The sequence below is a fragment of the Cornus florida genome, unplaced genomic scaffold (assembly GCF_030987335.1).
Source record: "Cornus florida cultivar Cherokee Brave unplaced genomic scaffold, ASM3098733v1 CherokeeBrave_3.0.0_Hap2_Chr11, whole genome shotgun sequence".
Classification (NCBI taxonomy): domain Eukaryota; kingdom Viridiplantae; phylum Streptophyta; class Magnoliopsida; order Cornales; family Cornaceae; genus Cornus; species Cornus florida.
The window spans coordinates 130,627,061-130,697,833 of record NW_026775581.1 but is presented as its reverse complement, the minus strand read 5'-3'; the positions used below and the strand labels follow the sequence as shown (position 1 = coordinate 130,697,833).

The 70,773-nt window shown below is 36.5% G+C and overlaps 6 protein-coding genes and 2 pseudogenes across 10 annotated transcripts; 1 reads left to right on the top strand and 7 right to left on the bottom strand.

Moving 5' to 3' along the window:
- Positions 1–27,526: 27,526 nt before the first annotated feature.
- On the bottom strand, positions 27,527–28,021 carry LOC132282142 (uncharacterized). The gene has a single exon (XM_059783763.1). The coding sequence runs from the start codon at positions 28,019–28,021 to the stop codon at positions 27,527–27,529; it is 495 nt and encodes a 164-aa protein (XP_059639746.1).
- A 5,080-nt stretch (positions 28,022–33,101) lies between these two features.
- Positions 33,102–35,736, top strand: LOC132283832 (protein GAMETE EXPRESSED 1). Its single transcript, XM_059785859.1, has 6 exons — positions 33,102–33,732; positions 33,824–34,411; positions 34,500–34,626; positions 34,722–34,908; positions 35,001–35,148; positions 35,241–35,736. The coding sequence occupies exons 1-6, from the start codon at positions 33,197–33,199 to the stop codon at positions 35,512–35,514; spliced, it is 1,860 nt and encodes a 619-aa protein (XP_059641842.1). The 5' UTR covers positions 33,102–33,196; the 3' UTR covers positions 35,515–35,736.
- LOC132283830 (pentatricopeptide repeat-containing protein At3g14330) lies at positions 33,487–38,153 on the bottom strand. 3 transcript variants are annotated; one of them, XM_059785858.1, is made up of 2 exons: positions 35,876–38,153; positions 33,487–33,621 (listed from the first exon to the last, which is right to left on the bottom strand). In XM_059785858.1, the coding sequence occupies exon 1, from the start codon at positions 37,844–37,846 to the stop codon at positions 35,894–35,896; it is 1,953 nt and encodes a 650-aa protein (XP_059641841.1). In that variant the 5' UTR covers positions 37,847–38,153; the 3' UTR covers positions 33,487–33,621; positions 35,876–35,893. The 3 variants fall into 3 exon arrangements, with proteins under 3 accessions (XP_059641841.1, XP_059641840.1, XP_059641839.1); XM_059785857.1 differs by having other exon boundaries at positions 33,584–33,717; XM_059785856.1 differs by lacking the exon at positions 33,487–33,621 and adding an exon at positions 34,420–34,590.
- An 822-nt stretch (positions 38,154–38,975) lies between these two features.
- Positions 38,976–39,570, bottom strand: LOC132282141 (uncharacterized). The gene is made up of 2 exons (XM_059783762.1): positions 39,251–39,570; positions 38,976–39,117 (listed from the first exon to the last, which is right to left on the bottom strand). Exons 1-2 carry the CDS (start codon positions 39,568–39,570, stop codon positions 38,976–38,978), a joined length of 462 nt encoding a protein of 153 aa, XP_059639745.1.
- Positions 39,571–45,550: 5,980 nt separating this feature from the next.
- Positions 45,551–47,710, bottom strand: LOC132282137 (uncharacterized oxidoreductase At4g09670-like; annotated as a pseudogene).
- Positions 47,711–47,853: 143 nt separating this feature from the next.
- LOC132283465 (uncharacterized) lies at positions 47,854–51,461 on the bottom strand. Of its 3 annotated transcripts, none has more exons than XM_059785408.1 (3): positions 51,366–51,461; positions 48,444–50,032; positions 47,854–48,157 (listed from the first exon to the last, which is right to left on the bottom strand). In XM_059785408.1, the coding sequence occupies exon 2, from the start codon at positions 50,028–50,030 to the stop codon at positions 48,498–48,500; it is 1,533 nt and encodes a 510-aa protein (XP_059641391.1). In that variant the 5' UTR covers positions 50,031–50,032; positions 51,366–51,461; the 3' UTR covers positions 47,854–48,157; positions 48,444–48,497. The 3 variants fall into 3 exon arrangements, with proteins under 3 accessions (XP_059641391.1, XP_059641392.1, XP_059641393.1); XM_059785409.1 differs by having other exon boundaries at positions 47,854–48,150; XM_059785410.1 differs by lacking the exon at positions 51,366–51,461 and adding an exon at positions 51,198–51,357.
- A 2,843-nt stretch (positions 51,462–54,304) lies between these two features.
- LOC132283109 (uncharacterized oxidoreductase At4g09670-like) lies at positions 54,305–56,541 on the bottom strand. Its single transcript, XM_059785005.1, has 2 exons — positions 56,001–56,541; positions 54,305–55,049 (listed from the first exon to the last, which is right to left on the bottom strand). Exons 1-2 carry the CDS (start codon positions 56,466–56,468, stop codon positions 54,432–54,434), a joined length of 1,086 nt encoding a protein of 361 aa, XP_059640988.1. The 5' UTR covers positions 56,469–56,541; the 3' UTR covers positions 54,305–54,431.
- A 177-nt stretch (positions 56,542–56,718) lies between these two features.
- LOC132282136 (uncharacterized) lies at positions 56,719–58,691 on the bottom strand (annotated as a pseudogene).
- Positions 58,692–70,773: the final 12,082 nt, after the last annotated feature.

Sequence of the window (70,773 nt, the reverse complement as noted above, 5' to 3'; positions counted from 1 at the left end):
TATTATAATAAATTAATCATTTTAGAAAATGGTAGCTACTAATCTATTTATTATTTTCCATTTTTATGATAAATTGATACTAATTATAAAATAAAGGTAAATAGTGTAATTAATTTTTGAATAAGAGAAAATATAAAAAAAATTAACAAGAAAATGATAATTTTATTAAGAAAGGGTAAAATAGTCTTTTGTGAAGGGTTTGTCTTTAATTGCAACAAATTAATAGTTCAAGAGGGATTTTGCACTTTACCCAATAAGAAATGACAAATTTAATGAGAAAGAATAAAATAAATTTTTGCAATGAGTGTGTCCTTATTTGCAACAAATCAATAATTCACGGGACAATTTTTAATTCATTTGGTTATTTGTAAAATGACAATAGTTCAAAGAGTTTTTTTACACATTATCCGCAAAAGCAAATTGGGCCACAACTCTTGGTGGTAAATTGGTAATTCACGAGTCTCATTTGCTGTTTTAAAGCCAATTTTTGCTTCTTTTTTGATCCATCATTTATATTATTCTGTTCATCAGTGTCCCAAGTCGAGGACCAAAATTATCCATCATACTCAAAATAAATGGTTTTGTAAATATCAATACAATCCTTATGTACATTGAATCACAAATTTGTTGTTAGTATTTTGAAAATTTGAATTTGTATAATACCTGCCTTCCATTGAATGATAATGCAAATACATTTATGAAGATGAAAGAAATTTGCTCTCTCTAAATTGACAGAGTTTCATTACACTTCAAATATTTCGATCGCCACTCTCCTTTATTTTTGTCTATTTATAAATTGTTTACAGTGTTCTAGAAGATTCTTAACTAACTTCCTCTATTGGGCTCGTCTTTGAGGCTTTTATAACTATAGGCCTGATCGCCTTTAAGGGCCTCTAACTTCACTCTTCAGCATTGGGCTTGCCTGGTGGCAGCTTGATTCAGACCCAGGTCATTTACCAGGCCCATTCTTCATCACGTGGTTTGAATCCGGCCCACGCCGTCTTTGGTATCCTCAACTGCCCCCATAATTACTCCCTCATTAATTAGGGTGTGATTATCAATTGAGCTAATGATGACTTGATAGTTAATGATGATTTGACGGCTCGAGACGATCACGTGGGGCATTGAGCGGTCGGCTTCGGGATAAAACTTTCTGATGTCTCGGTTAACAAGACCACTTCCCTTTTATATATCGTTCCTTCACACCTACAGCCTTCCTTGTCGTACCTATCATATTTCGCTGTCAATCTATTCACAATCCACTCTTTGCAGGCAAATCAAATCTTTTCTGGTCCAATCAAATCTTCTTCGGCGAACCCTGTGATAGGTTCTTCATCTTCAGTTTTCTTGCAACATCCTTTGCAGCTCTCCATCCTCTCAAGGTCAGTGTCACTTCTTTATTTTTCTTTAAATCTTCGCATACTTCCCCAAGGATAGGAGACGTTATTACCATGCCTATAGATCTGGATGTTCTTCGCATGAAACTCCATCTTCCCAGTGACATCATTATAAGGGCCTGCCCTAGGGATATGAATATTCGAATCTGCACCGGCCTTCTTCCAGGTGAAATATTGTTTTCTCACTTGCATCTAAACTTACTTAGATTCCCTCTGCATCCCTTTTTCAGCTATGTCTTTAATAGGCTAAAACTTTATCCTTTCCAAGTTAACCCCAATTTTCTTAGGGTTCTGTCAGTTCTGTTGCTTCTGAATCATGACAGAGGCTTAGATCTTGTTATTATAGATCTTCTTTTTTGTTACAAGGTCAGCAAAATTCGATTGAATGAAATATATTACCACTTTTATCCCTTCGATAGAAGATCTTTCTATACGAAAAAGCTTGACTCGAAGAAGGGGTGGAGGCGGAACATTATTGGGGTTTGAGGGGCTTGGTTTGCTCCGGCGGCCAAGAATTACCCGATCCCAACCGCCTTTGGCGAATGCTCCATTTTGTCTTATCAAAAATATAAAACCCATAAGAATGATTGCCCCTGTGAAGTTTGCATTCCTCATTACTGCTATTTTCTTTGCCACTTTTTGGATATTCCTGATAATGACCTCGGTTACGGCGTTTGCAGGGATCGGATCACACACCTGGAACAATACGTTCTGAACGACGTCCCTTCTTGTGCTGAGCTACTTATTTATGAGAATCTTGAGGATATCTCACTCCTCGGTAGGACCATGAGTCAACTCAGAATCCCTTCTTTTGGCAGAAGGAAAGACCCTCCTAGGGTTGTTGTGGCCCCAAGTCCGGCTCATACTCCATTCTCGGCATCCTTTTTTGCCACCACATCCGATACAGCTCCAAACGTTGTGATTGCCAACAACTCTGTTGCCAACGACTCTCGCGTTAACCCAACCGTTGCCCCCCGGGCCGGCAATCCCTCGACTATTACTACATCTGCTCAAAACAAATAGCAAGGGAAGATACCCTAATCTGACAGTAACCCCGACCCTGATGATGTTCCACTCTCAAGAAGGGTTCGGATCCTCAGGCCGAATGTGTCCAATTCCTCTTCAAGCAGGTCCACAACTCCTTCTGGGTCCGGCGTGGTCACAGCCCTCATTTCTCAAAACATGACCATAGCCCCTTCTGGGCCCAGCTCAGCCATCACCTCTCCTTCTGAAAGGCTCCTTGGACCCCCCGATTCGTCCGAGCGGATGGATTGGTTGTTAAGCCGAATGAAACCATGTTCAAAAAAAGCCAAACCGCCATGGCCTATTAGAAGAACATGTGGTCCCCCAAAGATGTTGAAGTTGCCAAAGCTCTGTCCCAAAAAGAAGTTTTTAATCGCTTCCCTCTAGCCGCTATGGAGGTAATTCTTTTCTCTTCTATCGGTTGCGGTAGGAATTGTGATACCCCTCGATTCTAGAGCCACAGGTGATCAAGTTCGAACACAGATCCGAGGGATACCAGACAATCAATATGTAAACAAGCAGGAATAAAAACTGAATTGAGAATAAAATAATGCGCAGAAAGAAAACTAAGATAAAAATCCTCAAACCTTAAATATTAAATTAATATAATTTAAATCTGTACAACTCGGGAATCCACCTAGTGGACCCCTAATCGCAAACATTTAAAAGAAGTTTACAGAATTAAAATCCAAAACCAAAATAGAAATGAAATCCTATGTAACCGGAAGAGTGAGTGTTTGTATCTGCATCAACCCGATCAAGCTCTAAGCCTGGTACTGGTAAATACCTGAAAAATAGAAGTGGGTCAGGCCCACATGCAAGTTCCAATCTACTACAATCCGTACATAAACTCGATACGCAGATATATCCTAGATAGCTCGGCAATATCTAAAATAGTCCATATATACACACACACACACACTATAGGATGCTCACTAGTCTATAACATAGTTTAACTTGGGTAGAAGGTGACAATAAAAACATGCTTTCCAGCGGCCAAGTACCTAGACCTACCAGGGAACATCAGCTATATTTAGCTACCCAACCTTTGCGATATACGCACCTTAACCGTGATCAGGAGACTCAAGCTCGTATCACGGTACCATAACTATATATATAAATTCCTTCCTAGTGCAGAAAAATAAAGACAAATAAATATTGTGTCGTTCAACTATTTTAGTTGATAGGACATGCATCCATGTAGGATTTAACTGTTGTAATTAATCCATTCCTTATGTATGAATGGGTTGGAATTAGCGTTTTGATCTAATCCGTCCCTCTGTATGTCACCGTTCCATACCGGTACAAACATGTATATGATCTACAGATGATGCACATTCAAATGAACATCAAATATATCCAGAAACCAACATAATAGAAATCAGATATTATTAAGATCTATCATGCATCCAGTATATGATTAGAATCATAAATCCTCCAATTAAATTATTATTGTACTGATAAACTTTAGATTATTCACATCCATACAGTTGGTAAACAGAGATTAAAACAGTTCATCAATTAACATCCATAGCATGGTATAATGATTGTCAGAAGTAAACCCTGAGCACATTACGCTAGCATTCCCAAACCACCCTTTTCCATACCAGTTCATAACTATAACAAAGGTTAGTAATTAACTTCCCCTTAATCCTTGACTGCATGTAAATTAATAATTACATCATACGACGTCTATTTAATCCTCCACCTTTAAACCTGTACATGATCTTATGACATGCAGAAATCCAAACCGCACCGTAAATAAAACCCTAATGGTGCTTTAAACTAATTCATTTTAGATGATTAACGCACAACCGGTACGTAACACCTCCTCAACCTCTGATAGCATGTGACTTAGGACTTGAAGCTCATGCTATTTATAACCAGATCCTAGACCAACCTTTTCGTCCTTCATTAAGTTGTATTTATAGTTGATATACCATCCCACGCATAGTTCTTTAACAGTCCATTTAAGTCACTAACATAAACTAGCAAATTAAACTCTCCTCCACAGCATGCCAATTAAAAGTTTATACTTCTCGATGCCTCCAAAGATTAATACACTAACATATACTAACTATTTTTAGGGGTTTACAGGTTAATTTTTAAATATTTAAAACCCACCTTCATTTTCGAGAAATTTCCTTTGGCCCCCTTAAGTCAGAAAATCACCCGAAAACACCTGTAGGTGTTTTCCTTCAAGAGAGGCGGCTCCCCCATCATGGGAGCTGTCTCTAAAGCACCTAGAGCTGGCTCTCTCTCCATGGGAGCTGGCTCCCTTTATTAGGGAGCCGGCTCTCTCCCTGAGAGCCTCATCCCTCCTCCTCTAATCATCTTCTCTGCATCCGGCAAAGGTCCTATTGTCCGTTCCAATTTTTTTTTAAGGATTTCAGGTTTAACTCAGGTCTTAAAAGTCCTAGGAACTTCTCCAATTACATTGTATAATGATTGACAATAATTAAAATAGATTAGCAATAGTTTGTGCAAGAAACGATTCCAGTTACCTTTAAACAGAGGCTTAACATAACATCTTACAGTTTTGATTTATCATGCAATACTCATCTATTTTAGAGTTTAATTTACCTCATAGAGACCATATAGAATGCACAGAACACAAGTTTACAGGAAGGAGAGAATGAAACTTGCCTTAAGATTCCGGTTTGAAACTTTTCAACGCTGTTGCTAAATTCTCCGACGAACTGTAGACTACCGGCAACTCTCCTACTACTCCAGTTCTATCTCACCATCACCCTCTTTTTTCTTCTGTGATACACCTCCAGTCCCTAGTTGAAAGCTTGATTGATTCTCCCAGTGTCCCAATGTGCTTTTCCCCTCAAACCCCTCTGTTTCTCTCTTCTCTAGTTTCCCTCTGTTTACCTCTACAAATTATTACGTAAATAGGGTTTTGTCCCAACCCTAGCAGACTTATAAGAATATATTTATAGCCGCCCCAGTCTTAAGTCTACTTAACCTTATATCTACAAGTTTTAATTAACCCTAATATAAGTCGGCGACCTAATTATACAAAACACTAAAAAAAACCCTACGACACCAATAAATTTTGTAAGCTACCAAAAATAAACTACCAATCATAAGCTACCAAAGACACGTCAATTAATACCAATAATAATCAATCAATGAATTTAAACAAACCAATAACTTCAATTAAACAAATCATACAATTAATCACATAGCTAGATAATTATAATTAAATGCACACCACAATAATCAATTAATCAATTTAAACATACAACTAATAAAAATAAACATTTAAATTAAATAATCAATTAAATAAACCCAATTAATCAAAAAAATAAAAAAAAATGTTGTAAAAAGTAAAATGAAATAAATTAAATTCCTATTTTATCCTTTTGAAACTAGGGGTATTACAGGAATGTCTTTATATTACAACTAGTCTGGACACCCGTTCGGCTTAATTAGTACTCATGCATTATTTTGCAGACTTTGTTTGGTATGATGGCAATGCAAAAGCAGGTCGAGGCTGCCAATGGTAAGGTATGAAAGTTTGCCAAAGACATTGAAGTAGGTCACAAAGAGAACAAGATCAACAGCACCAAAAGTAATGAACTCATGGTGCAACTCAACGGCGTTGAGAAGGAGAGGGACACCTTGAAGAAGGATGTGGACTCTCTCCAGGATGAGAAGAACGCTCTCCAGTTTGAGAGGAGCTTTTTATAAACCGAGCGGGAAGGTTTGAGAACCGAGAAGGAGGCTCTGAGAACTGAGAAGGAAAACCTCCAGCGTATGCTGGCCGATGAACAAGCCGAACGAATGGCTTTAGAAAAGAGGGCTCTGGATGAACGCAACGTTCTGCTCGATGTCATTAGTCGAGTTGAAGGTGGAATGAGAGCTCTTCATACCCGCTTCTCTCGGACCGGAGCTCTTAGATACGCGCAAGGGTATAGGGATGGCTATACCAATCGCTCTCCTCCTGAAGGTCATGTTAATTCTTATGCAGGTGCTGATGATTATGACAAGGAGTTGAACATTAACCCTCCCGGGTTTTATATTGATCCGGAGTCTACTCCCGCTGATCACACCTTTGACGAGTGCCAATTGATTGTTGCTTTCGGGGTCATTTCTACCCCCTCGGCTGTCCAGCCTCTGGATGTTCCTCCTTTGACAGCTGTGACTCCTTCCATTCCTGCTGCCGAGGATGAAGCTCAGCAAAATGATATAATCATTCAGCTTGACTCTCCCCCTCGCGAGGGTAGTACAGTCAATGAAGTTGATGGTCAATCCTTCTGTGGTCAAGAGACCGATAGAGTAGGCATGACCGAATAACACCTTGCAAACATACCATTTTCTCTTTTGCATTGTACTTACTTTATCAGAGTACTCTTTGTAAATGTATTCTGATCAAGAGTTCAATGAAATGAATATTTTTGACCAATTTTTGTCTTGTAGTACTTTAACCATTCATTGTTGCCTCCTCTTCTTTTCTTTCATTTTTATGCAAATGTTTTGGCATTCAGCTCGTTATGCAACTTGCCATTATTTATTTATTTATTTATTTATTTTTTGTAAGTGTTTGGCATTCGACTCATAGTGTCAGCTGCCACTTACCTTACTTAAGTGCCTGGCACTCAGTTAGAATGCCACTTGCCACTTGGCTTTTATTTCTTAGCAAGTGTTTGGCGTTCGGCTCATAGTGCCAGTTGCCACTTACTTTGCTAAAGTGTCTGGCGCTCGGCTAGAATGCCACTTGCCACTTGGCTTTTATTTTTTAGTAAGTGTTTGATGTTCGGTTCATAGTGTCAGTTGCCACTTACTTTACTTAAGTGTCTGGCGCTCAGCCAGAATGCCACTTGCCACTTGGCTTTTATTTCCTAGCAAGTGTTTGGCGTTCGGCTCATAGTGCCAGCTGCCACTTACTTTGCTTAAGTGTCTGGCGCTCGGTTAGAATGCCACTTGTCACTTGGTTTTTATTTTTTAGTAAGTATTTGGCGTTCGGCTCATAGTGTCAGTTGTCACTTATTTTGCTTAAGTGCTTGGCGCTTGGCTAGAATGCCACTTGCCACTTGGCTTTTATTTTTTAGCAAGTGTTTAGCGTTCGGCTCATAATGCCAGTTGCCACTTACTTTGCTTAAGTGCCTGGCGCTCGGCTAGAATGCCACTTGCCACTTGGCTTTTATTTTTTAGCAAGTGTTTGGCGTTCGGCTCATAGTGCCAGTTGCCACTTACTTTGCTTAAGTGCCTGGCGCTCGGCTAGAATGCCACTTGCCACTTAGCTTTTATTTTTTTAGCAAGTGTTTGGCGTTCGGCTCATAGTGCCAGTTGCCACTTACTTTGCTTAAGTGCCTGACGCTCGGCTAGAATGCCACTTGCCACTTGGCTTTTATTTTTTAGCAAGTGTTTGACGTTCGGCTCATAGTGCCAGTTGCCACTTACTTTGCCTAGTAAGAATAGTGCTAATCATGAAATTTTAAACAAAACAAACTCTTTTCATGAATCTTGAAAATTTTATACATTTGCGAATTACGAAGTCAGAACGAACATTACTTGGAATAAAACTCTACTTCTACTGGTAGTACCTTTTCAGAAAGGTGGCATTTCATGGTTTGTTGACCAATCTTCCAGCCATGGTTTCTAAAATATATGTTCCATTTCCTATAACTTCTGCAATTCTGAATGGTTCTTCCCATGGTGACACCATTTTTTTTGATAATTCCAACTTTTCTTTTCAGAACCAAATCACCAGGTGCAAAGTCCCTATGCCTCACCTTTCTGTTGTGACTGTTCATAAGCGTCTGCTGGTATGACACGAGCCTTATTGCTGCTGCATTCCTCTTCTTTTCAAGCAGGTTGATGTTGAATTTCAACATGTGATCATTCTGCTCTTGATTCCATGCTAAGCTCCAAACAGTGGGAACTTGATACTCAACTGGTATTACCGCCTCAGTACCATATGCCATGGCGAATGGGGTTTCTCCGGTCAGTCGTCTCGGAGTTGTTCTATATGCCCATAGGACGTTCGGGAGTTCATCCAACCACTTCCCCTTTTCTTCTTCAAGCTTCTTCTTTATGCAAGTAAAGATCGTTCTGTTTGTGATCTCAGCCTGACCATTTGCCTGTGGATGGCTGACTGCTGCTAACTTTTGATTGATTCCATACTCCTCCAGCAACTCCCTCACCTGTTTGCTGTCAAGGTTAGTCCCATTGTCTATAACGATCGACCTCGGCACACTAAATCGACAGATGATATTGCTCCAAAGAAAGCGTCTCACATGGGTCTGAGTTACACTAGGATACGGTTCGGCCTCCACCCATTTAGTAAAGTAATCTGTTGCAAACAGAACATATTTATTTTGTAATCTGGCGATCGGTAATGAGCCAACCACATCCATCCCCCATTGCGCGAAAGGCCATGGCTTAGCCATTACGTGCAAGTCTTCTGGTGGTTGGTGGATCAGTGGTCCGAACCTTTGGCACTTATTGCATCTTCTCGAGAATTCCTCCGCGTCTCGCGACATGTTTGGCCAAAAATACCCTTGTGTCATCGCTTTGTGTGTTAGAGACCTTCCCCCTGAATGATTACCACAAACCCCTTTATGGATAGTTCACAATATCTGTCGAGCCTCTGCAGGGGTAACACATTTTAAGTAAGGTCCCAAGTAAGATCGCCTGTACAGATGATTGTGCACTATGGCGTATTTTGCAGCATTTGATCTGATCCTCCTTGCCTCATTCCTTTGTTCTGGCAAAACACCATCGCATATATACGCCATAATTGGATCTATCCAGCTCGGCTCATATGGTATGACATTCACCTGCTAGGGATTCGAGCTCGATGGTTCTTCAAGGATAGATGGCTGGCATAATATACCAACCGGAACCACCCTCGCCAATGTTTCACCTGAACTAGACGCATTGCAGGCCAGCTGATTGGCATCTTCATTATGCTCCCTCGGCAATTGAATGAATTTAATATGATCAAAGCTTCCTACCTCGCGCAAAATGGCTGAACGGTATGCCTTCATCATTTCATCTTTGGTTCTATATTCACCAGTCACTTACCGAACGATTAACTGTGAATCACTGAAAGCGATTAAACTTTTGACTTCTAGCTCCTTGGCCAACTTCAATCCAGCCAACAGCGCTTCATACTCCGCTTCATTATTGGTTGCCTTGAACTCAAGTCTGATAGCTTGGCTTAGTATAGTGCCTTTTGGTGTTTATAACTTGACGCCAATCCTTGCGCCCGATTAATTTGAAGAGCCGTCAATGAAGAGCTTCCACGAAGATTCTTTAAGACCATCCACTGGCTCATCCATATCATACTCCAATAAGAAATCAGCCACGGCTTGCCCTTTGATGGCTATTCGGGGTTCATACGTTATGTCAAAAGAACTTAGCTCCACTGCCCACTTCGTCATTCGTCTGGATAAGTCAGGCCTATGCAGTTTCACCCTTATAGGAAATGTGGTCATAACAACTATAGGATGGGACTCTAAGTAATGCTTGAGTTTCCTCTTCGCATTCACCAGGGATAAGATTACTCGTTTGGCCTTTGAATACCTTCTCTCTGGCTCGGCCAACGTTTTGCTTACATAGAAAACCGGGAACTGCTCACCCTCTGCACATCGTACCAGTACACCACTGGTTGCAATGTTAGAAACTCCGAGGTACAAGAAAAGCTTTTCACCTGATTCTGGGGCACTCAAGACTGGTGGGTTCCGCATATATTCTTTCAACTTGATCAACGCTTGTCTTTGTTCATCCCCCCATGGTTGTTTTTCGTGAATCCTGATTGTATCAAAGAATGGCTTGCATCGGTCGGATAGCTTAGAAATAAATCGATTGAGTGCCGCTATGCGTCCGATAAGAGCTTGGACTTCCTTGACTGTATTTGGTTCTGCATTTTTTAGCAAAGCTTCCGCTTGGGCTGGGCTGACCTCAATCCCCCTGTTATTGACCAAATGGCCAAGGAATTGCCTGGATCCTACGCCGAACGAGCACTTAGTTGGATTAAGCCTCATTCCGTACCTACGTAGTACGCCGAACACCTCCTGCAAATGTTTTAGGTGATGGCCCTTCTGTTTACTTTTTACGACCATGTCGTCGATGTAAGCCTCCACCGTCTTGCCCATTTGATCCTTAAAAATCTTGCTAACCAACCTTTGATACGTAGCTCCTGCATTCTTGTGATACTCTTCAGATCCGAGACACGGGTTGATCAAGCCCAGACCCAAACCCGAGGGATATCAAACAATTAAGGTATTTTAAATTGAACACGGAATACAAAGTGAAATACGAAATAATATAATAAGTTGAAAGAAGCTAAAAAAAAATCCTTATATCATAATTAATCAGATTCTGATAATCCAAAACTCCATAAGTTTACAACTCGGGAATTGTGATACCCCTCCTATCCGAGACATGAGTTGATCAGGCCCAGGCCCAAACCCGAGGGATATCAAACAATTAATATGTAACCGAACACATAATACAAGATAAAATAAGAAATAAAAATAATAAGCTGAAAGAATCTAGAAATACAATCCTTTATAATTAAATACTTAAAACCTGATAATCTAAAACTCCATAAGTTTACAACTCGGGAATCCATCCATTGGACCCCTTATTAAAATTCTCCAAAAGATACTGAAATAATAAAAATAAAATCCAAAGCTAACATAGAGAAGATTCCAACATAATCGGAGGAATGAATAGCTGTATCTGCTCTGCACGTCCAAACTCTAACCCTGGAACTGACGAGCACCTGAAAAATAAAGAAGTGGGTTAGGCCCACATGCAAGTCCTGATCTACTACAATCCAAACAGTAATCCGATACGCAAATACATCCTAGGAAGACTCAACAATATCTAGAGTAGTCCATATATGTATATAGTACACACTTTAGGACGTTCACTAGTCCAAAAAGGTTTGTCTCAGCCTGAATAGAGATACCATGCAAATCGCACATACTGTGGTCATGTGTATCTAGACCTACCAGGGAATAATACCTCTGTCCAGCTATCCATCCTAGGCGATATACGCACCCTAACCATGGTCCTAAGACTCAGCTCATACCATGGCCCATAAAAATAAATATATAAAGTCCATACCCCTCCTAGTACAAGATACCATCCATCTGTGTAGTGATCTGGTATATGTATATCCATCCGTTCTGAAACCATATTAAGTCATTCAACTATTTTGTTGACACGACACAAGTAGGTGATGGACTTAACTCATAGGGTTAATCCATACCTTAATCCAACTTAGGTAGGATTTAGTGTTTGACTAAATCCATACCTAGTATGTCACCGTCTCATACCAGTACATACAAATCCTCCATATAGCATAGTTATTAAAACAACACTATATAATCAACAACCATACTCCAGAATATGCATTTGTATAAATTCATACATATATCAATATTAGGTATTCATTAAAAAACCTAAATATCATGCTCCAATCATTTAAACTGCTAAAATAAATCATAGCGTTTAAATCCTCCAAAACAACCCATAAATTGACACAAATTAAACAAATTAAATATCAATTAAATCCAAATTAAGTATAGTTAAATATAATTAATTCACCATACTTATAACATTATAAAATGTGATACCCCTTGGATCCGAGACATGGGTTGATCAGGCCCAGGCCCAAACCCGAGGGATGTCAAACAATTAATATGTAACCGAACACAGAATACAAGATGAAATACGAAATAAAAATAATAATAAGCTGAAAGAATCTAGAAATACAATCCTTTATACTTAAAACCTGATAATCCAAAACTCCATAAGTTTACAACTCGGGAATCCATCCATTGGACCCCTTATTTAAATTCTCCAAACGATACTGAAATAATAAAAATAAAATCCAAAGCTAACATAGAGAAAATTCCTACATAATCGGAGGAGTGAATAGCTGTATCTGCTCTGCACGTCCAAACTCTAACCCTGGAACTGACGAGCACCTGAAAAATAAAGAAGTGGGTCAGGCCTACATGCAAGTCTTGATCTACTACAATACAAACAGTAATCCGATACGCAGATACATCCTAGGAAGACTCAACAATATCTAGAGTAGTCACTATATGTATATAGTACACACTATAAGACGCTTACTAGTCCAGTAGGTTTGTCTCAGCCTGAATAGAAAGCAACATACGAATACGCACCCTAGGGTGGGCATGAGTACCTAGACCTACTAGGGAACAATACCTATGTCCAGTTAACCATCCTAGGCGATATACGCGCCCTAACCATGGTCATGAGACTCAAGCTCATACCACGGCACCATATAATATATATATAAAGTCCGTACTCCTCCTAATACATAATACCATCCATCTGTGTAGTGGTCTGATATATGTATAACAAATCCATCCTGAAACCATAGTGGATCATTCAATTCACAATTGATATGACATATGTTGGTGATGGACTTAATCTTTATGATTAATCCATACCTTAATCCAAATTTAGGTAGGGCTTAGTGTCTGAACTAATTTGTACCTAGTATGACACCGTCCCATACCGGCGCATACCATCCTCCAGTTTCCGTAGTTAATAACACAGTATAATTACTTATTAACCACATCCCAGAATAAGCATAAATATAGTTTAGCATATATACAACCAATTTATGCATCCAATATCACATTTAGATATCTCATTATAGTTCTTTATATATATGAAAAGACTGTTCAATTAGCCCTTCCAGTTAACATAGTTGACGAAAAACAGCATTAGATACTAATCAACCATAATCCATTATATGCATAATTATCATTTAAAACTTATAACAAGTCAATAGGAATTATTACAGAATCCAACCATCACATTTGAATCATTTAAAATGCTAATACAAGGCATAGTAATCCAATCCTCCATAAACTCCTTAAATTGAATAGAATTTATAAAATAAATATATCAATTAATTCCAAATCAAGAATAGATGGTTTCAAGCACTTACTATTCTTATACTTCTGTTTAGATATAATTAAACCATAAATTATATAATACAGAAATTTCAAACTCCAGTACATAGTTTAATGTTCAAAACAGTCGATAAATCGATACAATTCTAACAATTAGAGTATCCAATTTAAATCCAAAACTAATATAGTTAAATATAAGCAATTCACAATACTTATAATACTAGAAAAATATATGATTATACATAATTAGATTATATGCAACACCTTACCAAATTCTAGTAATTAAAATCAACAAGACAGTGTGTAAGCTACTAATTTGCTTTTAGGTTCTTCTTGCTTTATTCTTCAACTCAATTATGTATTTATATTTTTTCGTCTTAATACCAATTTTATACAATCATATAGATCACTTGAAACAATTTAAACCAAGTGCATACACTCAGTATAACCCAAACAGCCCTTAAAAGCACAAATCTGTACGTTTTAGAAGAGAGCAGGCTCTAGAAAAATTTGAGCCTGCTCTTTTCCATCTAGAGCCGGCTCTAGACAATCTAGAGCCTGCTCTAGTACACCAAGAGCCGGCTCCACCCCTTTGGGAGCCGGCTCTAAGTGCTTTGGAAGCCTGTTCTTCCTCCCTTAACAGCCTTTTGTCCGTTTAAACTTCGTCTTCTCCGATTCCTGTGAGTACCAGTCCTCTGTGGTAACTTTTATTACATGTTTTAAGATCCATCCCAGTTCCAAATTAATCACAAGACAATGGTACACAATCAAAACTTGAATTTAATTAAACATCAGTTTTTTTTTAAACAACGGCAGTAGGATTCAAAACTGAAATTTTAAACAACTGCAAAACAGATTAATTCAATAATTTTAAACACTGATTAACATGCATACAAGATGTATTTAAAACTTATTTTAATCCCTGGAGTCTTCCTAAACATGCACTGAACACAGATTAAAGGGATAGAGTGGAACAGAGACTTGCCTTGAGTTTCAGACTTTGAAACTCTAAACCTCCGTCTCTGAATTGTCCGTCAACGTCGTCGACTACTGTCCTACTCCTCCGACGCTCTTGGTTCAACCCAGAAAACACCCCGTCCAACCTTCCTTGAACCTCTCTGTATAATACTCAAGTTCCCTCTCTGTTTCTCTGCTCTCACAACTCTCTGTATCACTGTATACGGGAATATGGTGAATAGGGTTTTCAGAAACCCTCGGCAGACGTAAACCCATATATTTATAGAGTTATACCAAAATCCTAAATTAATTAAAGCCCTAACTAAATCCTAACCGGCCCATAGAACTTAATTAAAACCTATGTCGGCTAAAGAAACTAAACCCTAAATTATGAAGAATAGTTAATTAAAATACTTCCTAAATTACTTCCTAAATTAAAACCTTTAATAATCAATTCAATTAAAGAAAATGATAAAGTCCAATCTAACGTAATACAGAAAATAAAATACTATGTAATAATTACTTAATTCACAAAATCACCATTAAACAACAAGTCATCAATTATTGCAAATAAAAACACCAATCAACAAGTTAAACAATTTAAAATTCAAACACCATTTAATAATTTAATTAAAACAATACTAGGACTATCCTTCTGAAATTAGGGGTATTACATTCTTCCCCCCTAACAAAAGGAATTCCGTCCTCGGAATTCGCTCTTACCTTTTTCCAAAATTTCAGGAAACTGCGAGCGAATGACATCCTCCCGTTCCCAAGTGGACTCAGCCTCATTGTGATGACTCCACTGAACACGAACCAAAGGGATAACCTTATTGCGAAGGATTTGATCCCGACGGTCAACAATACGACATGGTGGCTCCAAATAAGTTGCATCCGGCTGCAACTCAATCTCCCCAACATCGATATGCTGATACCGATCCTCATCACGCAGAAATTTTCGCAACATGGAAACATGAAACACGTTGTGAACGCGATCCAAGTTATCCGGAAGTGCCAACCGATAAGCCACAGCTCCCACTCGATCCATAATCATGAATGAACCGACAAACCGCGGAGACAACTTCCCTTTCTTCCCAAAACACATAACACTTTTCATAGGTGACACTTTGAGTAGAACCTGATCTCCAACTCGAAACTCCAAAGCACGAGTACACCGATCAGCATAACTCTTTTGTCTACTCTGAGCAGTACGCATGTGATCCTTATTAAGAGCAATCTTTTCAGAGGTATCCTTGATGAACTCAGGACCCAAGAATCGATTCTCTCTAACCTCCATCCAACAAATAGGTGATCGACACGGTCGACCGTACAATGCCTCAAATGGTGCCATACCAATAGTCTTCTGGAAACTATTGTTATAAGCAAACTCCACAAGTGGTAAATATTCCTCCCAGTGGCCTTTGAAATCCAGAACACACGACCGAAGCATATCTTCCATAATCTGATTCACCCTCTCAGTCTGTTCGTCAGTCTGAGGATGATAAGCAGTACTAAGGTGTAACTCCGTACCTAAAGCTTGCTGAAAACTCTTCCAAAATCCAAATACAAAGCTCGAATCCCTGTCCGATATAATAGACAATGGAATGCCATGGAGCTTCACAATCTCTGAAATGTAAAGCCTCACCAACTGCTCCGAAGTGTAATCAGTGCAAATAGGCAAGCAATGAGCTGACTTGGTCAACTTATCCACAATGACCCATATAGAATTATGCCCCTTGAAAGAATTTGGCAACCCTTCCACAAAATCCATAGATATGCTCTCCAATTTCCACTCCGGAATTGGTGGTGGCTGTAGAGCTCCTGGTGGCCTCTGATGATCAATCTTAACCATCTGACAAGTACTACACTGAGAAACAAAAAGAGCAATGTCCCTCTTCATACCTGCCCACCAAAACTGCGGCTTCATATCTTGATATATCTTATCGCCTCCTAGATGAACAGAGAACTCAGAGTGGTGAGTCTCAGTCATCACATCCTTCCTCAAACCATCAGCAGAAGGTACCACTAACCATCCTTTGTACCTTAAACCTCCATCAGCCCCAACATAGTAGAATGGAACCTCTCTGGAAGCTATCTCTGCGACCTTGTCGACATACTGCTGATCGGTGAGTTGTGCTTGTAAAACCTTGCGAATGATGGAAGATGCAACCACCATGCAAGCCATAAAAACATCCGATAACTCATCCACACTCTTTAAAGCATTCCACTCAGTAATGAATAGAGCAGAAAGACTACCAATAGGTCGGCGACTGAGTGCATCCGCCACCACATTCGCTTTCCCGGGATGGTACTGTATAAAAAAATGATAGTCTTTTACAAACTCCAACCATCTGCGTTGTCTCATATTCAGCTCCCGCTGAGTGAACAAGTACTGCAGACTCTTGTGATCACTGAATAATCTGAAGGACTCACCCAACAGATAATGTTTCCAAATACGCAAGGCAAAGACCACTGCTGCCAACTCCAAATCATGTGTTGGATAATTAAGCTCATGAGGCTTAAGTTTCCGAGATCCATAAGAAATCGGTCGCTCCTCCTGCATCAATACACATCCAAGACCCTGCAACGAAGCATCCGTGTAAACAAGATACTCTATCCCGCTCTGCGAAGTAGCCAGAACCGGTGCAGAAGTCAGCTTCCTTTTCAGCTCATCAAAAGCCCGCTGACAGTGTTCATCCCACACGAACTGTACACCCTTCTTGGTCAGATGAGTGAGTGGTCCTGCTATCTTGGAGAACCCTTGGATGAATCTCCTGTAATATCCTGCCAGACCGAGAAAACTCCGAATCTCAGTAGGTGATGTAGGCTGTCCCCACTCAACCACCGCTGAAACCTTGGCCGGATCCACTGCTATCCCCTTTTCTGACACCACGTGACCCAGAAATTTCACCTCCCGCTGCCAAAATTCACACTTTTCGAACTTGGCATATAACTGGTGCTCACGAAGCGTCTGCAAGACTATGCGAAGATGTCTAGCATGATCGTCCTCCGACCGAGAATAGATCAAGATGTCATCAATAAAGACAATAACAAACTGATCCAAATAAGCCCGAAAGACTCTATTCATTAAGTCCATGAACACTGCAGGTGCATTAGTCGTCCCAAACGGCATAACACGAAACTCATAAGAACCATATCTCGTGAGAAATGCTGTCTTAGGAACATCCTGCTCCCTAACCCTCAGCTGATGATACCCAGAACGCAGATCAATCATGGAGAAGTATGTGGCTCCCCTTAACTGATCAAACAAATCATCAATCCTGGGCAAAGGATACTTGTTACGAATCGTAACCTTGTTCAACTTCCTGTAATCTATACACAGACGAAGCGAACCATCCTTCTTCTTCACAAACAGAACCGGTGCTCCCCAAGGTGATGTACTCCTACGAATAAAACCCTGGCTGAGTAACTGCTGAATCTGATCCCTCAGTTCTCTCATCTCAACCGGTGCCATCTTATAGGGTGCCCTACCAATAGGCGCAATGCCTGGAGCTAAGTCTATCACAAAATCAATCTCTCGACTAGGTGGCAACCCTGGAATCTCCTGAAATACATCCGAAAAATCCTGTACAATTGGTATGTTATCCAATGACACAGTAATCCCCTCCTCATTTTCCTCCTCCACATGGAACAAATAGGTGCTACCGCCCCCTTTAGAACGTGACATAGCTACTACATACATATCCTGACCAGGTATGGTAGAAATAATAGATCTATCAAAACAATCAACTTGAGCATGGTAGTGAGACAACCAATCCATCCCAAGTATCACATCATAAGTGTGCATGTCCAGGACCAATAGATTGGCTAGAAATCTGAGTCTGCCAATATCTAGTGTCACAGGCCCATCACTCTCATGTATAATAGCTGTATCACCCAATGGTGTAGAAATACCCTGAGGTCTAGTGCATACCTTCGTCCTCATCCCAGATAAAGCAACAAAAGTCCTAACTACAAATGAGTGTGTAGCACCTGTATCAAATAAAACACGTCCATGTAAATCATGAATAAGAAACTTACCCTCAATAGTCTGAGGTGCATAAACATCCTGTGGCATGGGGTTATACACCCTGCCATAGTGCAATTGCTGTGGTGCCTGTCCCTGAGTCTGCGGCGGTGCCGGTAAAGCCAGATGTGTCTGTCCCTGAATCCGTGGAACCTGTGGAGCTGGTAGAGGCACTGACACCCTCTGTCCCTGCTGCACATACTGTCCATGTCCCCGTTCTGCTTTAGGACACTGCCTGGTGGTATGACCATACTCTCCACAAGTGTAACAACTACCCTGGAAAGTACCAAATGGCCTCCTCTGTCGGTTAGCATGTGGCTGACCCTGTCCTGCTGGTGGTACCCCATTCTGTTGCCTTTGAATAGGTACCCCATTCCGATGAGCATCTGAACCACCCTTGTGCTTCTTCCAAGGCTGTTGTCCCTGGAACTTGCCTTTGTCATTCTGCCGGTGACCATTGCCGTTCCCCTTTTCAGCTGACTGATTAGTAGAGTCTTTATCACCTCGCTTCTCACCACGAGCCTGTCTGATGTCCACAGTCAACTGATACTGTTGTAGAGCGGCGTCTACCACCTGAGCATAGGTAGTATAGGCTGGACTACCTGTAATAGCTCTCTTGATAGACCACATCAGTCCCTTGACGAAATTGTTACGCTTCTTCTCCTCTGTATCCACCTCCTCAGGTGCAAAGAGAGACAAGCGTGTGAACTGCTGCTCATACTCCGCCACTGTCATGTTTCCCTGCTGCAGATTTAGAAACTCGGTCTTCATAGCTGCCCTGACTGCATAAGGAAAATATTTCTCGTCAAAGTGAGCACTGAACTCATCATAAGTCAATGTCATCCTCCCCTCTGGGGTGGTAACTGACTCCCACCACTGTAGTGCATCCCCAACCAGCTTGAAGGTAGCAAGCATTTGCTTCTGCACCTCCGTGCACTGAACCAAACGAAGATGACGCTCAATGTCCTGTTTCCACTGGTGAGCTGCTCTCGCATCGGTTGAGCCTGAGAACATAGGTGGACTCCCTTTTGTGAAAGAACTCCTAGCCTTTCCCCAAGAATCCGTCTGAACAACCGGTGCTGGTAGTGGTGCAGGCTGTAACTGAGGTTGATTCCGAAGTGCAGCTGTTACCCCTGCCTCTATAGCCCGAGCAATAAGGTCATTAAGGTGAGGAGGAAACTCTGGATTTTCTCCCTGATCCCCAGTCTGCTGAACTTCCTCTTGCTCCTCATAAAACTGACCTTCATCCTCCTGACGCTGCTTACGGGCCGCTTCCCTCCATTGCCGATTGTTCCGTCTGGTTCTTGCGTTAGCCATTCTGTCAACACAGAAAGACAGATATCAGCACGATTAAACCGAACCGTAAAGAATACAATGAATCCTAAACATAAGCTCTAAAAAATAGAGAACGCTACGCGGAAGACTTATACGATAGAATCCTAGAGACATTTGAACCTGAAGTGCTCTGATACCAACTATGATACCCCTCGGATTCGAGACATTGGTTGATCAGGCCCAGGCCCAAACCCGAGGGATGTCAAACAATTACTATGTAACCGAACACAGAATACAAGATGAAATACGAAATAAAAATAATAATAAGCTGAAAGAATCTAGAAATACAATCCTTTATACTTAAAACCTGATAATCCAAAACTCCATAAGTTTACAACTCGGGAATCCATCCATTGGACCCCTTATTTAAATTCTCCAAACGATACTGAAATAATAAAAATAAAATCCAAAGCTAACATAGAGAAAATTCCTACATAATCGGAGGAGTGAATAGCTGTATCTGCTCTGCACGTCCAAACTCTAACCCTGGAACTGACGAGCACCTGAAAAATAAAGAAGTGGGTCAGGCCCACATGCAAGTCCTGATCTACTACAATCCAAACAGTAATCCGATACGCAGATACATCCTAGGAAGACTCAACAATATCTAGAGTAGTCACTATATGTATATAGTACACACTATAGGACGCTTACTAGTCCAGTAGGTTTGTCTCAGCCTGAATAGAAGGCAACACGCGAATACGTACCCTAGGGTGGGCATGAGTACCTAGACCTACCAGGGAACAACACCTATGTCCAGTTAACCATCCTAAGCGATATACGCGCCCTAACCATGGTTATGAGACTCAAGCTCATACCACGGCACCATATAATATATATATAAAGTCCATACTCCTCCTAATACATAATACCATCTATCTGTGTAGTGGTCTGATATATGTATAACAAATCCATCCTGAAACCATAGTGGATCATTCAATTCACAATTGATATGACATATGTTGGTGATGGACTTAATCTTTATAATTAATCCATACCTTAATCCAAATTAGGTAGGGCTTAGTGTCTGAACTAATCCGTACCTAGTATGACACCGTCCCATACCAGCGCATACCATCCTCCAGTTTCCGTAGTTAATAACACAGTATAATTACTTATTAACCACATCCCAGAATAAGCATAAATATAGTTTAGCATATATACAACCAATTTATGCATCCAATATCACATTTAGATATCTCATTATAGTTCTTTATATATATGAAAAGACTGTTCAATTAGCCCTTCCAGTTAACATAGTTGACGAAAAACAGCATTAGATACTAATCAACCATAATCCATTATATGCATAATTATCATTTAAAACCTATAACAAGTCAATAGGAATTATTACAGAATCCAACCATCACATTTGAATCATTTAAAATGCTAATACAAGGCATAGTAATCCAATCCTCCATAAACTCCTTAAATTGAATAGAATTTATAAAATAAATATATCAATGAATTCCAAATCAAGAATAGATGGTTTCAAGCACTTACTATTCTTATACTTCTGTTTAGATATAATTAAACCATAAATTATATAATACAGAAATTCCAAACTCCAGTACATAGTTTAATGTTCAAAACAGTCGATAAATCGATACAATTCTAATAATTAGAGTATCCAATTTAAATCCAAAACTAATACAGTTAAATATAAGCAATTCACAATACTTATAATACTGGAAAAATATATGATTATACACAATTAGATTATATACAACACCTTACCAAATTCTAGTAATTAAAATCAACAAGACAGTGTGTAAGCTACTAATTTGCTTTTAGGTTCTTCTTGCTTTATTCTTCAACTCAATTATGTATTTATATTTTTCCGTCTTAATACCAATTTTATACAATCATATAGATCACTTGAAACAATTTAAACCAAGTGCATACACTCACTATAACCCAAACAACCCTTGAAAACACAAATCTGTACGTTTTAGAAGAGAGCAGGCTTTAGAAAAATTTGAGCCTGCTCTTTTCCATCTAGAGCCTGCTCTAGTACACCAAGAGCCGGCTCTACCCCTTTGGGAGCCGGCTCTAAGGGCTTTGGAAGCCTGTTCTTCCTCCCTTAGCAGCCTTCTGTCCGTTTAAACTTCGTCTTCTCCGATTCCTGTGAGTACCAGTCCTCTGTGGTAACTTTTATTACATGTTTTAAGATCCATCCCAGTTCCAAATTAATCACAAGACAATGGTACACAATCAAAACTTGAATTTAATTAAACATCAATTTTTTTTTTTAAACAACGGCAGTAGGATTCAAAACTGAAATTTTAAACAACTGCAAAACAGATTAATTCAATAATTTTAAACACTGATTAACATGCATACAAGATGTATTTAAAACTTATTTTAATCCCTGGAGTCTTCCTAAACATGCACAGAACACAGATTAAAGGGATAGAGTGGAACAGAGACTTGTCTTGAGTTTTAGATTTTGAAACTCTAAACCTCCGTCTCTGAATTGTCCGTCAACGTCGTCGACTACCGTCCTACTCCTCCGACGCTCTTGGTTCAACCCAGAAAACACCCCGTCCAACCTTCCTTGAACCTCTCTGTATAATACTCAAGTTCCCTTTCTGTTTCTCTGCTCTCACAACTCTCTGTATCACTGTATACAGAAATATGGTGAATAGGATTTTCAGAAACCCTCGGCAGACGTATACCCATATATTTATAGAGTTATACCAAAACCCTAAATTAATTAAAGCCCTAACTAAATCCTAACCGGCCCATAGAACTTAATTAAAACCTATGTCGGCTAAAGAAACTAAACCCTAAATTATGAAAAATAGTTAATTAAAATACTTCCTAAATTACTTCCTAAATTAAAACCTTTAATAATCAATTCAATTAAAGAAAATGATAAAGTCCAATCTAACGTAATACAGAAAATAAAATATAATGTAATAATTACTTAATTCACAAAATCACCATTAAACAACAAGTCATCAATTATTGCAAATAAAAACACCAATCAACAAGTTAAACAATTTAAAATTCAAACACCATTTAATAATTTAATTAAAACAATACTAGGACTATCCTTCTAAAATTAGGGGTATTACATAAAAATATAGGATTATATATAATTGAATTATATATAAAAACTTTGCCAAGTTCCCGTCATATAAACCTAGCAAAAACAGTGCAACGTATAGCCATTATTTGAGTTGTTCATTGCTCCTTTCCCTAAACCATTATTGTACTAAATGTTTTCAATATTTATGTAAGTCCCTAACATTTAATTACATCTTACAGTAGCTTTTAAACAGCCTTAGAAAACACTGTGCAGCCCAAACAGCCCTTAAAACTCATTTTAGTACGTTTTAAGAAAGAGCAGGCTCAATTAAAACATTGAGCCTGCTCCATTTTTGGGTTAGAGCCGGCTTCTTCAACATTGAGCCGGCTCCAAGTTCCTAATAGAGCCGGCTCCATCATCTTTGAGCCGGCTCTAAGGAAATTTTAGAGCCTGCTCTTTCTCCTTTGTAGCCGTTGCCCGTTCCAACTTCGTTTTCTCAAACTCCGGTGATTACAGAGCCTCTGTGGTATGTTCTAATTCTTATTCTAGTTCAATCTTAGTCCTAAATAAGTTTAAACCACTGAGATCCAATCCTAACATGTGTAGGAACATAAGTTTTAAAGCAACAATTACAACACCTCTGTTAACTAATTTTAAGCAAGCTGCGACAGATTTAATTCAGATTAATTTGATACAATTAAATACTGTTCTAAGCACCTGTTCTAGGGTTCAAACTTAGTCCTAGATTAATTACTAGGCAACCATATGAATCGTTGATCTCAATTAAACAAGAAAATAAACAAGCTACAGGAGAAACCAACTAACAGAAACCTAAAGAATTTTGATATAACAGTTCCATTCAACGAAGTTAATTATCAATTTAAACATGCAAAAATAGATTGTTTAAGCATTAGTTTAATTCCTGGAGTTTTCCTAAACACGCACAGAACAAGACTTGCCTCTGAGAATTTGAATCAAAAACTCTAACTGTCGTCTCTATAAATTTCGGCAACGTCAACTTGTTGTTATCAACCTCTGTCACTCCTAGTTAAGACCAGAACTCCTCCTTGAATCCCTCCCTTAATCTCCTAAAGTTTCTCTCTGTAAACCACACAAGCTCTCTCTCTGTTTCTCTGCCCTCACAACTTTCTGTCTGATTCTGTTACGTGACTCTGTTATTGAAGGTGGTGAGTAGGGTTTACCAAAAACCCTAGGCAGACGTATACCTATATATTTATAGAGTTATACCAAACCCTAAATTAATTCAAGCCTTAACTAAATCCTAACCGGCCCATAGAACATAATTAAAACCTATGTCGGCTAAATAAACTAAACCCTAAATTTTAAAATAGTTAATTACATAAGCATGTAATTAAGAAAACTTAAGAAACATAATTAAATAACCAATTAACCTAAAACAGTTTTATTTAAACAATTAATTCACGAAATGCAAATAATCAAGCAAATAATTTATTAACCAAATATTTAAAACAATTTAATTCAAGTAATGCAATTAATCCAGCAAATAATTTACTTAAACAAACAAAATACAATTTAAACAATAAATTTAGTAAAAACATACATACATAATTAAAATAAATGCCAGGACTATCCTTTTTAAAATTAGGGGTATTACAGGAATCCATCTAGTGGACCCCTTACTAAAAATCCCCACTGTAAATGAAACAACTAAAATAAAAAAAATCTAAAGCTGATAAGTAAGCAATCCTACGTAGTCGGTGGAATAGAAGTCTGTATCTACTCTGCATGACCAAGCTCTAACCCTGGAACTGACAATCACCTGAAAAATAAAAGAGTGAGTCAGGCCCACATACAAGTCCTGATCTATTACGATTCAAATAGGAATCTGATATGCAGATACATCTTAGATAGACTCAACAATATCTAGAGTAGTCCATATATGTATATATTACACACTATAGGACGCTCACTAGTCCAATAGGTCTGTCTCAGCCTGAGTAGAGATACCATGCAAATCGCACATTACGTGGTCATGTGTACCTAGACCTACCAGGGAACAACACCTCTGTCCAGCTATCCATCCTAGGCGATATACGCACTCTAACCATGGTCATGAGACTCAAGCTCATACCAAGGCATCATAACATAAATATATAAAGTCCGAGTCCTCCTACTACAGAATATCATTCATCTGATATAGCGGCTCGATATCTGTATAACAATTCATCCCAGAAATCCAATTATGTCATTCAGTTACTTACTGACCTGACACTAACAGAAGTCAGACTTAACTTTTAGTGCTAATCTGAACCTCATTCCAAATTAGGTTGGCTTAGTGTCTGAACCAATCCATACCTAGTACGCCACCGTCCCATACCGGTGCATACTATCCTCCAGTTAACTTAGCTGACAGAAATAGTAGAATTAACTATCAACGCATTCCAAAACAATCATAAGTATAGTTTAACATGTGTGTCATTAAACCATGTCTCCACTGAAAATTCAGAATCCAAGTTTCAGTCTATTAAATTGATAAAACAGGTTTATGCAATTTTGCTTATCCAAACAGTACCCTGACTGGTGCACTTTATGTACAAATTTAAGCATCAGTTTAATCAAACTAAGCATACACATTATTGAATAAAAACATGCTTAAAACACAGTTGTAAAACATAATCCAAAACTTATGACCATGCAAAAGCATCAAATCTTCTCCAAACAGTGTCATAACAGAGATATACAACAGATTTAATTGTCCGTTAATTCCAACCAAGCATACCTATAATTCAATAACAGAATGCTTAAACCTTAGCTGCACAACATAATTTAAAACGTAGGGTCGTGTACAGGCATCAGATTTCTAAAACAGTCTGCACTTCAAATCAGTGGTTTAATCTTTCACATACAGCCCTTGTTTAAACTTATGTTAATTCTATCATTTATCCCAGAATCTAAGCTTGCTTCTCTATTATTTTGTAAGTCCTAAACAGTATATTACATCATTCAATAGCTTTTAAATAGTTTCAGAAACTCAGATTTAACCAACCAGACCATTTAAAACTCAGTATACGTGATATTTAAGAGAAAGAGAAAGTTCTGTGTTTTAAAGAGCCTTCTCCAAATAAGTAGAGCCTTCTCCACTCAAGTAGAGCCTTCTCCAAATAAGTAGAGCTTTCTCCACTCAAGTAGAGCCTTCTCTAAATAAGTAGAGCCTTCTCCACTCAAGTAGAGCCTTCTCCATTTTAAGTAGAGCCTTCTCCACTTTAAGTATACATCTGTTCTTCTTCTGTTGTCTTCTCCGACTCCGGTGGTTTCCAGTCATTGAACTTAGTTTTATTTCAGGTTTTAAGATCGCATCCATATCCCAGAGTAATCACAAGACAGAGTTATATAAACAAGAATTTAATTAAACATCAGTTTGTAATGCAACGACAATCAGTTTTCAAACAGAACTTGTAAACTACTGATAAACAGATTAAACTTAATGATGCTAGAAATTGTTTCAACATGTATAAACGATGTAATTAAGTCTTACTTTAATTCCTGGAGTATAACTAAACATGCACATAACACAAATTCCTGGGAAAGAGAAGAACATAAACTTGCCTTTTCAGAGTTGAAACACAAATTCCACGTCTCTGAGTTTTCCCTTACTCTGCTTTGCTATGCCCCATTACTCACTCTCTGTTTCTTAGCAGTCCCTTATGCTACAGACGTAAACTTATGTATTTCTAAAACCCTAAACCCCAGTAAGCGTATGTTTTTATAGGCTTAGACATTAACCCTAATCCATGCATAACTCGGGCCATAGAAAAATCTAAGTTAAAATACAATGTCGGTTGAGCTTAAACCTAATATAACTTAAACCTAATATAACTCTATGTGCCACCTTCCATATAGTCACGTGAAAAACAAAATTAACTGTAAATAAAACAATTCACTTTAAACAATTAAGGTAAACTCATTAAACCATTTAAGTTAAGTAAATTAAGTTAAGTCAATTTAAAACAACTAAAGCAAACCAACTAAATAATTAATTTCAATTACAACAATTAAATAAAATTAAATAAATGAAATTAAAACAAGTAAGTAACTAAAACAATTAAAACAATTAAATCAAACTAAAGAAATAATCAAAAGCAATTTTAAATAATAATTATATACCAGGACTATTCTTTTGAAATTAGGGGTTTTACAATTCTTCAAGCCGAACGTCATGACCTTGTAACAATAGATCCCTCGTAGTGATAAAAAAGGTCTTTTCCTCGTCGCTTGGGTCCATTGGGATTTGATTATAGCCTGAATAAACATCCAGAAAGGTCAGTCGCTCATATCCAGTTGTTGCGTCCACCATCTGATCAATCTTTGGAAGTGGAAAACTATTATTCGGACAAGCTTTATTCAAATTGGTGAAATCAATGTAAACCCTCCATTTTCCGTTCTTCTTTTGCACTACAACCACGTTCGACAACCAGACCGGGTACTGTACTTCTCTGATGAATCCAGCCTTTAACAATCGATCAACTTCGTCTGCAATGATCTGGTTGTGCTCCGGGGTGAACTTTCTCTGCTTCTGCCTCACAGGCTTGACACTCAGATCTACATTAAGGGAGTGATAAGAGACAGAGGGGTCGATCCCCGGCATGTCCGAATGGCTCCAAGCGAATATATCTGCGTTTTGGGAAAGGAAATCAATCAACTGGCGTTTTTCTTCTTCGGCAAGGCTTGAACTTACCTTTGTGGTTCGATCTGGCCTCAAATGATCAATTTGAACTTCAATTAGGGGCTCCTCAGTTGGCATTGGAAACTCTTCCTCCCTGTTCGTATTGGGGGGAGGTTCATGTAATTGTTATTGTGTGCTAACAGATCGAATGAGAGTTTTGCCTTTCCCTGCAGCTTTCAGAGTCACCGAGTAACATTCCTTTGTTGCAACCTGATCCCCATGGATGTCAATCACCTCGCTCCCGTCCGGGCTCAGGCATCTCATCACTTGGTGCAGGGTCGATGGGACTCCCTGTACCCTATGAATCCACTCTCTCTCCATCAACAGATTATAAGAGGGATGGATCTCCACCACCACAAAGCTTTTGACAAGCTCCCTTTCGGCTGCCTGGACCAGCAACTCTACTGTGCCGATCGGTTCAACTCGTTTTCCGTCAAATCCCAACAACGGATTCCCAGTACATTTGAGTTCCTCTAGCTTGATCTCCAGCCGATTGAAGGTGACTCTAGGCATGATATTGGCACTGCTCCCTGGATCAATTAGCACACTTCGTACCAAACACTCTGCCACTGTCAAACTAACGACCAGGGGGTCTTCATGAGGAATCTGAACTCGCATCATGTCTGTTTTATCAAATCTTATATGCGTTGATACATGCTGTTGATGGAGAGCGTGCACACTGCCTATTCTCCTCTTCAGTTGTGCTTAGCAGAGACGAGGTCGGAGCAATTCCTCGGACTCAGTTGTCTGCTCAGGTCGGCCATGAATTGCATTTGTTATCTGAACGGGCTGAGTATTATGATGACTCGGCTTCTGGTTTCTTTTGACTTGTTCTGCCGGTCGACTCTGCTCCTGTGTCTGCCCTTGCACGTATCCTGCAAACTCTTCCCTTTCGATCAGCATCTCCACTTGCCTCTTTAGGTTCCTGCATTCATTAGTTTGATGTCCAAAATCACTATGGAAATCACAATGTTTAGATTTATCCCTCTATTTGAGGGGTTGCCTGATTGGTAGGGGAGGGCGAAACTTATCTTTATTTTCCTGATACAGCCTCGCGAGGTGACTTGAGTGGAGTAACCAACTCCTCATCTCTGGGCCTCTTCTCTACCTTCCATGAAGTGTGACGTTGTGGCAGAATTTGCTTCTACCGAATCTTGGCTTTAGATTTCTCCTCTGTGGAGATAACATATGTCTTCCTTGAGTTAGCTGCTTCTTCCTCTTCCAAACGTACGAAACCATCAGCTCGCTCATTCAGTTCGTCCATGGTCTGTGGTGTGTTCACCACCAGGCTTGTGTGGAACGGTGTTCCATGAGTCATTGCTAGTTTGAACGCCTGAACTGCTGTGGAAGGATGGCACTCTATCACCATACTCTTGGTTAGGTTGAACCTAGTAAGAAAAGCTTGGAGGCGCTCATCTTCATACTGCTTCATAGTGAACAGACTAGAGATATCTTTTGCCGGTCGCTTATTCCCATAGTACTGGCTTACGAACCGATCACACAAACTACGGAAACTGTCTACTGAGCCCCTCGGCAAGTTCTTGAACCAGTTGAGTGCTGGCGCAGCTAAGCTTGTAGGAAAATATTTACACATCAAATGTTCATTCTCCGTGTTCAGTGCCATCTTCAACTGAATGTGATACACATGATCAATCGGATCAGTTATTCCGTCGAACAAAATCAAAACAGGCATGGAAAACTTCCTCGGGCTCGGAGCATTCAGGATCTCGTCAGTAAACGGCGAATCTACCATCCGTGCTGCCAAACGGTGGGCCCCATTTTCTCTTTCAAACCTTGTGACGATTCTTTGATCTGTAGGTTTTCTTTCCGAGCTCATATAATCATATGTGGCCATTGAAGGCCGGTAAGGTGGATCGAACGACCTGTCCTCAGTGAACTCTTTTTGCCACGGCGAGCTAGTCTTGTGACAACCAAACTCCATCTCCTGTCCGTAATTGTACCTTTCCTGATGCAGATTGAAAGCTGTAGCTTCTTCCTGCTTGATCTGCTCACGATGCGGATCGAGGTGTATACATCCTTCTCTATCCTCAACTCGACGAGCATTTGGCTGTAAATTCTTCATCCTGTCCTCATCGCAATGGAAATCGATATGGTTATCTCCCTCTTGCTCACCTTGATGTGTTTCATCAGGCCGCATGCCTCTCTCGCCCACCGGAGGCGGTTGCGGCGTAACCGAAACCTCTCGGCGTTCCATTCCAGCTCTCAACTCTGCATTTTCTTTTCTCAGAGCTTCGATCATGTTCATTAGTTCATCGAGCTTTATCTGCTGGCTATTCTCCACTGGATTTGAACTTTTTCATCCGATCATCATGCCGGATCGTAGCAAAGTCATTAACCGCGGATTTCTGATCAGATCTGAACTTCGCTAATGCGAACGCTTTAGATCTGGATTCTAGCTTTACTGAATTTCGATTGTGATTAGCCGGATCTGAATTACTCCAACAACGAACCTGCCAAATTCAGCAATCTCCGTAAATCTCGACCGTACAGCTCACCGGATGAGAGCTGCGTAGATCGAACGCGAACCTCTCAAAATCAACTGGATTCAGGATTCGGCCAGACAAATCACAATCTCATCGATCTTAATTCTGCCTTTAACGATCAAGCTTCGTCTTCACGAATTATACTGGATCGAATCAATTCTGAATCAAACATCAATCAGTCTTCATCGATTCCCACGGACGGCGCCATTGAAGATGCAAGAAATTTTCTCTCTCTAAATTGACAGAATTTCATTACACTTCAAATATTTCGATCGCCATTCTCCTTTATTTTTTTTCTATTTATAGATTGTTTACAGTGTTCTAGAAGATTCTTAACTAACTTCCTCTATTGGGCTCGTCCTTGAGGCTTTTATAACTATAGGCCTGATCGCCTTTAAGGGCCTCTAACTTCACTCTTCAGCATTGGGCTTGCCTAGTGGCAACTTGATTCGGACCCAGGTCATTTACTAGGCCCATTCTTCATCACGTGGGTTGAATTCGGCCCACGTCGTCTTTGGTATCCTCAATTTAAATCTCTCACTCATTGGATTTGAATTTATTTTTCAATATAAAACCAGGGGCGAAGCCAGGATATTGACGTTAGGGGCCAAAATTATAAACATATATACATATAAAAAAAAAAAAAAAAACACACCCCCACACAAAAATACATATATACATACAAAATTTATATAGAGAAGAACAAAAAAACTTTGAAATTAACGTGGACGGTAGTTTGCATAAAAATCATCTACATCGATGAGAAAGAAGTGATTTCTTAGATCAAATTAATACATGTGTGCAATGAAATAAGGGATTTATCTTTATTTTTTTTTTCGAAAGTTACATTGAAATAAGGGATTGTAAGGAGATAACCTTTCTTTATGTGTGAAACTTGTCTCTCTACACTCTTTTTCTCTCACGAGAAAAAGGTCAAACAAATTCAAGTGGGAACAAGACAACAAAAAGGTCAAAAGTGTGGATGAAAAACATTAAATAGCAGTGTGAAAATAGGTAATTTAAAACAAAAATATAAAATGCCTTTCAAAACAAAAACTCTCCAAAAATAAATTAACAAAAATAACTCTTTTTATTTACCGAAAAGAAAAAAGACAAAAATAACTTTAAAAAAAAAGTAACAATTGAAAATTTAACAAAACAATAACAATGATAAAATAAACACAAACAAATTAATAAAATAAGAATTTAGATTCTTCAATCATCGACTTTTGTTGATATTCAAAACTTCAAATGAAAATTTTGTTCTAGATTTTGTAAAAATTAATTTCTTATTGAATTCTTATAAAAGCATTCCAATAAAAATAAAAAAAAAGGAAAAAAAAAATGATGGAAATAATCATATATGAGATGGAATTTTAGGATAACAAGATTATGAAAAGAATCGTGCTTGAGTTAGAAGGATTTTAAGATAGTCATGTTATTGGAAGAACGGTGTTTGAGTTAAAATTTTAAGATAACCACATTAAATTTTTATGTGAGTCAGTTTTTATCAAGTTCTATAATCGTTAATTAAATTACTTTATTTTAAATTATATATAAACTATCTTTTGTTAAATGCTAATTAAAGAAAGATTTTTTTTTTTTAACCCCTCCCCTCCCTCTTCAAGTAGGAATATCCCATTTTTTTTTATTTTAAGAAAATTATATTTTTGTCAACTCATAGCACTCTTATGTGAACTATTCATAAAAAAAACTCCTCAAAACACTTTGTCACTTGCATGAATGTTTTTTGTGACTTACCTAAATGGGTGTTTTTTCATATAGGCAACATCAGTGGTTTTTGAAAAACAAAATTTTAATTCTTTTAAAAAACATTTCATTGAATTTGTGTCTTAAATCTTCAAAAGGTACCATTAAATTACAGGGACATGCCCTATTAGGATTTGACAAATTTAAGAAACAAATCCAAAACAGTAACATCCAACGTTCCTATGTGAATGAGTAACCTGAACATTCCTTCTATATATGTCAATAAGCGGTCCCAAGAAATCATGAAAATTACTTCAATTTTAATAAGACCGGAGTTGAGAGCTCCGGTCGGAATGTAACAGTCACGTGTCTGTTGAATGACGATATAACCTGTCGCTTATTTCATCTTCCCTCTAATTTTTTATTTTCCTTTTTTTTTTTTTTTTTTTTAAGTTTCCTTTTTTTGTTTGTCTTGAACTTATATATATATATATATGCCTCTTGGGAGAGACACATCGTTTTTTCGTTTCCTTTTCAGTTTTGTAGGAGTTGTATGTAATAAATACAGGTTGTGTAAGAGCATTGTAGCGGTGCGACTCTGGTTCGTGTTCGTGTTCCTTTCCTTCGCACAGGGTTGAAGACCAGCATAGAGTCTCTCCAATCACAATCTGATCATCAACTAGTCTTCAAATGCAATAAACTTCATTACTGACTAGGTATCTCTCTCTCTCTATCTCATACACACACACACAAACACAGTTGTGTGCGGTGAATATAGCCCTGTCCCGTCCATTCCTTCCCTCAAAGTTAACGAAATCGAATAAACATATGAATAGACTAGAATAGAATAGAATAGAATTAGACATGCTTCGCTTAAATCACAATATATACCAGAACAAAAAAAAAAAAAAATTATGTGTTGTCTCAGTTATATAGCAGAATTGTGCTTTTCTTGATTTTTAAATTTTAAGGTCATGTTTGATTCAGTTTTCTAAAAACAATTTTTTAAAATTTAGGAAATAGAAAGCTATTTTTAAAGATTATAGTCTATAGCCTTTTTAAAATTCGATTTTTAGAAATTATTAATCAAACATTTTTTTTTTTTTTTTTTACAATTTTCTGATTTTTATTTTTAGACGGATGTCTAAAATGGCCTTTATTTATACCTTCTACAGCACACCATTGTTGCAATTTTATTGGTCCTACTTGTGTGAAAATTAGACTCCAATTGTGGAAAATCATGTCCATCATTCCTTTTTAATATTCATTAATCAAATTCAGGTGATGTAACATAAACAGATGAAGAAAGAAACCTACAAAAGTCAGTAATTTTTTAACATTCTGATTTCCTTCCAAATCTGTCTTTTTCAGATAATAACTCCTCCGGCTTCCCTTACTTGCCCTCCAAGTATTCATACTCTCTCCTCCCCCCTCTCTCTCTATATATATACGTATCCATCACACAAACACACACACACACACACACATGTAAAGCGTACTACATATATTGAAGGCATAATTATACATTATCTTTGGAAGAATAACAACATAGAAATAGTTTTGTCTCTCTAATGTATGTTTAATGTTATTGGTAATTGAACAGATTGGCTACATAACAGTCAGTAAGGCAACACAAATGGGTCATCTTCGTCTTTTGTTCTTGTGGATTTTAGTCTTGTTTTCGCAATCCGGCCAGTCATGGGGATGGGGATGGGCGTTTTCTTCAAAAGAGAGTGATTCATTCAAGAACCCTCCAGAGAACGCACAGATTTATACAGATGCAGTAGCTGAATTCTCCATGGAACCTCTCACCAGCCGGAAGGCGAAAGAGCTGGTTGAGAAGGCGGAAACAATGTCGGTAGGGCTGAGTTCCTGTCGCCGAACTGCTTATCAAAGGCTCTTTGCCAGTTGTTCAGATATTCTTGCTGATCAAGAGAAGCAGTCTAGGTTAGCTTGGCATCTCAGCGATTGCTTTCAAAAGGACACCGGGAGGCCTCCTTTTCCTTACTGTGACACAAAGTCTAGAATGGTCAACTGCCTTGAGCACTTGAATGGGGATGCACATAAGGTTTATCTTGAATTCTATCTAGAGACCAACTCCATCTGCCATCAGTTACAGTAAGTATATACATAGTTTCTTTTAATATGTTCAACTTCATCAGTTTATATCACAAATATTAACCCTAATTTCAACTTTATAATATTGTAGGGCCGGTGCATTTAAGCATGAAACAGAGAGATTGGTAAATGAACTAAAAAAATCTGCCCAATTTGCGGAAGATAAATTAGAGAACATAGAGGAGAAAGCAGAGCATCTATTGCAGAGTTCAGATAATATCCAGAATTCTTTGGATTCCATTGATCTTCTTACCCAACAAGTGACTCAAAGTTCAAAGAATGTAGAAGATCATGTTAGTACTGTATTGAAGCATTCAGAAGCTGTTTATAAGCAATCTGAGGGAATTGCAGCTGCTCAAACAAAGCTGAGTGAAGGGCAAGAAATAATGAGAGAAAAATTGGATGAAGGAATGTCAATGCTTCATGATTCTTACGATAATTTGGGTCGAGAAATAGACAACTTAAAGAACGAAACAGTTGAAATTGAGAAGGAGATTGGTAGAGTTGGAGATCAAATGTCTTCGAAGATGAAAACTCTGGAAAGTAAGGCTGATGACATTGGAGCAATGGCAGGGAGTTCCTTGGAGAAGCAAAAACAACTTCTAGATGGGCAGTCTGTAGCTCTTGAGGGTCTTGAGTCTCTCACTAAATTTCAGTCTGAAGCACTTGAAGAGAGCAGGTAAAATATAATGAGAAATCCATGCTATGAAATTAAATATTCAAATCCATACATACAAATCATTGTTTCTTTTGGTGCATTCGTACAGGGGAACCTTGCAATGGTTGGCTGAATTTGGGCATAGACAACAAGAGGAGCTTCTTCGACGTCAACAACAGCTTCAACGAGCCCATGATCACCTGGTTGAAAATACAAAGTCGATGCTGGCAGCTCAGGTTAGTGCTATCTCTTTAATTGTTGTAATTAAGTTGTTTATTCTTATATTACTTGTAGTAACACTTCCTCTGCTGCAATCTCCTCTATTTTACAGGAAGCTTTTGAAAGCAAGCAAGCAAGCATGTTTGTTACCATAGAAAAGATCTTAGCTTTGCTCAATACTATGTTGCTCGAATCACGATTCTTCAGAGCTTTGTTCGTGTACTCTATATCAATCTTTATCCTTTACGTGTTCACTAGTACAAAGCAAACATACAATGTGAGACCTAGGCTTTATATAGGTACACATATCTTCTTTTTATATTTTAAAACCTGCTCTGTGGATTGGTTTTTTAGCTTTAGGTTGTTGGTTATTAAAAATTTTCATTTTCAGGTCTATGTGCTACATTCGCGATTGAACTCGCAATCCTCCGGTATGCAACATATGGTATTGAACGACAGACATGGATGGTAAGTCTGGTCCGGTTACTCTTTGTGCTTCTTGCATCAGTCCAGCTTCTACATGCCATTTATACATACAGGTAGAAACCAGATTTTCAATCATGTAAATTGTTGGTTAAAAGATGCATTTCTGGATAATCTATCTAAATATATTCTTTTGAAAATTATGCAGGGACTATGAAGCGTTGAACCATCAGATGCTACGAACACTAATTGAGAAGGTTAATGACATGCAAAGTAAAAGAGATGAGTTGTGGGACGTGGATAGCGATGTGAGCTGGTCTTCGTGGATCGATACCGAGTTACCAGAAGACATGAACATTGTTGAAGACCCTGATTATTTACTTCCTGACTATTTACTTCCAGAGGAAGTGAGAGAGAATTCGGTTGCAACTAGTTTAATTACAAGAAGATATGATCTCCGGCCTCGTCGTCATAATTTGTAGCTTATACCTCAAAGTTTTGGTTTCTTCATTTATATGTTATCTATATTCACTTCCAATAATCAATTTTCACTTAGAAGGACAGTTAATTTTAAGAAATCTCAGCCTTCTCCTCGTAACAACTAATATACCTTTACGTAAAATTGTGTTATGTTTTGATTATTTTTTTGAATTACGAATGTTGTTTTATTGTAAAGGAAACGGATCCTCTCCAAGTCATTTTGTCGAGACAATTTTGTTTTGATTATTTTTGTGATTTATGATATTTTCATTATGAAAGCACAAATAGATACAAGGTCTGAGTCTGAACATGTATGCAAAGAGCCTGAAATATTAAAGAACGAAACAAAAGCAAGAATCATACTTAGCTATAATTGTGCAATCACCAGTAATCTTTGCAAGAGCAAGTCCCTTTGTCAAAATGGTGGAAGCGATTTGTATCTCTCAAAATAATCAGTCTCTTTGTAACTCGTGATACAATCTTCATCCAGGAGTGACAATCTACACAGACACGAAGATTCTTTGTGATTCTAATTGGCATTCCAGACCCAGTGTGAATGAGTCCAAACATTGTTGCAAGTCGTTCACTGTGCCCGCATAGCCACATTGCTTTTATTTCTTCGTTTACATCATGAAGCACAGCTCCTGTATCTGGGACATATCCAACTTCTTCCATAGCTTCCTTCAGTTTGTCCCATATTTTCTTGTACTCATCTGAATTACGAAATTCAAAACCCCCACCAGCCAGAAAAGTGTGTATTCTATTCTTTATCTGTATCCAGCTGCATCCAGCCTCTTTCTTGATTGCCCTCTTTTCCATCATCCCTCTCACCATCCTAACACCCTCCCACATCCCTGCATTTGCATAAATGTTGGATAGCATCACATAATTCCCCGAATTGTTTGGTTCAAGCTCAAACAGCTGCTTTGCAATAATCTCTGCAAGAGAAACATTGCCATAAAGTCGGCATGAGTTCAGTAACGATCCCCATATGCTGCCACTCGGCTTCATAGGCATGCTTTTGACTATCTCCATTGCCTCTTGGATTTTCCCTGATCTACCTAACATGTCCACTAAACAAGCATAATGCTCTAAAGTTGGCGACATCCCGAAATCTAAAATCATTCTATCAAACAATCTTCGCCCCTCAGCTGTAAGGCCTGCATGGCTGCAACCTGACAACAAGGAAATAAAGGTGACCCCATCTGGACTAAATCCAGAATTAACCATCTCATCAAACAACTCCATTGCTTCTGTCATACACCCATTCATTGCATACCCTGAAAGTACAGTATTCCATGAAATCAGATCTCTACTTTGCATTCTCCTGAAAACTCGCCTACAGTAATCCATTGCCCCACATTTTGCATACATGTCCACAAGTGAGTTTAACACGAGAACATCTGGTTTAGCAATTGATTTTACAATCTGGGCATGTATCTCTTTGCCACTACATAGCGACGTTACTTGACCACAGATCGGTAACACCGTAGTCAAGGTAACCCAACTAAACCCAATTCCCTCAACTTGCATCCTCCTAAAAGCACCGAGGGCGATAACTATCTGATCTCGCCTAACAAACCCGGCAATCAGTGAATTCCAAGAAACAATATTTCGTTGAGGCATTTCTTCAAACACGCGGACTACGTCCTCGAAACACCCAGACTCCGCATACAATCTGAGAAGAGCATTGTACACAACTTGATCCGGTTCTTTGACAGACTTTACGATCTGGGCGTGTACTGCTCTGCCTACCCGCAGTTCAAACAAGTCCGAGCACGCCTTTAGAGCAGTCGAAAATGCAAAATTACCCGGTTGGACGAACCGGCACAACATGTTACAATAAAGAAGTAAAGCTTCTTTTGGAAACCTGTTTCTCGAATACCCAATTGCCATGGCGACCCACACTGACTCAGGAACGTGTTCAGCATCAACGCCATCTTCGAAAATGCGGCGGGCTTCATCGACTCGGCCACAGACAGAGTAGAGCGTGATGAGCTTGCTTCTCAGGGTTGGGCAGCTGAGAAGGTTGTGATTGTGTTTGTCTCTGGAGAGAAGGAGATGAAGGTATAGTCTCTGTCCATGTTCTAAGGATTTTCTAGAGATGCAGGCATGAAGGATAGCAGAGTAGTCCTCGAGGTCTGGTTCGGTTTCCGAAGGTTTCACCGGCAGGGATTCGATTAAACAGAGAGCTTCGTCCAATTTACCTGATTTGGAGAGAGACTTGAGGGTTGAACGGAGAGATTTGGGTTTTTGCTTGTGAACTTTGGGGGCTGAAGTGACGGTTATGTTAGTTAGAATAGTTGTTGAGACGGAGATGGCGGGAATCACCATCTCCAAAAGATCTTGAGAGGGAGAGAGGTGTGCGAGTGAGAGCAGCGTCTGTTTAATGAAACATTGTATCAATGCATCAAAAAAAATAATAATAATAATAATAAATAAAAAAAACTACTATTTCTGTCCACTAGATCGGCACCAACAACTTTATCAAATTTATCTTTCAAAAAAAAAAAAAAAAAAAGACTTTATCAAATTTTATATATTTTTATTATTATTAATATTTTAAGGATGACCCAATTGTGCTTTAATTCGCAATACCTTTTTAATTTCTTATTGCAGAATAATAACCCTACTGCCATTTTTCTCTCTTTTGCTCCGGTCAATTTCTTGAAATATATACATGATATATATAATAGACGTCCAATTTAAAATTTACTATTCCGAAAAAAAAAAAAAAAATTTATTATACTCAATGTCCCTCCAAGTCAAGGAAGCAAACAGGTTCATGGGATGATGATACATGCTACCTAGAATATTTTAGAATTCTAGAATAATATAGCATTGTATATTGTACTAACTCTAGAATAATATAGTATTGTATAATATAGTATTGTATAAATATACTTTTTAGAATCCAATTCTAGAATACTGGAGAGTTATCCTAAGCAATAAATAGAGTGGAAGCTCATTTGATTCCTACCAACTAACCAAATAGTAAAAATTCTCCAAATGGTACAGTAGAATCCCAATCTTGTAATATACTTTCTAAGAATATCTCCAATACTAAAAGTTAAATTCGGATGCCAAATTTATATTTTGACCGGTGTTACAATGTCAAAATGTTACAATTTAGCAATTCTGCTCCAATGGTGCATTTCATGCAAAATGCTATTTTTTTTACACAACTACCATTCTTTTTCAATTACCATTCCTACCATTCATATTTGCATCAGTAATATTAGTATTAAGCACATTCCAAGTCAAGTTATAGACATTAAAAGGAAACTAAAATTAAACCTAATTAAAAAGAAGCAAAAATCTAAAATATCTGGTAAAAAAAAAAAAAAAACAAAATTTTTATAATTTTTTTACCACTATTTGTATATGTATATATATATATATATATATATATATATATATATTATATATTTGATTATATAATTATTAAAGGAACATACAACAATCACACATATATACCAACTACAAAAGGGTCAGCCGTTCTTAGGGTTTCAGTGTCAAAAACAGAAAAACCATGGCTGAACCTTCCGATTGCAAAGAACAGAAGCAAAGATAACACATCCCCACCAACAAGCAGAGCCACATGACTGAATATACAAAACCCAATAACATAATTTGAACTACATATCCATGTGTGTGTGTGTGTGTGTGTGTGTGTGTGTGTATATATTTGTAGCAATAGAGATGAAATTGAGAGTTGGGTGGAATGAATAAGCGTACCCCCACTTGTTGATAAGAGTAGGTGAATTGGGCTTGTCGAACTGAATAACACCTTCCAAGGGAACACTTTCTTGGCCGACGAATGAAATCAAGTTGTCAGAGTTGAAATGAGGGTTATATTTGGCGGTGGTGGCAGGAGGAGCGCCGCCACCGGCGTCAGCGTTTACAATAACGGTGAGGGAATTGAGGCATCTTTTGGTTTTGGGGAAGAACTTGGAACGGCGATTGGAAAACAATGGTGGATTTGGGTTGCTGAATTGCACACTTGCAGAGGCTGATAAAGCTACTCCTCTAATCCGAGCTTGGCCGAGCAAAGACATCGCATGGTTTATCAGCATTGGTGGTGGGGTTGGTGTTAGAGAGCTACTAAAAAAATTTGCCAGCTCTTACGTTTGAGAGAAAATTTGAGAGGCCAAATGAAATGCCATTGGAAGAGCTTTTTTTACCTCTCTCTCAAATTATGAGTTTGAGAGCCCAAAATGAAAGAGCATTGGAGATGCTTTAATTCTAGTTTTCTTCACCAAGTCTTTCCGAAACTCAATACAATAGCCTTCTATTCACATGAAATATGCTTCCCTTCACTTCTATAGCTTACATTCTTATTAAAGATCTGACATTTTGAATTATAAAAGAATGACTTAGTTCTATATCCTTATTATTTATATTTTAGGGTTAACTTCAGTTACACCCCCTGAGGTATGTCCTAACTTCAAGGAGACCCCCCCATGTTTGCAAAATTTTAGTCAGACCCCCTGTCAGCCATTGTCGGCTGACAAAAACAAATAAATAAATGAAATGACTAATTTACCCTTTTGTCATTTTCGTATATACACTTAACCAAACAGTCAATCTCTTGAACCAAACATGTTTTATAACTCTGGGTTAGCTTTATCTCTTGAACCAAACAGTCCATCTCTCTCATCTCTCATATCTCACTAGCAAAGTTAGGGTTACAAAAAATTGGGTTTGGCTCGCCGGAAAGCTCGTCTTCTACGAGCACCTCCATTACAACCGTATCCTTTCGTCATTGGTGCGGTTCATCTTCACTGTTGATTTGTAACGGCCAAGACAATCCATCATTAAAGAACACATTTGAGCCTTCTTGAGCCATTGCGCCAAACCTAGTTGCCTTCCAAAAACCAAATCTAGTGACTCTATTTGGTCTTACGCTATTCCTATATTTTCTGCCTCTTTTGCAGAAGAAATACCACTCATTTTCTCCCGCTGGACTACCTTCTGCATTTTTTACAAACTAGTTTAGCACAAATCCATCAATATATATATAAAGAGAGGGGGTTCACTGATATATAGCCAACAACCGTCCATATTTACTTTTTATGACTGATGTGGTGCAATGCTAATCAAAGAAATGGTGTCCTAAAGTAGAAGATCGATTTACTGATTTCATACAAAGAAATGGAAAACAAAAAAGAGAATTTTTGTTTTTCCTTTTTATTTATTTATTTATTGTTTTCCTTGTATAACAACAAAAAATTATGTTCAATAATCTCACTGCTTCCGGCAAAAGAAGCCGTAGCAACCACCATCTTGTCTAGCTGGTGGAGCCACATGTGGAGGTCCATTCATCGCCTCGATTTCGACCTCGTCCACGTCGAAGATGTGAACCTACTTGATTTAATTCCATTCCAGATCATTGAACACATCATGTCGTCTCAAAGGACTAATCTCACCGTCTGCCGGATTTCTCACTCCCCGGAAGACTGGCCGTTGTTGCTTAAACTGATCAATCGCCTCAAAGTAAACAAATCCATAGAAGAGCTCCGACTCACTTGCATAGATGATGGAACTGTACAGTATCTCGAGTCGTCCATCTTGCCGTTGAGTCTCTTCCGGTGTGGAACTCTCTGTGTCCTCAAACTCAACAAGTACCAACTCAGCGTTGACGATTCCATTGCTGCGGCTTTCGAAGGTTGTGTGAATCTGACAACTCTAAAACTAAACTCGGTCCGAGTAACCCCCGAGAGTCTTTTCAGAATCATATGTAACTATGAGTTCATGGAGAATTTGAGCCTGTGTTCTTGTATTGGATTAGACTATATTAAGATTATTTCTAATCACAAGTACTTGAAGTTCTTGGAACTCCGGAATTTGGATCTTTATAAGATTGAAATATATCTCAAGGGTGTCATTGAACTAGTGCTTGATAATGTTCCATACTTCAAAAGATGTTATATTAACTGCCCAAACCTTCGAGGTTAGAGAGAGAAATGGGTTTGCAGATAGACAAAGTTTAGAGAGAGAGAGAGTAAGTGTGTGTGCGTTTTGAGGGGAGTGTTTGGTTAGATAGATAATATGTAGTCAAACATAACTGTTGAAGGGTAATTTGGGCATTAAAATTTAATTTTTTGCTGATGTCAGCAAAAAATATCTCTGACCAGCTTTGACCGTTGACCGAGGGGGAAGACTGATGTGTGTCAGAAAAAGTAAGGGGTTTAACTGAAATTTTGCAAACGTGGGGGGGTCTCCTTGAAGTTAGGACATACCTCACGGGGTGTAACTGAAGTTAACCCTATATTTTATTACTTTTATCCATGTTTGAGTTATTTTCTTACTGAAGTAGTAAACAGTTAAATTATATTTACCAAATTTCCAATTTATACATACATCTTCAATATATAATATATAAATATACGGGTAAAGTACAGCCACACCCCCTGAGATTTGGCAAAATGACACTCAGAGGAAATTTACTTGTTTTTTGGACAAAGACAACCCCTGAAGGTTCAAAAATAGACAAAGACACCATTTTATATGAAAAATTGATCAAATTACCTTTTAACCGTTTAAGAGACTTTTTTAACTTTACAATTTAATAAATTTGACCAATCTGCCCCCATGAACAATTTATGCATTAAAAAAAAAAAAAAAAAAAAAAAAACTTTATATTGTTCAATTTTTTTTTCTTTTTTACTTTATAAATGTCCCAACTTCTTAAAAATGTAGACTTCTAAAATGACTTTTTGATCCAATACATATATTTCAAATAAATTATATTTTGTTATTACTTCTTTTCTTATTCTTTTTTATTTTTAAATTAAGATACTTAATTTTTTCATCATAAAAAAATTAAACCAATCTCTTTTCCTTAAAAATTAAAAAGTATGGTACCAGTATAACTTTATGCATCTTAAATTATACGGAGTATATCAAATATTATGCATTTCCCAACATAAAAGGGGGAAAAATATAATAATAAAACAAAGGGAAAAAAAACAAAAAACAAAGGCATGTATAAAGTTATACTGGTACCTATTTTCTTTTATGTTGGGAAATACATAATATTTAATATATAATTTAAGATGCATAAAGTTTTACTGGTACCATATTTTTTATTTTTAAGGAAAAGAAATTGGTTTAATTTTTTTAGATGAAAGAATTAAGCATCTTAATTTAAAAATAAAAAAGAAAAAGAAAAGAAGTAATAACAAAATATAATTTATTTGAAATATATGTATTGGATCAAAAAATCATTTTAGACGTCTACATTTTTAAGAAATTGAGACATTTATAAACTAAATAATTAAAAAAAAAAAAGAAAAAAAAGTGAACAATATAAAGGAATTTTTTTTTTTAATGCATAAATTGTTCATGAGGGTAGATTGGTCCAATTTATTAAATTGTAAAGTTAAAAAAGTCTCGTAAACGGTCAAATGGTAATTTGGTCAATTTCTCATGTAAATGATGTATTTGTCCATTTTTGAACCTTCAGGGGGTGTCTTTGTCCAAAAAACAGGTAAGTTTCATCTGAGTGTCATTTTGCCAAACCTCTGGGGGTGTGACTGTACTTTACCCTAAATAATATATATATATTACATTTTTTAATGAATTTGTAACGATTCTAACTCAAAGGTTCGAATCGCAAACGGGTCCTTATTCGAACCCGAAGTCAACTAATGACACTACCGTCCTTTCCCACGTCAATACATAATATACGTTTCATCCTAGGGTTTATTTTAAAAAATAAATAGTAATAGCAATAATAATAAAAAGAGATCATAGTTACAAAATATGTCAAAACAGTTCACTGACTCATCGAACCCTGTGGAGGAGCGTCGTTCGCCACTTCCCTTCCATATCCTGAAAAATGTTAATAATAAAGGGGTGAACATAAGCTCAGTAGGAAGTGTCTAAGATACACTTCTTATGACCCCGTGAATCCACATAAGGAATAGAGTACAAGTAAGTAGGGTCATGCTTCAGGAAAAACAAGCAAAACAACGATAATACCAACAATGCATACTCAAGTCGTCTAACCACCAAATGTACAATGTATGCCAATGCAATGCCATGCCATGCAATGTTGCTCCCCATTTCCAAAACAATACCGTTTTAGTTCTCTAAACCGTTAGTGTAATCCGACTCAATGCACCTCCAAGGCATCGCGAGGGAGGGGTTGGCTAGCTTTCTCCGACCACATGGCACCTCCATGGCGTCATCTGGGCCTGGGTAGCTCAACTACACTAGAGTCTTTCTTTAGCCTCCCTCTAGATCACACTAACACCACGGACCACTAGGCGTTTCCTAGGCATTCGGGTATTCACAACACTTTTCAAAAACTTTTTCCAAAAACAATTTCATTTGTTTTTAAAACAAACTTTTCCCTTTTTTACTTTCCCAATGATAAAGCATGAGCTATGCAAATTATTTAATGTCATGACAATATAGATATTTCCTACATTTCATCCACATCATTTAAGTATGTTTAAAATATGAATTATCACACAATATTATATTCTCATGCTTTCTAAATCATGGCTTTTTATATACTTTCAATTAGCAAATCCAACAACTTAAATAGATAAAGCATAAAATATAATCATTCATTTTCATAATTACTACATCACTTTTCATAACAATTTGAAAACATAGGCATATAATATATCAACACTAAGCATGTTTATTCACCACAAAAGGTTTAATTATATTTCTAAGCTCACTTAACACCTAGCATGCTTTTATCACTTAAATAACAACCACAACAAACATAATCAAGAAAAATTAAATTTAAGCATGCTTAGAGTCTAATTAAAAGAAAATTTCACAAGAAATCTAAGAAACTGTATATTAGAGCATCCATATCTCAAAATGATGAAAACTCCCAATTTGAACCCTATATTTCACAAATCTTAGGATGCACCAAAACTGGAATTGCTTACACCCACTTGAAGATTAATCAAGACTTGAAACTTTGAATGAAAAAAAAAAAAAAATGAAAATAAAGAGAGGAAATGACCGAACTGCCGGGAAAGAGAGAATTAGAGAGAGAAAGGTGAGGCCAAAATGCCTCTTAGCCACAAATGAATAAAGTAGTGGGTCCCATCATTTTTTTTTTCAATAAAAAAAATCCCACCCTTTTTTCCATTTAATATATATATATATATATATATATAAGTCATAACACTACAGAATTTAACTCTTACTTCATGAGCACATAAAAGAAAGAAAGAAAACCTTCCTTCAAAAAGTACATCCAAATGAAATGAAAACTCCCTCCTATCAAAACTAAGTTTGAAAGAAGCAAAACAGACCAAACGTAAAGCAAATCCAGAACACATTGCATAAAGTGATGTTTTGTGATTAACGAGCTCCTCTTTAAAGAAACAAAATAAGACATATTCCGGAAGAAGAATAGACGATACCAAATAGAGGGAAGAACAGAATAGCAAAGATTATTTTTTTTTTTCGCAAACCAGTGAATGATTTCTTTCCGAATACAGAAGAGAAGTAAAAAATGGTATTTTTATTTAAATAAAAAGATATAATTAAATTATACAATAATATATTATTATACGTATAAAGTATAACTTATAAAGTGGTATTTGTATATATGATAAAATAAAGTACTGATGAGTAATTTTTTTAACTTGCTGGCCTGACACTGACTTGGCACAAAACTATGTTGGAAAGGTGGCATCATCTAATGAAAGAATGTTTGGAGAGAATTTTTTCCCATCCGTTATTGTTAAAAATAGTAAATTATTTATATATTGTCAATCCATTATCACACTTTCTATTATTTATGCAACGCTAGAAGCATGGGGTTAGCAACAAATCATAATTGTATAAAGATAAATTAAATTGTATTAACCAAAAACATGTTATCCATTGGTAAAGCAGTTTATTAGTTTGAAAGTTATTAACAAAATTCTAAAGTGTTGTGAATATTATGTGCTTTTATCTAATCAATGAAGAATAATATGCAAGCAAATTACTATACACAATCATGGGTTATGATTTCATCTCTAACACTGGTGAATTTGTTCATGTTTGATGCTTCATTCCATGCGAAAGAGGTAAGCTTTTAATATCCAAATAATTACAAATAAACATATATAAAACCAAGATCGATGAATTTCTTCACTGCATGGATTACTAACTGAGTCATTCGGCTAATCTCAGGCAATTTACCATCTGGGTTGGACCCAGAATATTTAATGCCCTTCACCAACCTAGCAAATTCCTGAACCATGAGTGCCTCTTGTGGAAGCTCAGTGGCCACTTGAACTATCTCAGGTTTCACATTTCACCCAATGTGAAGATCCACAAACTTTGCACCAGAGGTGAAACTAAACCAACCGAATTCTCTTGATAAGGAATTATGAAATCGTTGATGTGAAGAGATCCATTGTAGCCGGATAAAGGCCAAGTCCATGGATTCATAGCAGTAAAATGTCGCAATTGTTTATCCCAATTTAAGGAGGCATTGCAAGACAAGTTAACTCTGAGTTTTGGATGGGAAAATGAATGAGTATAAATGGGTAGATACGCAATACTACCCAATAATTTAAGCTTTTAAGTAAATGGATAAGTGTCTACCCGTTACAATAGTCCATTGCCCACGAGATGGCTGCATTGCAGTACCAGCCTGGGTCCCCAAGGGCACCGAGAGCATCCAAGTTCATTTTCACCAGTATTTCTTTCTAAAAACTTTCCGAAAATGGCCAACAGATCAGAAAAATAACAGAAAAAATACAACAGAATCAAGGTTACCTAACAAAATGATACCAAAACATGGCATTGATACCAAAACAAGGCATTGATTGCTTAAATTTGTTGTTTTTGAACCAAATAGATCTTCAGAATAGAACTGATCCACTACCAGATCATGCATTGTCAAGAGTAAAATAGCCTTTACATGAACTGAAAATTGTCTCACCATATCAAGCAGTGACAATTTTAATCAGCACACTTAATGGATGATTGGGAAATATAACAGAAAGTAGTTTATCATCAGAGGGATAAGGAACATCTGAATATCTAATCATAAAATTGGTCATTTTGTATAATCACATAGTAATATAAATGCTAATGAAGGCAGCTAATTAAAGTACGGTTTTACATATCTAAGTTGCCCAAAAATCTGGGAATCAGAGAACAAGGCCTTCATTTTGGCAGTCCTAGGATGATGGTACCACAATGTCCCATCCATGAATTGTACACCGTTGGATTCACATGCCTCTAGTATCTGATCAAGCTGATCTACATCAAGAGCCGTTGGTTTCTTTAGAAGTATATGTTTCTTCTTTTGAGCAGCCAAGACTGCCCACTTTAGGTTGAAGACTTGTGGGCAATGGCATGTACACAGCATCAACACATGGATCATCTAGCAATTCACCATAACTACTATAAATCTTATCAGTCTGGTAAACTGTTTTTGATCGTGAAACGCTTCGCCTTTTAGATCGAACAGCTAGCTATGGCGCGAAGGATTGAATTGGGAGCTAGATGTATAGCTCTAGACACTTTTCTGGCAATCTCAAAATGTATGGGGTTTTCATCAGCCATTTTCTTTCTGGGTTTTTCTTTTGTTTCATAGGGGAAGACTGAAGAGTATGATGAAATGTTAGGTACTACAAGTATCAATATGGACTTGCTAAAATGATGAAATGTGGACTGGTGTGAGCCTGTTATTTATTTAATGATGGAAGTGTTTGGGGAAATCACTATAGTGGATAGACCAGGCCAAGGCATAAAAGGACCATGGCAGTTTTGGTTTTTCTGGGGCTGTGCATTCGACAAAACAATAACGTAATCCATCTATATATAATTACATAAAATTTCTAATAAAGCTTAAGGAATTGCTAAGCTAATGAATTTGACTAATCTGTTCAAACTGATTGTGAATTGAGATTGGATGGTAAGTTATATATTCAAAACCTGTAAACAAACTTATAAATCCCATTAATAGAAGTTAAAAACAAGCTAAGTAGGTTAAAAAAAAAAAAAAAATCTGGGCCTGACTAACCCACCTCACACCATATCTTCAGGTCCCAGAGCTTGAATTCTGTTTTATGAGTTGTGCAAAGTGCCTACATTACAACACAATGTGAAGAATGTTTAAGAACATATGGAACCAATGCATGGCAGAAACCTAAGCCCTGCAAGTTTTTGAATCCGTGGAGATTCCAATCAGAGTCTTAGGGACTGAGAATATATGATTCAACCTGTTAACGGGTGAAAACCAAAACTCACTGCACTCCACCGCAGTCCGAATTCTTTGCATAGAACATGTAACAAATGCCACAATTATAATGATGGAGGCTAATTACTATACTCTTTTAAGTATTCAGACTATTTTCCACTAGAGAAAGAATATGAAGCCTATAATAATTTGGCATATGTCCAAGTGTATCAAGATGCTATTTTACAAAGACCTTCACATACATGTCAAAAGAAGAAATAGAAATAAAACGGTAAGAGAAACAGAAGCAAGAAACATTGTTTCGATTGAAAGCAACATACTAAACGGCAAGCATATGGTGACCTCCATCTTGAGAACACAACCAGCAAAACTTAAATCTCCACACTGAGACTCAGCAAAGGAGAAAATGCAGCTTGTCTCATATACAGATGCCAAAGCCTTGGGTGCGCATTTATGACTGTGAACTGTGACAAGTCAGTTAAAGAGGATGTAAGCATCAATATAAATGAATTAAGAAATAAGTTGCTCAACAAATTTCAAAGCATTAAAAATCTAGATCTAGTCTAGGATAACTCAAAAATAGAGCTCATGAGCTAACAACTTCGGTTATCCGAGGAGGAAAGAAAAATAAATAATCAAATAAAAGCAGCTAGTATAGTAATCATATACTTCACTAAGAAGGTAAGTTTTCCGATATCATGTCTAAAAGCACACAAAATGGGGATTGCAAGAAAAAATAAAAATTCTTACCCATTAACTTCTAGTAAATTTTAGAACATCCATGGGAACAAAAACAGCTTCAATTCACTCCCTCGTGCTACCCTCAACTTCCAAATCACTTAAATCAAGATCAGCAAGCAGCTCTTCCAAAGGCACAGAAGGCACATCCTCTCCGTCAGTCACAGACATCTCTGATAGCTGGTATTCTTTATTATGGTATAACGATATATTAAACCTCATATCAGGGTTCTCCTCCAAGTCGTTCAAGAACTGTTCATACTCTGAGTTCATCTTCTCTTCTTCAACTCTACCACCTTTAGCGGAGTTATCCACTTCCATGTTAACAGATTTAAGCATCCATGCACGAGGCTTCCCATGCTTCCCTTGGCGCTTCTCTTCAAAGCTCTTTTTAATTAAAATTGCATCAGGGAGGACAAGGCCTTTGTACTTGTCCAGTTCAATATCATTACTGTTAGCCCTATATAAGTCATAACCAAAAGCATAATCCCCTGGGTTTAAAAGATGGCCTAAATGTGTTCTTACAGAGAAAATTGTATCATTCTTCCCAAAGTCGGATACACGAGCTACTTGGGCATCAGCTAAAACATATTTTGAGCCACCAATGTTAACTTCTGAAGGGACAACCTCCACATCTAATACTATGTATTCTACAATCCACCTGCTAGAAAGTAGAGGCTTAAAGGGCATCCTCCAATACTGGTCAGCATCCAAGAAACAGTGCCTCAAAGTAAACGGATCCAGTAAAGCAATACTGTTGCTCACTTTTGTGCAAATCACAAGAGGACCAAGATTTCCCAAGCTATTTGCAACTTTTTGAGGGAGACAGATCAAGTCCTCACGGCAAATTGGGCAGATTTCAACAGAGAAAGTATAATTATAATTGTAATTATTGCTCTTGGTATCCTGAGATATGAGTTGTTTGTCATGACGACTCCTTATTGGAGCAACTTTGCCCAGAAAGTCCACAAACTTTGCAGCATGACTCCGATTAGCAAAAAAGAAATCAATACCCTGATCCATCTGCTTAATTCTTATCGAACGGGCTGCAGCATCATGCTTAAGAATTACCTGTTCCAAATAGAAGAAAGTTCGCCTGTGAGGAACATGCTGACGTAGCTGCACTGCAGCGACCCACTGGTCGGGGTTGGCCTGTACCCTAGAACAAGATTTACACATTTGTTCTTGCACAACGTACTCAACAATATAAGCTTGTTCGAGTATTGCTCCATTCAGAACCTCTTTCTGAACTCTCAGTTTGATCTTCATTCTCTTGGAGTGGGGTTCAGTCCAAATAAATTCAGCATGTAGCAACCTAACTTTATTCAAATTCTTCACTCTCTTCACACAGAATGTCAAGAGCTCCTTTGATTCTAGTTGGGCTTTAATCCAAGTTCTTGGTGGCTGCAGATAGGTATCACACTCAGGGCAGTGTATGATGATGACATGCTTTTGTAAACCTTCAGTGATGTCAACTTCAGAACGTAAGCACTTGACACACATATTTGCAGCATTTGGTAGCATTGCAATACCACACTTGCAACATAAAACATTACCGATGGTTTGATGTACCGTAAACATACCAGCTTCTTCAGCCATTGCTGCAAACAAAAACATGCGACAGAAGAAGAAGAAAAAGAAGAAAAATAAGAAAAGAAATTATTATATTTTTCAACTTTGATGCAGAGAGAAGAAAGTTAGTAAAAAGTTATGATAAGAATCATGAAAAAGCAGCATTCTATCATCTTAACAATTTAAGAGCTAGCTTTGCCCCCCTTGTATTCAATTTCTGTTGCGAATCAAAAAGTATGTACAAATTGAAGGGGAAGTAAGACCAAAAAAAAAAAAAAATAAGAACTGTCAGTCATCTGATATGTAATATTCATTTTCCCTTCTCCTTTCATTTTAACACCAACATGTAGGACAGTTGGTTTCAAGTGGACTTCCTAATTAACTTCAGGTATACTGTTTCCTGCCAAGGAACTCATTTTTGAAATCATATCGCATAATTCATACTGCTTATTGAAATAAAGTATATGAAACAGTTTATCTCCATCATTATTCATTTTCAATCCATTATTTATTAAACTTCAAATTCTCTCAACTTTATTTTTGCCAAACATTTCAATCAATATACTATACTGAAAAACAAAGTAAGGTTTATTAACAGAAGCTGAATTTTGGTATAAGCAACGTCGAACCACATTTTATGCTTCTAAACTTTTTTTTTTTGTGGATAAGTTTTATGCTTCTAAACATATTAAGCAAACAATTTGAACAATAATATAATTTGCTAATAACATAATTGTTAAATTAAGTATTTTAGACCCAAAAAATGGCGAGGGGACTCATCTCAAAAGATAGTTGCAAGAATTAGAAAATATAATGAAAACTCATTTGATCAACAGTTTTTATAAAACTAAATTATAAAAAATGAGTTTAAAAAAATAAATAAATAAAGTTTTTTAGAGAACTAATTTTGTTTGTTCTGTATAAATTATTTTCAGTTTTCACAAAATTGAACCAAACAATCACATAATTTCCAATATATCCATCTCAGGATTAAGTTATATAGATGACAAATATTAATCTGATTACCAAAAATCACGGACAACATGCTAGATAAATTTTATAGGAACAAGCATGATTGAATATAAGCAGAGCGCATATGAGAATAAAAATCTTCATTAAACATACTTAGTTGCTGAGAAGAAACAGTAAAAAAGAAGAAGAATCAAGATCACGAGTATTAGGCAAATATCTAACCTCTAGATGGTCGTAGTTGTTCTCTCTCTTTCAATAAATTATTACAAAAAATATATATATATCAGGTAATTCTTCAAAACCCTAATTCATAAGTATAGGAAAAGTGAAGGAAAAATCAGGTGCTTCGTTTAGATAGATTACTTATGAATTAGGGTTTTGAAGAATTACCCGATAGAAAGATTACGCCTGATTATTGCCCAAGATGGAGCCCCCAACAAGCAGATGCGAGTCCGCGGAGAGAGAGACAATGTGTCGGATGAACTGATGATGATGATGATGATGACGACATTTGGATATATTAGTATTTGGGCTTTTAAGACGTAGCAGTCCATTGTGAAAAGATCCAATATCATTCAAGCGATGGGCTTTTGGGCCAAGCTTATACCCATTTAATAAACTAGCTGAAAATTCAAGCCCAAGCACAACAAATCTTTGGAGAGCCTCACACAAAAACCTAATCACCAATAATAATAATAATAATAAGTAAAATAGAAAACAATTATATGAAAATTAAAATTATAATATGAAAGCCAAGATTAACACCGATTATTTATTTATTTATTTTAGCCACAAAATTAACACTGATTCATAAACCTGAATGTTATTGACGTACCACATGCTTTTCATAAAAAGTTGGTGTAGAGACACATATTGGGCCTTAGGCTTGGTACAAAACCAAGTGAACTTCTAACTGAAGCATGGTCCAATGTACTTGCCCAACCCAAATTTTTAGGACCCGTTTGGCATGCGATGTGTTTTAAGCGTTATGTTTATTACCTGTTTTATTAGGGATTTGTTTTGGGTCTGGATCCTTTGTTTTTAAAAAGGGTGCAATGCGAAGACTTTTCAATGTCACATGTTTATTGCCTATTTTATTAGGGATTTGTTTTGGGTCTGGATCCTTTGTTTTTAAAAGGGGTGCAATGCGAGGACTTTTCAGGGTCACATGTTTATTGTCTGTTTTATTAGGAATTTGTTTTGGGTCTAGATCCTTTGTTATTAAAAGAAGTGCAGTGCGAGGACTTTTCAAGAGTCACCCATCCTTGTACTACCCTCGTCCAAGAATGTACCACACATTAAAATCAACGAGAAGTAATTGAAATGATGAAATCAGCCGACAAAGTTGTAGAATGGAAATCTATATATTGAATGTTAGTATTGTGCTGTAAATGTTGTATACAACACATTGGGCCTGAGTCAATTAACCCAATATAATAGACAAAACAAACTTGAACTGAACCCAGCCAATTCTGGCCACCCAACTCAAAACCATATCCAATCTCAAGAGTCAACCAAACAGCCCCTGAATTGCCTAACCATTTAAACTTTGGTCCACAACCTATGAAGCATGGACACGGGACACGGGTATAATACAATACGGATATTATAATACGGTAAATTTTTTAAAAAAATAAGACACGAACACAAGAAAGATACGACAATAAAATTATATATATATATATATATATATATATATATATATAATTATTTATTTATTTTTACCCAATTTCTAATTTATATTTAATAAACACAACTTTTAGGCCCATTATTTTCTTGAAAAATATAGAGCCAAATACCTTGAAAATAGAAACAAAAAAAAGGATGTACATATTTATATCTAAGAATAGGATTATTATTCTTATAACCGGTTCTAAAAGATAAGCCTGCAATCTTATCATTTCTCTCTTTCCTCGGGTTTTTATTACCTTTTTTTAAGTGTTTATATTTAGGGAACAAGATGGCAGTGGGGAATTGATGGCAAACCTATTTTCAAAAGTTTGAAAGTGCAAGTTCTCTCTTATCCTGGAACCAACTTTCACGTCTCCTCCATCTCTCCACTCAATCTGTCTTTTTATGAATACACACAACCATATACATGTATATATCTCTTTATTTATATATTATTATTTTTTGACAAAAAATCTTAATCCCGTGTCCTATGCGTGTTGCCGGTGTATCCTTTGCCGTGTTCGACAGGAAAAAAATAATAAAAAAATAGGATACCTCTGCAGAGGACACGCATGTCCATGTCGGACACGTATTCGATACTGGTACGACAACCCATTCCCACGTGTCGGTGTTTTATAGTCCACAACACAATACAACTACAAAAATCTTGTAGACTTGCAGCGTAATGACTGGAGTGTTTTGCGATTCGATTTAAAAATTTTAATTGTTAGGTGAAATTAAAACCGAACTCATTATATTCATCATATTTTTCATTCGCATTCGATGTAGGACAAACCTCTAACATTATGTTCTACCCAAACTCTTAACGCTCTTATTATGATCGGACCACCCTATAACGCTTAGGGTGATATTGGATCAAGGATTGAGTTTCACTGTGATACCAATTATAACGAATCGAATCAGATCAAAAATCTGCTTGTAAACTTGGGAACCTGAGATGACCGTCATGTTAATTAGAACGATTATTCTAGTTTTTGTGGAAAAGATATAGAGTGGGAAAGATTTGTGTGGGTGAATATCCCCAGCAAGAAAAGAGAAGGGATCACCGCAAGCATGTGCATTGAGCCGCGCATGTCTACTGAAACCATTTTTTTTTTTTTGGAAGGTATGTCTAATGAAACATTGTATCAGAAAAAACCTATTATTCATGTCGACTAGATTTGCACCAACCCCCTGATCATTATCTTCCATGAACAAGCTTTATCATCATTATTATTTTTAGCGTAGTTTTCTCTCTATTGCTCCGGTCAATTTAATGATATACATACATGTGAGCATGTTATAATAGATATCAAATTTCAAATTTATTATAGGTATCGATTACCAAAATAATTAATATTGGCTTAATTTCAATGTTTCTTTTTTTTAACGTCACAAATTTTCTCTCCTGAGGACACTTTTCTAAGTAACAGCGTAAAGAAAAAGTTTCTCAACTATTGTTATCAAAAACAAAAATTAAATTGCATTAACTAAAAAAACACAATTAAATCGCATTGACCTTGTAATTTTTCAGCAAAAAGCTAAACAGTTCACTTACTTATTAGTTTGAAAGTTATTAGCAAAATTCTAATTCCTCTAATTCCGTTTGAAGTGTTTTGAATGAGTATAATGTACTTTTATCGAGTATGCAAGCAAAATTACTATAAACAATCATGGATTATGACTTCAGTACTTATATAATTCTCTTACGTACACTGGTGAATTTGTTCATGTTTGATGCTTCATTCCATGCTGAAAAATAGTAGGTTTATAATATCCAAATAATTACAAAGAAACAGATATAAAACCTAGATCGATGGATTTCTTCACTGCATCGATTACTAACTGAGTCATTCGGCTAATCCCAGGCCATTTACCATCTGGGTTGGACCCAGAAATTTTAATGCCCTTCACCAGCCTAGCAAATTCCTGAACCATGAGTGCCTCTTGTGGAAGCTCAGTAGCCACTTGAACTATCTCAGGTTTCACATTCCACCCAATGTGAAGATCCACAAACTTTGCGCCAGACGTTACACTAAATGGACCAGAATTCTCTTGATATGGAATTATGAAGTCGTTGATGTGAAGCGATCCATTGGAGCCGGATATGGCCAAGTCCATGGATTCATGCGAAAGGAAAGAGCAGTAAAATGTCGCGATTGTTTCATGTTTGTCCCAATTTAAGGAGGCACTGCAGGACAAGATGACTCCAGCTGAGTTTCGGGCTATGGCTGGAAGTGCGGTTACAGTTGTAGGTAGATGGTAGTCCATTGCCCACAAGATGGCTGCAATGCAGTACCAGCCTGCGTCCCCAAGGGCACCCAGACCATCCAAGTTCATTTTCACCCTTATGTCCTTCTCAAAAAATTCCGGAGATGGTGCAAATGATGACGAGCTGTGGATCTTATCCCCCCAAAAACAAGGGTTGAAAATGTTTGTAAGATGCCAATAGAACATTAATAATAATGTATCAATAGAGATACTAATTTCTACTAATTCAAAACAACTTGGACATCTACCAACTCAATAATAATGGCCAACAAATTCATCGGAATAAATAAATAAAATTACCTCAAAATGACCAACAAAATGATACCAAAACAACGCCTTGATTGCTTAAGGCTCCTTTGGCAACAATTTCTGTTTTGTGTTTTCATCAACTTCATATAAATCAAAGACAATGTTCTTATTGTGTTGTGATTTATTCTGAATCAGGAACATGTTTGGTAATGTTACAAAATGTTTTTAAAAATTGTTTTGGTGATTGTAAAAATTATTGTACACACATTATACAAATATATGTCATTTTCACCCAATGTGAAAAGGGGGGAAAAAAAAAAAAAAAAAAAAAAAGGTTTGGATGATTGTAAAAAAATATTGAATTTTTGTTATAAGAATCTCTCACGGTTGTTCAGATACAGTAGCAAAAACATACACTTCTGTCCTCCTCCTTTTTCTTTTTTCTTTTTTCACCTATTTGGCAACAAAAACACAAATCAAAAAGGTTGTCAAACAAGCCCTAATTTTTTATTTTTGAACCAAATAGATCTTCAGAAAGGAACTGATCCAACTACCGGATCATGCATTGTCAAGAGCAAAATAGCCTTTACATGAAGTGAAAGTGTCCCACCATAACAAGTGACACGCACTCACGCAGTTAACTTGATTAATGAGGAAGATTAAAAAAAAAAAAAAAGTATATAGATCAGACGGATGAGAAACATTTTATCATAATTCACTTTGTATAATCACATAGTAATATAAATGCTAATGAAGGGAGCTAAAGTAGACTTACATATCTAAGTTGCCCAAAAATAATATAAATGGTAATGAAGGGAGCTAAAGTAGACTTACAAATCTAAGTTGCCCAAAAATCTGGGAATCAGAGAGCAAGGCCTTCATTTTGGCAGTCCTAGGGTGATGGTACCACATTGTCCCATCCATGAATTGTACACCGTTGGATTCACATGCCTCTAATATCTGATCAAGCTGATCTACATCAAGAGCCGTTGGTTTCTCTAGAAGTATATGTTTTTTCTTCTGAGCAGCCAAGACTGCCCACTGTAGGTGAAGACTTGTGGGCAATGGCATGTACACGGCATCGACACATGGATCATCTAGCAATTCATCATAGCTACCATAGATCTTAACATCGTCTGGTAAACTGTTTTTGATCGCGAAACGCTTCGCCTTTTCGATCGAACGGCTAGCTATAGCGCGAAGGATTGAATTGGGAGCTAGATGTATAGCTCTGGACACTTTTCTGGCAATCTCAGCACACCCCATTATGCCAAAATTTATTGGGTTTTCATCATCAGCCATTTTCTTTCTGCTTTTCTTTTGCCTCTTAGGTGAAGAACAGTGAAGAGTATGATGTAATGTTATGAAATATCAATGTGGAAGAGGATTGGCTAAAATGATGAAACGTGGGCTGGTGTGAGCCTGTTATTTATTTAATGATAGTGTCAAGAAGTGTTTGGTGAAATTACCATAGTGGATAGACCACCAGCAAATGGAAGGTTGCGAGGTTCGAAATACGGATGCAATTCAACCATCGGATTATTGGCTGAGACTCAAAATACATGTCAGATTGGAACACCACAATCTCATCCTATTCGAATTTGATCATATTCAAAGCCTGTAAACAAACTTATAAACCTCATTTAATAGAAGTGAAAACAAGGTAAGTAGGTTAAATAATAATAATAATAATAATAATAATAATAATAAATTGGGCCTAACTAACCAGCTCACACCATATCTTCAGGTCCCAGAGCTTGAATTCTGTTTTATGAGTTGTGCAAAGTGCCTACATTACAACACAATGTGAAGAATATTTAAGAACATATGGAACCAATGCATGACAGAAACCTAAGCCCTGCAAGTTTTTGGGTGAAAATCAACCTGTTAACGGGTGAAAATCAATTCTCACTGCACTCCACTGCAGTCCGGATCTTTTGCATGAAACATGTAACAAATACAACAATTATAAAGATGGAGGCCAATGACTATACTCTTTAAGTATTAGAAAGAGAATATGAAGCCAACAACAATTTGGCATATGTCCGAGTGGAATCAAGATGTCAAAAGAAGAAACGGAAATAAACAGCAATAGGAACAAAAGCAAGAAACATTGTTTCGATTTGAAGCACCATAGTAAAGGGAAAGAAAATGGTGACCTTCTTCATCTTGAGAGCACAACCAGCAAAACTTAAATCTCCACACTGGCACACTCAGACTCGGCAAACAAGAAAATGCAGCTCGTCTCATATACAGACCTTCTGAGCTAACAACTTCAGTTATCTGAGGAAAGAAAAATTAAAAAAAAAAAGAAAAAGAAAAAAAAGGGGGCTTCCAAGAATGAAAAAGCAAATTTCTTACCCACTAACTTCCATTTGAACACCGATAGCAACAAACACAACTTCAATTTCACTCCCTCGTGCTATCATCCTCAGCTTCCAAATCACTTGATTCAAGATAAGCAAGCAGCTCTTCCAAAGGCACGGAAGGCACATCCTCTCGATCAGTCACAGACATCTCTGATGGCTGGTATTCTTTATTATGGTATAACGAGATATTAAACCTCATATCAGGGTTCACCTCCAAGTCATTCAAGAACTGTTCATACTCGGCGTTCATCTTCTCTTCTTCAACTCTACCTTTGGCAGATTCATCCACTTCCATGTTAAGAGATTTAAGCTTCCATGCACGAGGCTTCCCAAGCTTCCTTTGGCGGTTCTCTTCATAGCTATTTTTTAAGAAAACTAAAATCGCATCAGCTTGGCCTTTGTACTTGTCAAGTTCAATATTAGTGTTAGCACTATATAAGTCATAACCAATAGCATAATCCCCCGGGTTTAAAAGATGGCCTAAATGTGTTCTTGCAGGAATCTTGTATCATTCTTCCCAAAGTCATACACGAGCTATGTATTCTACAATTCGCCTGCTAGAAAGTAGAGACGTAAAGGGCATCCTCCAATACTGGTCAGCATTCAAGAAACAGTGCCTTAAAGTAGATGGATCCAGTAAAGCGATGCTCTTGCTCACTTTCGTGCAAATCACAAGAGGACCAAGATTTCCCAAGCTATTTGCAACTTTTGGGGGGAGACAGATCAGGTCCTCACGGCAAATTGGGCAGATTTCAACAGAAAATATTGTACTTATAATTGAAATTATTGCTCTTGGTATCCTCAGATTGACCTTAATTCTCTTTTGAGTGGGGTTCAGTCCAAAGAAATTCAGCATGTACCAACCTAACTTTTTTCAAATTCTTCAATCTCTTCACACACAATGTCAAGAGCTCCTTTGATTCTAGTTGGGCTTTAATCCAAGTTCTTGGTGGCTGCAAATAGGTATCACACTCAGGGCAGTGTATGATGGTGACATGCTTTTGTAAACCTTCAGTGATGTCAACTTCAGAACGCTGCACTTGAAGCACGTCACGCACATATTTGCAGCATTTGGTAGAATTGCAATACCACACTTGCAACACAAAACATTACCGATGCTTTGATGTACCGTAAACATACCAGCTTCTTCAGCCATCGCAGCTAACAAAAACATGCGAGAGAAGAAGAAGGACAAGAAAATAAATTATTATATCTTGCAACTTTGATGCAGAGAGAAGAAATTTAGTAAACAAGTTATGATAAAAATCATGAATAAGTAGCATTCTATCATTCTATCATCTTAAACTAGGGCTCAATTTATGAGCCAGCTTTGCCCCTTAGTATTCAATTTCTGTTGAGAATCAAAAAGTACTAACAAATTGAAGGGGAAGCAAGAAAAAAGAAATTGAACCATTGTCAGCAGTGTTATTAAAGGCTCAAGGCGCACCAAGGCTCTAGAGATGGTTTGGAGCCTAGGCGTGCCTCACGAGGCAGGCGCTGAAGTGAGGCACACAATTGAAATTTTAAACTAGCATAAAATATTCATATCTCATAAGTTATATCAATATTCTTAAATTAATATCAAATATAAAAAGTAAATCCATCTGCTATACCGGCATCCAATAACCATAAATATAAAACAGAGCACAAATTTATTTTCTTGAAAGGCAAAAACATAATTTGTTTTTTTGAATGGCAGAACAGAGCACAAAAAGAAATAAATATGTTTACAAAAAAATAAAAATAAAAAAAATTTTAACAAGAAAAAGAAAAGAAAAAACAGAGCAAGAAAAAAAGAAACAGAGAAAGACGAATTACCTGATAGAAAGATTACGCCTGATTATTGCCCAAGATGGAGTCCCCTGCGAGCAGAGGCGAGTCCGCAGAGAGAGACTTGAGGGGGTGGGGGTTTCTGTGTGATGATTAAATTAATGGGCTTTTGAGACGTAGCCAGTCCACTGGCCCTGGATTCAATATCAGCCAAGGTATGGATGGGCATTTGGGCAACCTTTTACCCATTTAATAAACGAGCTGAATATTCAAGCCCAAGCACAACAAATCTTTGGAGAGCCTCACACAAACCTAATCACCTATCAAAAAAAGGTAAAAATAGAAAACAATTCTATAAATTATTATAATATGAAAGTAAAAATTAACAGCGAGTCTTAAACCTGAATGTTATTGACGTACCATTATAGTTAATGGGTCAGGTAAAACAACCCATCCTGACCTAAGTACTCAAAGCTTCCCTCCCCAAAATGTCAATTGACCAAAAATAAAAAATAAAAAAATAAAATAGTCATTTGGAAATCAACTAGTGAATTGAAAAGGCAATTGCTAAAAAGTAATATAAATCGTCTTCATTTTCTGATTTGGGCTTCTTACGAATTTTTTGAAATGAAATCACAACAAAGCCTCTGAAGACGTTGGGCTTGAGTTAATAGACAAAACAAACTTGAACTCCAAAGCACTGTTTGAAAATTTCACAACCCCACAAACCAATGTAATAGCTGGAACCAACTCAAAATCTCACATTCGATCTTATTCTGGCCACCCAACTTGAATCCATTTCCAATCTCAAGAGTCAACCAAACAGCCCCTGAATTGTAACATAGAAAGTGAGTTGGACCCACTTTAAATTTAGCTTGCCTAACCATTCAGACATGGGCCCACAGCACAACACAGTACTACAAAATTTTATAATACAACCATACATATATATATACAATACACATACATACATATATATATATATATATATACACACACACACCATACGCACATACATACTGACAATTCTTCTGCTACTACTAATACTACACACCGCGCGCTTTAAATGCGGGGTAGACAATACGGTCAGCGACTTTCGTGAAGGACAATGTCAGCCTCTACCACGCAGGTCCCTTAACCGGGCAAGATGTGAAAGCTCATTCAGACGTCTCACCCAATTCTCTCTCTATCTCTCTAAAAACTCTTTTTAACTTTCTCTCTCTTGACCGTCCCTACTGCCTCGGGCAGAGTGGTTCCCATGCAGTAATAAAAACCACTGTTGTAATGAGACCACCATTCGATTCCCGCAACATGCTTATCATAGTGTCATCATGGCTCTTTGTAATAACACCACACCCTTCTTCACTTTTGTCCTTTGGAAAAGTAAAGGCAAAAGGCAAAAATCACTCACTTTCTTTTTCTTACTTTCTCTCTCCTACTGCTACCTTTTTTTTTTTTTTTTATCTAATACTTTCTCTCTCATCCCCTTCAATCATAAAGCAATCGATTACAAAATGATTTAATCTCCTCTCACATCCATCTTTTCTGTCCTGCCAAAAAAGTCCTGTGTCCTTCTGCTCCTAGCATTTATTACTCTCTTTTCGAGGCATGGGCCCATCTAGGGTTAGGATTAGGGTTAGACACCACCTCCCCCGCCCCCCCCCCCCCCCAACCTTTTCTCTCTCCTAAATCGACTTTCTTTTACCATTTGCTTACTTTTTTACCTTGGACTCAAATTGTTAAATGTTTCGCACTCTAAGCGCGTACACAACACAACTATGATTCAACAGAATTATTAATTTGGTGGGCTTTTTTTTTTTTTTTTTTTAAGGCCCAACTTTATTCATTAAAATTTGGAGTCATAAGTAGTTTAAATAAATAAATTTACATATGAAATGATTTAATGAGAGTAACACTCGTTAGCTAGAAAATTAAAGAGAGTATATTTAAATGATATGGATATGTATATAATAAGTCTAAAAATATAAGGTAAGAGACAAGGTTGGAGAAAGGGACCAAAAATAATAATATGTGAGGGATTATTAAAAATAATTTTAAAAAGTTAAATATTGCATAAGAAAATAACATGTAATAAGATAGAGTGGAAAGAAAAAAAAAATTATATGGCGAAAAGAAATATGATGATATATTATATCATTCTGTAGATAAAAAGAGATGCTAATTTTAAAAATTAGTTTAACAAAAGGAGATGATAAAATTTTGAAGGTTATATATATATATATATATGTTGTGATGAAGACTATGCTAAATTGTTTCAATGATATATATATATTGAGTTTATGTAATTTTACCAATAATGTTCGAATGATTAATTAATTAGCTAGGAGCGTGAGAGTAGCGTGAGCATTAAATGTGCGTGTGAGTGGTTGTAGTGTTGACAATGTCGGTCCATGTGGGTATATACAGTTACATTCTTTGGGTGGAGCTCTTTCACGCTCAATATATTCGCTCGTCAAAGGGAAGATATACCAATTCTCTGTTTCTTTCTTTTAATTCCTCACTCAGACCCTACTACTACACCTCTCTATCTCTCTCTCTCTCTCACACTCAGGTACCTTGCTCTTTCAAAAAAGTGGACCACTCTCTCTCTCAACTTGTAAAGTTTATTTCTTGAATATGTTAATAAAGCATTAATTAATGCACCAATTTTTATTTATTTATTTTATTTTTTTACGGTCCAGCAAATACACAAGCCCTGATATTGTTCTAGTAGGATTTTAATATTCAATTTTCTTTTTTAATTAATGCACCAATTATTTATTTATTTATTTATTAACTATTCAAGCAAATACAAAAGCCATAATATTGTCCTAGTAGAATTTTAATATTCAATTTTCTTTTTATATATAAAAAGAAATATCGTACCATCTGAACTAAGACTCATTCGTATTGAATATTAATATAGTTATTCTATGTGTATACTAAGTATCATTTGTACTAAATATTAATATAATTATTCGATATGTATAGATATCGAAAATAAATCGCTAAAATAATGTGACAAGAAAATGAAAATAAATATAATAAAATTTGTGGCCTAATGATATCTCCACTCTTTTCAAATGCAAATGTATAAGCTTCAAGTCTCCCAACAACATCGGGAAAGTTACTTGCCAACATACACACCAAAAGGTTTCATTGATTTCAGTTTGTGTCCAAGAATTTGTTTCAATTAAAATGTGTTAACACTTAATTAAGTAATACTAAACAAGTATAATGAATTTTAGGAGATCCTAAGCATTAACCTAATAATATATTTTCAAAATTTTAACTAATCCCTATGTTTTTACAGAACTTGCAATTAAAGTTTTTAATGAAGTTCCAGAGGTCCATTTGAACTTTTAATACCATTTTCAGGCCTATTAAACTTCATGTTTTTGCAGTGGAAAACCTTAAAATATGCTTTGTTACAGAATGCTGTGAGTTCCACACACACACACACACACACACACACACATATATATTCATCCAATTTATTAATGTTGGCAAGCAAAAGACCTAAATTGCAATGCGGATGTGAATAAATGGGACCCAACTCGCATATAGCTCTCTCCATATAGAAGCACAAATACATGTATATATTTATGAAAATATGTATGTATATACATATATATATATATTTTTTATTTTTTATTTATCAATGTAGTTTTCCACTCAAATGAAGAATTTAACATTGGCGAGGCTTCCAAATTCCTTTATTAAGCAGCCTATTGCTTTTCGTGCCTAATGGTTGCTTTGGGTTCTTACGTATTTGAAAAAATTATTACATGATTCGGAATTATATGATTCCCATCAATCATATATTGTAACATAAGGAAATGCATGAGCTTTATTCCGTGTTTGTTTTTCTTTCTTATTTTTTTATTTGATTGCTGTTTGTGATTTTTTGGATGGTGTAAAAATTTCTCTTAAAAAGACTTCTTATTGTCACCTTTTGTTACTCTTATTTGAGTTAGCACAAGTTTGTTGCCAACGTTCTCTTGGCTTGAGTTCTACAATTTTTGTAAGAACAGTGATACTTACACCAATTTATTATAATAAATTATTTGACTGAAAGTTTCTAATTACACCAATTTATTACAATAAATTACTTGACTGAAAGTTTCTAATTGGTTATTTATACTCAATACAAGTAAATAGAGGATCATACTCCCTTATTTGTTGTACAGATAGACCAATTAAAATAAATAGGTCGGATAATTCACCGCAACAAATCGGTACAGGAATCATTTTCCTTTTTGTAATGTGCCCATAATGTGAGTTAAGTTGTTCGAGTCTTTAAAAAAATGCCTGAGGTTATGTTGGTTCTATGAAATTAAAGTTTTGTAATTTAAATTGGTGGAATTGAAGAAAAGTAATAACTTGGAAAATTGAACCAATTTTTTATTTATTTTTAATTTCACTAATTCCAATTATATATATATTGTTGAACCATGGTTCGTAACCCCTTTTCAAAGATCTGATACCGTTACACATCTCCGAATCGATCAATTCAGCTGATTTACGATATTCGTCTGAGTCCGTTGCGAACCATGTGTCGAACACAAGACTTGGATCCCCTCTTGTTGAGGAGGTCATGTAGTATTGTCATGTACCTCAAAACTACATCATTTTGAAGTACAATAACTCACCCTTATTATAATTAACTTTTAAAAAAAAAAACTTACCATTTTCATATTTATTCTCTTTCTCCTTCCTCTCCTTCCATATCTCTATCATTCGATTTTCTCCATTTCTTATACCCTCACCCTTTAATCATGGTCATCTCAATCTCTTACACATCTACCCTCTAATGACGGCCATCATCCTTCCCCTCTCAACCTCCTACCACCACCTCCTCTCCACTAACTACCATATTGGTAAGGTTGTATGCACCTAAAGGTCCTAAACTCGTATGTTTAAAACTAATTTAAACAACAACCAATAGATTCACGCAAATACATTCGTGAATTAATATTTCAAAACAAAACAAACTATTTAATGGAATGGACCAATACTGTTTTAATTAATTTTAAGTGACTGTCAACTATTATTTCAAAACGCCAATGTTTTAAACACATAATAATTTCATGTCTTGTGATTTCCACCACAAGGGATTCCTATACTCGAACGCAACCTTAAAGATATTATTATTTCAATTTATATTTTTCGTAAGACATAGGTGACACGTGTGTGCAGGAAATATTTACACGTGTCTCAGAATGCCTTAAATCAAAATGACGGAGTAACGTATTATAAGCAGAGTAATTTCATGAATTTTACTAATCTTTTTGTTTGATAAGAAAAAAATATGGTTTTGATTTAGGAGCTTAATAATGTTGGATGGAAATAATGTTACAGATTCCAAGGTGGTTTGACTTTTATGAATCACGTTTTTTCAACTGACAAAGACGATCAAACAAATGAAAGTCTGTGAATTTGTCTCTTATTTACGTTCCTTAACCTATTAGAAATTTTAATTGATTGGACCTCGACACTTGTGCTTTTGTCGAATCCAGGTACATACATTTCATAAAATAAAATACTACTCAAAATTTGGGGAATGGAATTGCTGAGAAAATAAAAAAAAAAGATCTCACGTGAAAACAGCAAATATTGTCAGTGTCATAGAAACATCCTTGCCCTCCTTACCCCCATATGACTCATGGTATCCTTCCATATCTACCTGCCAATAATGGAAGCTTAATCCATCCCCCTAATGAGAAAATGAACTATCCATTCTCTACACAACTTTTTGGTGAGCGGGTCTCATAATTCATACAATTCTATTATAATTATTACTAGAAGTATGCATCCTCAAAAGGAAAGAATGAAAATAAGTCCAATAAATAAACACAAATCTCTACTTTAATTGTAAGTCATTTCATAAATCGTGACTATCATGTATGTTAACATACGCAGAATTAAATTTCTACTATTATGGTAAGTCATTTCACAAATACTGAATATCATATATATATATATATATATATATATATATATAAAATAGTCTTATATACAGACAATCACAATGAAATTAAATATGAATTTTATATACAATGCTTCATTTACCGAAATAATAATAATAATAATAATAGTCTTGGAGTCAGCACCTTGGATTTTAATAGTTTATAAATAAGAATCTTGGGGAAGATGAGTAAAAAAGATTTTAAAAATAGCGAGATTGTTGGATATATGCTATAACTGCAAATGTGATGTTCTGGGACCTACAGTGATATTCAAATCACATTAGTAGTACATAATAGTATGGAAGCATCGTCCCATTTGTGGCTAACTGTAGGTGAGTTCAGGTCAAATTATCGATCTGGTGTCAAAAAATAATAATAAAATAAAATTATCAATCACCGCCACATTCTAAGCTGCCGCCTGTCTGGGAATGCAACCTGCAGGTTTTTGTTTAAATTGGTTGACCTAATTGCATAAGTAATTAACTAACTAACTGACCTATATATAACAGGGTTTTGTTTAAAAATAGCGGACAAATCGTGTCACGTGTGTGAATGATCATGCCCATAAACTATTGTATAAAGTAATTCACTCACTACTAACAGGTCATCTAGCATTATCAAGCCCCTATATCTCGAAAGGAGATCAGGGCTTGAATTGTAGTGGAGAAACTTTCATATAAAAAAAATCTACTCACTATATATATATAACACATATCTCCTAAGTAAGCTAAGATTAAATGCAACAAATTGGTGGTTGGGATTGAAATTAAGTTGCAACCTTAGATTCCTTAATTATTTTATGGGTTAATTTCACTAACACTCTCTTACGTTTGACCAATTTTTACTTTCAAATATCTTTCGAAAATAACTGTCACTTAAATAGTAAATTGGTCACCATCAAATTCAAACCATAAAGAGGAGAAGATGGGTTTTGGTGGGTTTGGTTTTGCTGGAGAACATATATATGGGTTGCCGGAAAGTTCGTCGGAAGGTGAGTTTTGAGTGTAGTAGAGAAGGGTAAAAGTATATAGAGTGAGAAAGAGTAATTGGAAGAGAGAGAGAGAGAATGTAAGGATATTTTAGTACTTAAAGTTTTTGATATTTTTAAATTAAATGTATTAAAAAAAGTAGGGCTAAAATTGTCTTTTTGCTCATTTTTTAACGGAGAATTTAAGGAAAAAGTAAAAATGCACTGAATAATAGTTATTTTCGAAAAATATTTGAGGGTCAAAATTAACCAAACTTGAGATGTTAATGAAATTAACCCCCATTTTATTATTATTTCTAATGAGGTAAGTAAGATTTTATGAATTTATGAGAGAGTCGTACAAACACCTATTCTGGAAGAGAGCTACAAAGTAGGCTCCTTGGGCGAACAACTACTTCCTTAATTGAGTAATTTAAAGAAACCGGAATATTCAATGCTCATGCTCATCACCACACATTTGGACGCCAATGCTCCACACACACAAAACCCCATAAGGTTTTTTTAAAAAACAAAGAAAAAATGAAAACTGTTCTGTTGCACACATACAAACACACACACGCACGCACTGACAACAAAACAGGAAGCCTCTTGCAACCACGGGTGATTGCAAAAAATATCAGTTTCGTTGCAATAGGTTCTCGCAACGAAAGTTTGTGGGCTTTAAGTTTTTTGCAGTGAAAAATCAAAATCATCGTAAAAGCCTATACATCACCTTTGTAAAAGACGCACAAAAAAATACTACCTCCATCTCAAATTTATCCTATTTAGGAAGTCGTGACTCAAAAATGTAAAAGCCTATACATTGCTTTGTAAAAGACGCGTGCAAAAAAATACTACCTCCATCTCAAATTAAATATCATGTTTGGGAAACCGTGGCTCACAAATTATGAATCACAGTTCCCCAAGCACGACATCTTTTTTAATTAAATATCATGTTTGGGAAACCGTGGCTCACAAATTATGAATCACAGTTCCCCAAGCACGACATCTTTTTTGGAACTAAGGAAGTAGCATACTGTGTGCCAAAGATGTCTTGCAAAAATACATATATTCTGTTTATAATTAAATGAAAAAGGGTTAGTTTAATATAAGAGACTATCACCATGAAAATATAAGAGGGTTAAATGCATACAGTTTTACGCATAGATATTTATTATTTTTAATCCATCAATTTAAAGTTACAATAAAGCAACAATACCTTTGCATGCCTGTACCAAAAATAATTCAAGGCCATATTGTTAATTTGTTTCACAGTTACTTGAATACAAATAAAGTAAGCTAGCTAGGTTGGGTGACAATATGTCACTTTGCATATGTTGAGTAGTACTATTGCTTCACTCCACGAGAAAAAAACATGTCGAAAATATTCCTCCATGCAAGATAGATAGAAATAAAGAGCACAAACTACAAAGAGAGATGAATATATATATATATATATATATATATATATATATATATATATATATATCACTTTGCAGAAAGGGATTAACTTTGCTTTTCACTAGAATTGTGGTCACCTTTGATGAAATTGAAAGCAATATTACCTTACATGAATGTCACCAAAGGAAGCGGAACACGGAACTTCCTAAAAGCCCCATTATGATTTGGGAATCGCGAAAGGTGATACAGTATTATATATATATATATATATCCATTGTCGAAATAGAAATCAGAATACAAGTGGGCCAAAAACAAAAGCTAGTATATATACACACACACCGTAACCACATCGAGGGAAACAGCTGGTGAGACCGTAATTGTTGGGTTGGACCCGCGAAGAATGTTGCAGTGCCTTAGAGAGAGAGTCAAAAGATGGAAGCATCATGGGAGACTTTCATTCTCTAATCTATTCTTTGACAAGTATATATTATATATACACTTGAAACCATCACTATATATATATATATATATAGTACTCATTTAGAATATATTTTTGTTCATATCATTTAATTTCCCATGCATGCATGAATATACAAGTGATGAATGTTTTATAGCTTTTATGAGACTACACAAGTAATGGGCCATGTGACATCCGGGAATCTAGCTTTTCTCAATCTTGAAATCAACTCATCATCATCTTTCCATCATATATATATATATATATATATATTAGTCAATATGACTACATCTACACATTCCATTCTCTCATGCATGTGTGAGATCAAAGAGCTAAAAATCCAATTATAATAGTATATATATATTAGTAGTCAATATGACTACATCTACACATTCCATTCTCTCATGCATGTGTGAGATCAAAGAACTAAAAATCCAATTATAATAGTATATACAACTCCTATATACATATGCATATATATATATATATGTAAACTTTTCGAAATTCAACTGTCAACAAAGTTTTCTTCTTTTTTGACTCTTGGTAAAATCATTACATCAATAATTGAACTAAAGTTCAAATATCCACATGAGTGACACGTGGAACTAGGCAATAGGGAGTTGTACATACCACTGTCACATAGGCATTAAAGTAACATTTGATTGCTTTATTCTCCTTTTGCATATATACTTTTAAACTACTTTAGTTTCATTTCTTTTCCTTAGTTGCATTTTTTTTTTTTTTTTTTTTTTTTTTTTTTGATAAAACCCATAGTAAAAAGAAAAGTTTTCTTTTCTTGCCCTTGGGTGATGTGCAATTTATATATTAAAACCACTTTCCCTCCTACACTGTGTGCCTCCCTTGAGGGACCAAACACGAGATTATATACTAGTACTAGCAAACTTTCCTACTTCTCAAACACAAACTTTTACAATTATTAGTAGATACAGTGTTTATATACAATTATTTGCTGGGAAAGGTCTATTTATTTAAATGGTTTCCTTTTTCATCTAACATTTTCTAATGAAAGACTCGAAATCTTGAGCCCATCCTTCCCTTTTAATTGTCATTTCAACAACATTAATACTGTAATTTAACGACTTTGGCATCATCCCTATTTATTTAGTTTACGTGTTTGGGTGTTAGATTCCAAATTTGGACTCTAGTTTTGTTTTTTTTTTTTTTTTTTTTTTTTTTTTTTTTTTTTTTTTCCCTAGTAGTGAGAGCTACCTCTAATGTTACAGAGAAGTTACGCCACAATCTTTTCTTGTCGGAACTTAGATTCTCTCCAATGTCGTATATTGATAATAATTACATCATCAAGTAATGAGATTGGACCAATATATTATGATGGGTTCCATTTGATTCACCTTAAAATTTTAGAACTCAATAGTTAACCAATGTTCCAAATCGGTTATTAAATAAACAGGCCATTAAAATTTAATAATTAATAATAAAGATGTCCCGTGTCCTTGTCCATGTCATTTTTTTATTGACAGTCTCAACCGATAATTGTGGTGTAAACACTTACCTAATTAACATTTCACAAAGGAAATAACGTAACATATGTTGAACCAAAATCAAATGAATACACAAATGTACATATTAATGTGAAAGGAATAAAGGCTGAAAAATAAGATGGATCCATCCAAATCAAAATTTTCAAGCAAGCATATCAATCATATACTAAAAAAGTAGAAGGTGAATGTTTTTGGTCTATTAATTTATAGGTATTTCGCACTACTTTAAATTTGTTCTCGCTTGGAAAAAGGAGCTTTACCTTTTATTTTTATTTTCTGTCAAGTGTCTGTCACTTTAGTTTACATAATTACCCTCTAGAAGCTTTTGACAAATATTGCCCATTTGGCATCAATTGCATACCCTTTGGGGAACTCCACAGTGGAAGTGGGACCCATGACAAGAATTTGACGTAGGCAACACCATTCATCAACCAACCAAGGTAGAATCGGACTAGACCTAGCTACCATATGGAATAAAAATGAATGTCGTGACTATATAAAAAAAAAACATTTCTCTTGATGATGTACCAGTGTTTTCAAAGGATTGAGTCCTTGATTAGAGACAAACAATATCGCTCACGAAAGCTAGAAGTCATAGCTAGAACCAGACACATCTTATATCGATCACATCACTTTGGCACAAGGTGTAGCTACAAATTTGAGATATGTTACTCTCAATTCTATTTAATTCTAGATGAATAAAATGGTCATAGCGCATGATATATATATATATATATATATATATATATATATATATATATATATAGCAGCGAGCTTAAAGTGGTACCAATTTCTGGGCATCACTAACATGTTCAATTAGTCTCATAAATTATTAAGACGCCTATTAAGGCCTTGTTTGTCAGATTTTTTTATTTTTTATTTTTCCTTGGCGTATGTTGATTTGAACCGGAATGAATCAAGCCAAAACTGTTTTTCACTATGGTACAAGCATGACTGTCAAAAGGATTGGATGTGTCGTGGCTAGAGGTACTTTAATTCTTACTGCTGATTAAATGAGGTAATTAATAGTACGTATTTTAACCCATGCACTTTGATAAATATTTTCAAAATAAGATATTGGATATAAAGTTTTTCTAACATCAAAGGAGCTAGTAGCTTATTGGTCAGGTCTAGAAACCGGATGATTGATTGAT

Coding starts and splice junctions, on each gene's coding strand:
- LOC132282142 (XM_059783763.1), bottom strand. CDS start 28,021: ATGATGCGAGTTCAGATTCCTCATGAAGACCCCCTGGTCGTTAGTTTG.
- LOC132283832 (XM_059785859.1), top strand. CDS start 33,197: ATGTTATTGGTAATTGAACAGATTGGCTACATAACAGTCAGTAAGGCA. Junction 34,627..34,721: donor AGTCGATGCTGGCAGCTCAG/GTTAGTGCTATC, acceptor TCTATTTTACAG/GAAGCTTTTGAAAGCAAGCA. Junction 35,149..35,240: donor CATGCCATTTATACATACAG/GTAGAAACCAGA, acceptor AAAATTATGCAG/GGACTATGAAGCGTTGAACC.
- LOC132283830 (XM_059785858.1), bottom strand. CDS start 37,846: ATGGTGATTCCCGCCATCTCCGTCTCAACAACTATTCTAACTAACATA.
- LOC132282141 (XM_059783762.1), bottom strand. CDS start 39,570: ATGTCTTTGCTCGGCCAAGCTCGGATTAGAGGAGTAGCTTTATCAGCC. Junction 39,118..39,250: donor ACTCTTATCAACAAGTGGGG/GTACGCTTATTC, acceptor TTGTATATTCAG/TCATGTGGCTCTGCTTGTTG.
- LOC132283465 (XM_059785408.1), bottom strand. CDS start 50,030: ATGGCTGAAGAAGCTGGTATGTTTACGGTACATCAAACCATCGGTAAT.
- LOC132283109 (XM_059785005.1), bottom strand. CDS start 56,468: ATGGCTGATGATGAAAACCCAATAAATTTTGGCATAATGGGGTGTGCT. Junction 55,050..56,000: donor TTTTTGGGCAACTTAGATTT/GTAAGTCTACTT, acceptor TGGGGGGATAAG/ATCCACAGCTCGTCATCATT.